A 69662-nucleotide genomic window follows, 5' to 3' on the forward strand; every position below is an offset into this window, starting at 1 on the left:
GGGCTTGAGGTGCAAGCGTGGCGAGGCAGGGAGGCCACTGTGGAAGCGAGTGCCGCCTTCTGGATGTGGGGCGACTGGGACGGAGGCGGGAGAAACGGAGCGGAGAGGAAGACTTGCGGAGAATCTTCCTTCAGGCCATTAGCGTGGGATGGAGCAGGTTCACATGGCAGGGGACAGAGCGGCACCGACACAACAGTCCCCTTGGGAGGGGCTGGCAGGGAGAGTCACTGCACGGTTGGTTTTCTTGCCCTGGTGGTGGGGGCGTCAGAGGCACGTTGGTGGCCCTGGGAGGAGTGAGTCCCGGAATGCTTGTGGGAGCTGGAAATTCTGGGGGTCCCTGGAGAAGTTCGGGCGCTACCCCGACTGATGAAGTTTTGGAGCCGTGGTGGGGGTCTGGAGCTGATGGCCAAGAAAGAATTCTTGAGATGTCTTTGGTGCCAGAGGGTGGTTTTATTGGAGCGCAGGGACAGGACCGCTGGGCAGAAAGAGCTGCCCTGGGTTGTCAGGAGTGATGGTTTTATACTCTGGAGTTGGTGGGAGGGGGCGGAAGGAAAGAGAGAGGTTTCCCAAAGGACTTTCATATGCTAAAGAGGACTCCTAAGGTACTGGGGGCCTTGCCGTTGGGGAGCTAAAGTTATTTTTCCCTCTGGCAAAACATTAACATTAGGTGGGGGTTTCCTGGAGGAACGTTCTAAAGTGTCTGTGCCTCAAGTATTTGTCAATGGGCTGCAGGTTATAAAGAGATTGAATTTTGTCTGTACTCTCTTCTTGCCTTTGTTTCCCCACATCCCAGTGGAGGGGAGGATGAGGTTAGGGCTCCAGGAAAGGGAGTCCATAGGTTTCTGGAGAGTGCCCTTTTTCTTGTAAATCATTCAGACAGTTGCAAACCGATGGAGACTCCGGTCCTGCAGGACTGTGATCTTTATCAGTTCACCATTTGTTTTCTTTCCTTTCCTTGGTCCTTGGGCAGCCAGAAGGGCCTGAGGAATATCACACAGACCCCACCTGGGTGGGGGGGGGGGGGTCGCTTGTGCAGCTTGCCTTGGCTCCCATGTCACTACTGTCCGGGGTGGAGAATAATCAGCCTTTTGTGTTAAGTGTTAAAAGAAGCTTCCTGGCCCTGCTGGGGCTACAGAGCCTTGGGCATCCAGCTGGGACTGGCCACAAACGCAGGGGGTGCAGGGAGCGGGTGAGTGCGAGCCTTGAGCCTCGAAGGTGGCTCTGAGGAGGGCTCGGGGTGGGCAGGAGACATTGGTGCTCTGGATCCTTCCAATGGCAATGCGATGGTGGGTGATGAGGGAGCATGGAGTGGGCTGGGGACAGAGTGCAAGCTAGCGCCCACCCCCCCCCCCCGCCCTCCCCAGGTGGGAGGTGTGTGACATTCCTCAGGCACTCCTGGCTGCCCAAAGGACCAAGGAATGGAAAGAAAACAGATGGTTAATGGATAGAGATCATAGTCATCCCCAGGACGTGGGTCTCCATCAGTTTACAAATATCTTAGTAAATGACAAGAAAAGGGCAATCTTATCAAAAGCCTCATCTCCAGAAACCTTGCAGACTCAGTTTCCAGGAGCCCCAACATCACACCTCCATAGCGATGTGGGGAACAAAGGCAAGAAGGAAATGGCAGCTAAAATTAAACTTCCTTATAACCTGCAGCTCGTTGACAAGTACTTGAGGCACAGACAGAGTAGAACATTCCTCCAGGAGCCCCCTACCGTCTAATGCTTTGCTAGAGGGAAAAACAACCTTAGCTTGGCAATCGAGGAGCCCCAAGGTGAAGGATGGGCGCTGGACACCAGGGGAGCGCCCAGGACGGAAGGCGGTAGGCACCCATCAACTCTGGTGTCCTTCCCAATGCCTGGTCTTCTCCCTCCGACTTCCTGATCACTGGATCACTGTGACAACTGTCTCCTCCCCCAATTCCTGACTTAGCACAGGCCTCTGCATACAAAGCTGTTGGCTCAAAACCTTCCAGGTCAGCTGCCGTTCTGTTTTGCTGTTCTGTTCTACATTCTCCCTTCCCTTCCCTCCCCTTCCTTCCTCCCTTCCCTGTCTCCCCCTCACCCCCCACCCCCCCCCCGCTTTTCCTTTTCCTCTCCCTCTTTGTCTTTCAAAAAATAATTCATTGAGTGAAATTTTCATAAAATACAATGAACCATTTCAAAGCGAACAATTCAGTTGCATTTAGTACAGTCACAATATCGTGCCGCCACATCCCTATCTTGTTCCCAAATGTTTTCATCTCCTTAACCAGTTTCTCCCCAGTAACCCCTCCCCCAGCCCCTAGCAACCACCACTCTGCTTTTGGTTTCCATAGATTTATCTGTTCTAGGTATTTCATATAAATGGGATCATAGAGTATGTAACCTTTTTGTGTCTCTATTTATTTTGAATAGCAGATACATTGGCAAGGTTCATAACTGAAAAGTCAGTAGATACACAGGGAAAAGTTCTCTGCCCCACGGTCACCTGGTTTCCCTCCCGGGAGGTAAAGAGTAACATCAGTATTTTTGTTTGTTTATTCTTGGTTTTGTTTTTCTATCCCTCCAGATGTATTTTACGTATATGTAAGTAAATACAGATATGTCTACACACATATCCTATCCGTCATGCATCTACCTATCTACCTTTTACCTATTTGTTTGGATCTGATTTTTTTCTCCTAACAACATATCTCAGAGATAGTTTCATATCAATATATAAAAAGCTTCCTCATTCTTCTCTTTCTTAAAAATTTTTGTTTATGTTTATTTACTTTTGAGAGAGAGATAGAGCATGAGCAGGGGAGGGGTAGAGAGAGAGGGAGACGGAATCTGAAGCAGGCTCCAGGCTCGGAGCTGTCAGCGTAGAGCTCGATGCGGGGCTTGAACTCACGAACCGCAAGATCATGACCTGAGCCGAAGTCGGACGCTTAACAGAGCCACCCAGGTGCCCCTCATTCTTTTCTTTCTCACGACTGCCTTGTATTCTTGCGAATGGATGTATCATAATTTACGTAACCACTCCTCCCACTGATGGACTTCTGGCTTGTTTCCAATCTTTAGGTATTATAAGCAATGTCACGATGAGTCACCTTGTACATGGGTCCCTGCTCTGTAGATAAATTAGGAGTCCAATATTTTGGGTTCAAACTCGGATACATTTAGGGCAAGAGAAGAGTGAACATCTGTTACATTTTCTAATAAATAACATTCATGGATTGGGAAACACCCATTAGGCACTGTGCTAAGCATGTTTTCAGCAGCTTTATTGCCATGAAATGTATATACCATAAAATTCACTCCAAGTGTACAATTCAATGTTTTGTTTTGTTTTGGTGTTTTCACAGAGTTGTGCAACCATCACCACGATTGATTTTAGAACATTTCATCACCCCCAGAGGAACCCTCTATCCATTAGCTATTACTTCCCGTGACCCTCTGTCCCCAGACTGTGGAAACCACTCATCTGCTTTTTGTCTTTGGATTTGCCCATTATGGAACTCTCACATATATGAAATCTGAACAGGTGGCCTTTAATGTGTGCCTTCCTTCACTTAGCAACATGCTTCCAAGGTTTATCCATGTTGAAGCATGTGTACATTACGTCACTCCTTTTCGTTGCAGAATAATATTCCATTGTATAGAGTTACCACACTTCATTCATCCATTCACCAGCTGATGTCCATTTGCTTATGGTGAGAGAAGGAGGTCCAACGTCATCCTGTTGTATGCGGACATTCACCGTCCTGGCAGCATTTGTCGAAAAAAAAATATGCTAAGCATTTTCTACTCATTAGCTCATCTACTCCCCCCTAAAACTCTAGGAGTAGGTATGACTATTACTCTCCTTTTACAAATGAGAAAAACCAAGTCTTGGAAAGGTTAAATAAATGTCCCACGGTCCCAAAACTAATAAAGGGAGGAGTCTAGACTCAAACCTATATCCTCTGACGCCAGTGAAAGGACTTTGCAAGCTGTAAAGGATTGGAGAAAAGTGTTGTAAACCCTGAAAGGAATCAGCTTTCCGGAGGTGAGTGTGGAAAGGGAGAGAAGAGAGGGCAGATAACCCAGCCTTGAGAAACTCCCACTTTGGGAAAAGGAAACAAAGCTCAAGAAGAGCTGGTTGTTGAGAGGGGTCCATGGGACCAGTGGTTCTCAGACGTATGGATGTCACAGACATGGTTTTCACAGTGTGACCCCTGGTACTTTGACCACATCACCAGATCATGTATGCAGCTCATAGAAGGGTCAGGTCAGGGCGTCATGAACAGAGTTGAGGAAGACCAAGATATTTAACATTGATAAGAATATTTAAAAAAAATCCTACTCTTTTCATTTCAGAAAACCATCAGTAATTACAGAAAAAAGAACAATTCTCCCCGTGTGTATATCAACACACATGCATTACACCTTGTCATATATTGCATATTAAATATTTTTTTAATGTCTATTCATTTTTTTCAGAGAGAAAGAGAGAGACAGAGAGAGAGAGCAGGTGAGGGGCAGAGAGAGAGGGAGACACAGAATCGGAAGCAGACGCCAGGCTCTGACCTGTCAGCACAGAGCCCAACGCGGGGCTTGAACCCACAAACCATGAGATCATGACCTGAGCCGATGTCGGTTGCTTAACCATCTGAGCCACCCAGACACCCCCCAATTGCCCTCCTTAATGCCCATCACCCAGTTAGGCCATCACCCCACCCAGCAACACCCCACCGGCAATCCTCAGTTTGTTCTCTGCATTTAAGAGTCTCTTCTGGTTTGTCTCCCTCTCCGTTTTTATCTTACGTTTGCTTCCCTTCCCCTATGTTCACCTGTTTTGTTTCTTAAATTCCACATGAGTGAAATCATATGACATTTGTCTTTCTCTGACTGACTTATTTCACTTAGCATAATACCCTCTAGTTCCTTCCACGTCGCAAATTGTAAGATTTCATTCTTTCTGATCACCGAGTAATATTCCATTCTATACAGACATGCCACATCGTCTTTATCCATTCATCCAGACTGGCATCTGGAACTTTACCCACTTGGAGAGCAGAACTGCGTATTTCTTCATTGGCATAGAAATTCAATAAATGTTTTTTGGAGTGAATGACCGACCAACTAAAAGAATGAATCAGCAGCCCCGGGAAGAAAGGGGAGCGAAAGGTACGTTTAAGACGCTCGTGGAGAATGTTCCTCGGACATTACCAAACTACCCGCCTAATTGCAGAACTAGTAAAATTGGCTCCGTTGCAAAGTCCAACATTCGGCTTTCCTCCCCCTTCCCGTCACACAGCCAACTCCAAGTGCTTCCTTCCCTCCTCTTCCCGGCAGGAGAGGAGGGGGGTCTCTAAAGGTCCTTGAAGGCAGGGATGGTGTCGGTCCAGTTCTGCATCTGTGTGTCAAACATCTGGCATTGTGCACCGTATGCTGTAGGTGCTCAATCAACGCGGAAGGAACGAGGGCCGCGAGGGCGGCGGGTTGGGAGTCGGCTGGCTTCGCGGGGCGACGCCCGGTCGCAGAGCCAGGCTGGGCGGCCCTTAACCCCCGAGCGGCCCGCCCCCTACCCCCGGCCGCAGCCCCCGCCCCAAAAGCCGCGGGGCGCCTGCGCGGGCGGCCGCCAGGTGGGCAGGTACCTGGGCGGGGCGCGCCGTGGTTGGCGGGCGGCGGCGGCGGGCCCGGCACCCGGAAGAGCCGCCGACTCGAGCGCAACAGGCGGCCGAGCGGGGCTGCGCGGCGCCGACCGGGCCCGGGATGGACAAGCTGAAGAAGGTGCTCAGCGGCCAGGACACCGAGGACCGGGGCGGCCTGGCCGAGGTGAGCGCGCCCGCTGCGGGCCAGCGGGAACCTTTCCAGGCTTTCCTGGAAAGCAGCGCCGCCCGAGTGCGTCCTGCCCCCGGTCGGCCGGGCGCGGGTCCAGCGCCCCCGCCCTGCGCCGCCACAGGTGCCGGGCGCTCTGCTCCGGGCGGTCGGCCTGTGCGGTGCGCTGGGGCCCGGCGCCCCCTGAGCGTTCCCCGCCCCGCAGGCCCGCTCGGGAGGGCGGCGCCGGAGCAGAACCGCGGGAACGCCCGCGGGGGCAGGCGCCGTCTCGGGGTTCCCCACCCGCTCGTCCCCCAGCCCCGCCGGCCTCCCCGGGCTCCGGGGCCGGGCCAGGCGGGAGGGCGTGCGGGCCCCCGAGAGCCAGGCGGAGGGAGCCGGCGTCGGGGAGGGCGCCTGGGCCCGGCGACGGTCCCGCAGCCTCCCCTGCCCGCCGCCCCCGCGCGGCGGCCCTTAGTTGTGCGCCTGACCCTCCTCCCCCTCCCCCCCCCTCCCCCGCCCTTGGTCACCTCTGGTTGTTGTGGCCCGTCTCCACCGCCGAACCGAACCGTGTTGTGTCTCTGGGCCCCCAGTCTGCATACAGACGCTGCAGGCGCCCGGGACCTCGTGAGGCTGCCTGCGTGTTCGCGGGACCGTTCCCGTGGGATGGTCCCGTCCAGCTGCGGTCTGCGCAGCCGCACAGAATGTTCGTTTCCTATTTCGAGAGCTTTTTCGCTCTTGTTTTCCTTTGTGGAAGGCCAAGTAACATTTTACGTTTTTGGTGTGTGTTCCGCGGGCCTCGGTTTCCCCAGCCGGAAAGTTCTAGTTCTGTACATGTGAAACTAGGTGATTAATAAAAACTCCTCCGCAGTGCCTAATCACGAAAAGCTACCCGACGAGTTTTTTAATTGATGTCTCACCTTCATAAATACACCTTCAACCTTTAGTTTCAGAGGGCTTCTTTCTAAAAGTATAGGTCTTAGGTTTTCCATCAAGGATTCCAGGGAGGAGGAAGGAAGGAGTGGTACCTTTGAAAGCACAGGAATGATCAGTATTCCTTTCTCACCTTCTGGTTACCAGCCGGGTTTCCTCCAACAATTGTTAGCTTTTCTTTCTTTTGGCAAGAGCCTTTCTTTTCCCAATCCCAGAGTCAAAGAGACCTTTGTTCTAACTGCCAGACAGCTTGTGAGCAGATTGCCTGCAAATTCTATCCAGGTGCCTTTTTGTTAAAATGTTTTTCTTCCCTTATTTTGAGAGAGGGAGAGAAAGCCCTGGCATGCAGGCTCGCAAGCAGGGGAGGGGCAGAGAGAGAGAGGGAGAGAGAGAATCCCAAGCAGGCTCCACGCTGCCAGCACGGAGCCCGACGCGGGGCTCGAACTCACAAATGGTGAGGTCATGCCATGAGCCGAGGTCAAGTGTCAGATGCTTAACTGAGCCACCCAGGCTCCCCAGTAGGGTGACATTTGGATGGAAATTCAGCTTGAGAATGGAACCAACATGTCCCTTTCCTTTCTGAAGGAAGAAACCAGAACTGCTTGGAATGCTCCCCTTCTCCCAAATGGAAGTTAGGCCATTCTGTAGCGATGCCGGCCACACCTGGAAGAGCATCTGGTCCTTCTCTTCAAGCTTCTGGTTTGACAGGAAGTTGGGAGAGCAGGTTGAAAACAGGTTCCTGAGTTGGGAGCAGTCACGGTTGAAGGAGTTGCCAATCTAGTGGCCCTTGCAGCTTCCGCCACCCGCTCCTTCCTCCATCAGCGGGTGGAAATGCTGCTGGCCGCTTTCCCCCCCCCCCCACCCCGTTGCTGGATGGAGACTCTGATGGCCACGCGAGGTGAACCTTGTGTGAATACGCTGGGGTGGTTGGGCAGGAGGCAGGACCTTTGGTCTGAGTGGCAGCTGCCTGTCCCCAGCTTGGAGCATCGGCGGCCACTTTCATGGGGGGGACAGACTCAGAAGGCCTCTGGCGTGACTGCTTGGCTGTCCCCTTTGACATGGGGCGGGGGGCGATCCCTGGGGAGCCACCTGCAGGCTCCCCTGTTTTAGCAGAGTTGTTTTTGGCATCCTTTGAGCCTGATCATGGTAGCAGAGAGTCAGAAGAGTAGGGCAGTCGTGAATTAACTGGGATTTGTCTCACCCTTGGGTGACTTGGCCGATGCCAGCACCCTGCGGCACACACCTGTGTGTGCCAGGAGTGAATACATTCAGCCGGGAGCCCGACACGGACGAGAGCCTCAGTCCTTCGAGGTCTCAGGTGCCGCTGGGAGCAGCTCCTGCCGAAGCTTGGCTGGTTGATGCAGGAGACGATGCCCAGCGGACCCAACTGCCTGAGCGCCTGTCCCTGTCTTGTCCCCGTTTCCTGGGCCCCTGCCTGGTGGAGTCCATGCCTTTCCAGTTGACCTCGTCCTGCCTGGGCGGCTCTAGGGTCTGCCGCCTTGCATCACTGGGCGGGAAATGGTTTGTGCCGCAGGCGGAGAGTTCCCACCTCTGCAGATGTTCATCCGGAGGGAGGCTCGGTGACTTCTCATGTGCTGCTGGAGAGGAGATTCATGGATGGATAACGAGCTGGAGTCCATGACTCCTGAGGGCTCTTGGAGCTCTGAGTGAGTCGGATTCTTTGTTCCTGCCTTCCGCAGTACAGACTCACGCACTACCTCTAATTATGTGCTTCCTGGACGCCTGGGGGGGCTCAGCTGGTTAAGCATCTGACTCTTGTTTTCTGCTCAGGTCATGATCTCGCAGTTTGTGGGTTCGAGCCCCACATCGGGCTCTGTGCCGGTAGAGCAGAGCCTTCTTGGGATGCTCTCTGTATCCCTCCCCTGCACGCTCTCTCTCATCAAAAAAAATAATTACATGCACCTTGGTTTTGGTGCTATAATATGCATATATGTGTATGTAATCAGTTTTTTTGAAAATTTCAGGTCGTCGAGGCATCTTCGTTAAGCTGGGGCACCAGAATAAAAGGCTTCATTGCGTGTTTTGCTGCAGGAATTGTCTGCTCACTGCTGGTGAGATGTCCCTCTCCTCGCTTGGTTTTTCTCCACCCCGGCCCTCCTTCCCTCTGTCGTCTTCCCTTTCTGTGCCCTGCCTTTTCTCTCTGGCGCTTCATGAGATGCGTGGATAAGAGACAGAGGTTGGGAGGTGCTGAGGAAGGCGGGGAGGAGCACATGTTTCTCCGTGGGCTCTTGCTTGTGTGGCTGTGGCAGGAGGGGGTCCTTGTGTACAAACACCCTGTGCTTTATCTTCTAGGGAACTCTTCTGCTCTGGGTCCCCAGAAAGGGACTGTACCTCTTCGCGGTGTTTTACACCTTTGGTAACATCGCATCGATTGGAAGGTAACAGTTTTTTTGTTTCTTTTTCCTAATCTAAGCGTAGCCGGTCACGGGATGGGAAAATGGGTGTGGATTGTGCTCGAGGGAGGAGAAGGAGGATACTTTCGTAGTTCTAAGGATTTGGTGGGAAAAGAGGTCGTTAAAATACATCACGTCCAAAAAAAAAATATATACATCACGCCCATAGAATACTTTGGTATCTTAGTTTATTTTTGGTTTTTTTGTTGTGGTGGTTTTTGTATTTTAAATATAATTTATCGTCAAATTGGTTTCCGTACAGCACCCAGTGTGTTAGTTTATTTTTGAAGTCCCCTGGGATATAGTTACTGTTGTGATTTTGTGTCTGAGGGAACCGCGCACGGAGCCATTGAATGGTTTCTTCGGGGTTGACCACACAGCCCTCTCGGCACCCTGGCCTGCTGCGGCCAGAGACTTGAGTGGTGATTTTACAAGGGCCCAGCGGGCCCGAGGCTGCAGATGGGCTGTATTACTATTCTGCCCGCTGAACACCATCTCGCACCTGGCTCTTGGCGCCTGAGGTCAGGGCAGCCCATTCTGCACGCTGCAGGTGCCCAGATACCCCAGGTCAAGTGCAGTTCACGCTTCAGCCACACCTTCGGGCTGACAGCAACAGTCCTGCTCTGAGCTGGGAGTGCGGGCCTGACTATATGGTCCTCCTGGAGCCTGAACTCCGTGACCTTTCCTCTCCCTCCTCCTTCCCCTGCGTCTCAGTGAATGGTCTCAGAGTCCCAGGTGTCCAAGCCGCGGCGTCCGTTATTACTCACCATGGCTTGGTGCCGACCTCTTATTGGCTTCTTCTTGGTCACCGTGGCTATTGTCCCTGACTGATCGACTCACATGCTCAGTGAGTAAGCCCTGATCACACCCTGGGCTGGGCTCTGAGCTCTCAAAGACAAGTGTGGATTGGGTCCTCCTGCAGTGGAGCTCACTGGCCAGCCAGGCGGACATGAACTGGTAACATAATAGGGCATGGAGAAAGGGGCTGCTCAGGGAGGGGCAGGTGCCATCATCTGACCCAGGGAGCCAGGGAAGGCTTCTCGGATGTGGTGACCCCCGTGCTGCTCTTAGCTCTGGCCCGCATCACTTCCCGTCTGAACTCCTACAGGATTCCTCTGCTGGCTTCTCTGCCTCCTTTATTGTCCCTCCCCAGGCCATTTTCCACAGAGCTGTAGAGCCATTCAGTGATCTCCCTGCCTAACTGTCTGTAGTGGTGCCTCATTTCCGGCACAGGTGTGTGCATGCAGGAGGGGCCCTTCGAGGTGTGGCTTCACCCACTTCCACTCCCCAGCCAGGCTGACCTTCTTGCAATTTCCCCAAACTTCTTTGTGCCCATTCTGGGGCTAATTTCTCTGCCTGGAGTGCCGCGCCATCTGTCTCTCCCTCTCTGTGCCCCACCCCCATCCTTTTGCTCGCTTGTCAAGACTTTGCTCAAAAGTCTCCGCTCCTTCAAAACTTCTTTCTCCTTGTGACCTCTCCCCACCCCACCCGGAATCAATGACCTCTTCTTTCATATGGGGTTCAATCCGAACCTCTTATACATATGAGGTATATTGACACGACAGCACGGATAGCATTTTATTACACTGGCTTGTTAAAAGTCTCTAAGCCACTTGACAAGGGCTGCCTCTGTCTTAACTGTCCGTCCCTAATTGTTCCCAGACCTAGTTTTGCTTTTAGCCAGAAATGTTAACCAAATGAGTGAGTCTTTGACTCTGGTTACCTTCTAAGAGCTTACTTTATGAAGGCCTAAGAGAGTAAAACGCTGGCTCGCCGAGGTGTCTAATCTCGTCTCTAAAGCTCTCTCACATACTAACTTTTGGAGGGTTTTGCTCTGGGCAGACAGCGTCGGCTGTAATGTAGTCTACAGATTGACCATAAATACAGGAAGGAGTGTGTTGTTAGTCCAGAACTATTTAGCAAACCCTAATGGGGTCAGCTCTTCACTGCCTGCGGAAGTAGCAAAGGGAGCCGATGATTATTTCCGGGGTGTGGCTAGGAGTTTATGGCTTTGCCTATAATGTGTTATATTTTCGTAGGTATGCTGCACTTAATTTTGAATGCCAGCCTTGGCTCTCCTTGTTCAGTGTTGGCTAAAATACCTGACTTAAGAGTGAAACTATGTGGGGCGCCTGGGTGGCCCAGTCGGTTGAGCATCCGACTTTGGCTCAGGTCATGATCTCGCGGTTCGTGGGTTCGAGCCCCGCGTTGGGCTCTGTGCTGACAGCTAGCTCAGAGCCTGGAGCCTGTCTTCGGATTCTGTGTCTCCCTCTCCGTCCCTCCCTCTTTCTCTCTCTCTCAAAAATAAATAAAACATTGAAAAAAGAAAGAGCACAGCTATGAATTCAGGTTGAAAGTTACTGGCAGTTTACAGAGATATAGACCTGTGTTTTAAATTTGTTGTTTTACCATCACCCAGTAGCTAATGTTATCTGCCGGTTGGCTTGTTAAATACTGGTTAATACCAATCACTCCCCAGGGTGACGCCACATGGGGCATTTCTGCCAGGAACCCAGACACATGACAGATATGACCCTCAGGGGTTAGGCATGAGGGTCTGCGTGTGGTTCCTCTCACAGGCCATCTCTCAAGTTCCACTCCTCCTGAAAGCACACTAGGGATTTCTTTTGGAGCTTTGGATCCAATAGATGGGGGTTTGAATGCCAGCTCTTGAAGTTCCTAACTGTGAGATTGTGGATAAGTAAGTTAGCCTTTCTAAGCTTCGTTTTCTCATCTCTGAAAATAAGTGTTATAACACCTAATTCACATAGTTGCTGAGGGATGGAATGAGGTCGGGGATGTCCTATCTGGCATCTAGCAAACATTGAACAAATTATAGATGATACCACCTGTAGAATTATTCTCTGCAGATTATGAAAGAAAATGAAAGGTGCTACTTTTTAACCTAAACAACCTCCACCTGTCAGATGTGGCTTTCGTTTTGTTTTTTTTTTTTTCTTTTTTCTTTTAGAGAGAGCAAGCAGGGGAGAGGGGCAGAGGGAGAGAGAAATAATATCTGAAGCAGGCTCCATGTTCAGTGCAGAGCCCGACCCAGGGCTCGATCTCCCAACCCTGAGATCATGACCTGAGCCCATAGTAAGAGTCGGCCGCTCAACGGACTGAGCCACCGAGGCGTCCCTGTGGTTTTTCTTTTTAAAAGTACCCGAGTGTTTGGTTTGTTCATTTGTTTCCATGGGTAGGACGGTAAGGAGGCAAGGCAGCACCCCTTAGAGGGGTCCTCTGACCTGGTGGCTGCGACAGACCTCCATGCACTTACTGCCTGATGCGCTGGGGTTGGGGTGGGGGGGAGCCTGGATAGGTAACAGATCCTTCCGCCGTTCAGTTTTGTCATCTGCCAAGTAAGTACGACGTTTTCCTGTCGTCAGCCCCACAGTTGGTGAAGGATTCCGTGACAGTGATGCACCTGAGGCCCTTAAGCACAGCACTTGGCATGTAGTGAGAACATTTCACATGATGGCATGTGAGAGACAGAGACAGAGTGCAAGTGAGGGAGGGGCGGAGAGAGGTGTCAGCACAGAGCCCGACCCGGGGTTCGAACTCACGGACCGCGAGATCATGACCCGAGCTGAAGTCGGACGCTTAGCCGACCGAGCCCCCCAGGTGCCCCCACACGTCGGCTGCTCTGACTGCTGTGATTACCGCCAGTCACCTTGGGGGAGGGGATGGGGGGCAGCTTGGGGTTCCGTTCTGGGCTGAAGGCGTGTGTACGTTTCCCTCTTAGCACCGTCTTCCTCATGGGGCCCATGAAACAGCTGAAGCGAATGTTCGAGCCGACGCGCCTGATTGCGACTGTCATGGTGCTGGTAAGGTCTGCCTTTTAGCTGCGCTTGTCAAATGGCCGTTTTTATTTCCGCCGTATGGGATTTTTCTTGTCTTAAACCTAAAGACCGCTTTTCGTTTTCCTTTCGTCTTGACTTACTGCCTGATGCTGGTAGCCACCGTCACACAGGGAGAATTCGGTGTCTGATAATTACCCCCTTGCTGTTGCAGTTGGTGTTAGGGTCCTGCCGGCTCTGCACCCCAGAGGGATTGTGAAATTGGCCAGACTGATGTGGTAGTAAGAGAGCTGGGACACTCTCCTGGGGACGGGGGAAGCCACGCACAGGCAGAGCTTAGCGGGAAGAACCCGGAAAGAGAGAGTGTGGGGGCGGGGGCAAGGGCAGAGAGAGAATCCCAAGCAGGCCCTGGGTTGTCAGCACAGAGCCCCATGTGGGTTTCCATCTCGCGAATGATGAGATTGTGACCTGAGCGGTAATTAGGAAATCAAGAGTCAGACGCTTAACTGCCTGAGCTGCTCAGTGGCCCCATTCATCCGTTTTTCTGACACGGGTCTGCTTGTTGCTTGGTTTCTTTCTTTTTAAAAAAAAAAAAAAAAAAAAAAAAAAAAAATTTTTAATGTTTATTTTTGAGACAGAGCATGAACGGGGGAGGGTCAGAGAGAGGGAGACACAGAACCCGAAACAGGCTCCAGGCTCTGAGCTCGAACTCACGGACCACGAGATCACAACCTGAGCCGAAGTCGGACGCTTAACCGACTGAGCCACCCAGACTCCCCTTAAATTTTTTTTTAATGTTTATTTATGTTTGAGAGAGAGAGCGACAGCACAGCAGGGCAGGGGCAGAGAGAGAGGGAGACCCAGAATCCGAACCAGTCTCCAGGCTCTGAGCTGTCAGCACAGAGCCTGACAAGGGGCCTGAACTCACAGACCGCGAGATCACGACCTGAGCCGAAGTCGGACGCTCAACCGACTGAGCCACCCAGGTGCCCCAATTCAGTTCTTTTTAATCCACATCAGTTCTTACTGGCCGGTTTCATTTCCTGGGGATTTTAACTCTTCTGCCAAATGTGGGTAACTCGCAAGCCTCCACGTGGGTCCAGTGCTTTGCAATGAAGGGTGCCTTCGGTTGCCATGATCATCACGGAATCGGGTCACTGCAGCGGGAGAAGCATCGTTAACATTTGCCAACGGTGAAGTCTTAACAGTATTTTTCTCCGTGTTGTTGCTGTATTAATTCGTGTTTTCCCTCTCTCTCTAGCTGTGTTTTACACTCACCCTGTGTTCTGCCTTCTGGGTGAGTGTGCATTTTAATTTCCCTGGCCCTTTCTGGTTTATGCCCCTCGTCACGCACTGTGCGGTAACCGTTGTTTTCTTTCAGTGGCATAACAAGGGGCTCGCTCTCATCTTCTGCATTTTGCAGTCCTTGGCCCTGACGTGGTAAGTGCTGTTTTACGTAGCCCCCTCCCACCTCCATCTCTGACTAGTGCAGCTGAAGGAGATTAAGCTCCACGTGGTGTGGGTAGGAGAAGAGAAAGACACAGACACTTTTCAACTTAAGGATTCTCCGTGGTGCGAGTGAAGTCAGGCCCCGGAGCCAACAGGTGGCATTAGTGGTCTTGGGTGGCCAGGGGAGGCCGATCGTTTGCCCGGTGCGGCATTTTTGTGCGGGGCTCACGGTTGATTTTGAGATGTGATAAATGTGACTCAGTCACTTATGTCCGGTCAGAGCAAGGACGATGAAGCGTTACAGGGGCTGGTAGGAGGAGGCTTGTGAGTCAGGGAGACATCGAAGGAAAGGAGAGCAGTACCGAAGTTGTGATGTTACGTTTGTGATGGAATGAATCATTCAGCGGAAGCACAAAGAGGGAATTGTCAGCAAGAGGTGAATGGTGAAATGGAAAGCCACGCGGCCGTGGGCGGTGGGACCAGCATGTGCACTGGAGGCCGGTTGGCAAGGCCGGGGTGCTGTCGCTCAAGAGCCACGCACGGTGATCGGGCGCTGGAGACCCCGTTATTGGGGGCCGGTGGTGGGGCTGCAGGTTCGGGCCCTTTCAGACGGGCCCAACATCGGAGGGAGAGGGTGGTGGAATCGATGGCTTCTGAGACGTTTCTGTAGTACTCCCGGAGTTTGTCAGGGGATGATTCACGCCTGCCTCAGCAGTTTCTATGGTGTGCTGATCCACTTGGGAAAGTAAGAGGGTTTGCTCTAGGGCAAAGGGGCCAGGGCCGCGGAATGGCTGTGCCCCTGCTTGCCAGACCACAAGCTGAGCACCCGTCCCTCCCTTTCTTGATTTTGGACTTCTGAATAAATAGACTTCCCAAATGCTTTTTGGGATTTGCTGTGTCCACAAGTGAACGAGCTTCCGTGTACGGGGAGTATGAGAAGAACGATGGCCTGATTTTTAATGACACGTTCTGGGAGTAGGTGCCGAAAGGGTCAGGTTTCATGACTTATGTTTTATTGTGGTTTCTTCTGAGGGCCGAAACTGGTACCCACACGCACATGCCTTTCTGATAGACTGAATTCGAATCCAGTTTTCAGAGGCTCAGCATTCATATGGGCTCAGGCAGATGGCCATATCCCTGCCAGGACCGACGGTGTTGTGCTCTTTGCGGGCCGACCAACTCACTCCCTGCCTGACACACGGGCCTGGTCCGTTAGGGTTGTTGCCTCCTCCCTGCAGGGTCCTCCTCTCAGAAGGGGCTGAGCCAACTGGGCTCTCGAAGAATCATAGCATAGCTTGCTTATGTTTTTATCCGTTGAGCAGTTGGTCGTGGGTTTTTTTCTTTCTGTTCTCTTTTCTTTCAAGCTTAATAGCAACAGAGCAGAAAATTATCCCTGTCAGTTACACTCTGTCGAGGATTTGTAAATATTAGAGGACAAGTGATCAGGGTTTTATTTGGTACTGTTTCAGAATAGGGCTCTATACCACCTGGATATGTGGGATCTGCTGGCTCGTTTGGTTACAGCAGTGACCTTGTGAGGCTGAGGGGACAGGGTTGCTTCCACGTGGGTCTTCTGCCCTTCTTCTCTGGCCACAGACGACCCTACCTCCCTCCCCACCTGAACGTGTGGCACAGCTCGCGTTCACGTGTGGGTGTGAGCATGCGTGTGCGTGTGTGCGGCCTGCACGCTGGGGAGGGAGAGGGTCACAGCTCAGGGCCCGTTCCTCCCAGTGTGCGATCTTCCACTCCCTCCGTCTAATTTCCACTTGTGTTTGTTTTCGTTGCAGGTATAGCCTTTCCTTCATTCCATATGCAAGGTAAGACGGACTGTATTTCGGACCGTAACTTCCGTCCCTTGGGGCTGATGGTATGTTCGCGAAGGGCGTTTAGTTCAGAGCGCTTTCAGAGAGCACATATCACCTTCATTGAAATTCTTTGAGACAAACAGGTAAATGTCATATACCTGTTTTGTAGATTAGGAAGCCGAGGGTCCTCTCCACCCCGCTCCCCCATGTCTCAGGGACAACAGGCGCTGACCCAGGACCACCAGTTCCGGTGGCGTGAACATTCTCCTGTGACACAGAGTGTGTTGGTGCACACGATCACTCTTTGTAACTTGCAGCTTTGCGGAGATTTGCAAGGGGAATGTCACTTTAATATCACCGAGGAAGAGGGGGAGGCGTCTAAACTCATGCCCGTTTTCTCGCGGTGTCATTGAGAGTGTCTGAGAAGAGTTTACAGACTGAAAATAAGCAGGGCCAGTTCTCGGAGGACCAGGGTTTCCTAAGTAGCAGTGTGACCTCGGGCAACTTGCTGGACCCCTCTGGCCTTAGTGGACTCAGTGGATAAGCAGAGCGTCGGACCAGATCACCACCCCCCCCTTCCAGCTTCCACACCGCCTTCAATTGGCCCTTCAGCCATGGGCCTCTCAAAACTGTGATCTTTGCCTGACTCTGTTCTCCTGCAACCATTCGATCTCCACTCATCTCTGTCACCACCTGTCAACTAAAAAAAGAAGGTTTTTCCTTAACCGTGGAGAAGAAAAATCGCATGGGAGCGGGGAAGGAGGGAGAGCAGCCCTGCGTCTTCACGCATTCTGAGTGTGCTGTCGACAGGGATTTGAAGACGCCGGGGGTGGGTGTCCAACGAGAGGTTCACAAGTCCATCAACGCAAGGGCAGCCGTGTGGCTCGGGAGCGGGTTCTAGGGGAATAACAGGAAGATTCAGCCTGCTGACCCAGCCGGTTCGGGGAGATGGGGGGCTGTCTTGGGAAACTAGGTTTTTGCATGAAATAAGCCTGAGCCTCCAGTGAGGTATTTATCAGCTTGCCAACAGGGTGAATGTGTCATCGTGCCCGGACCAGTAGCCTAGTTTGCAGGGCCCGGTGCGAAATATAAATGTGGGCTCCTTGTTAAAAAAATGACGGAGGACTTCACGATGGCAACCACAGGGCGTTAACCTAGGCGTGGAACCTTTGAAGTAGGCGGCCCGGTGCAACTCTACACGTCTCTTACCCACGAAGCTGGGCCTGCGTGGTGCCGTTCTTCAAGGGTTGCAGACTTGACCTGGATCGGCGTTTCTGGAGCTTAGGCACAAGTGATGGACCGAATGATAGAAAGCTACTTGTAGCAGTGAATTTCGTGTGCTGACTAGTAGGGCAGGAATCACAGAGAGAGGCCCTGCGCTCCCACAGTGTTCCACAGAAATAGTGGTTATGTGGTGGAAAAGGCTTCTGTGGTCAGATACGTTTGGGTAGAGGTTAAGCAAAATTAGGTGGGCGTTCCGGGTCCTTGAATATGTTGTGTGTGTTGTCAGCTGCCATGAGGGATCTTACTTGGTCGTAAAACCCTTTCTTGTGCAGAGCATCTCCCAGGACTACAGGACAGAACATATCTTAAGAAGTGCAGCTCTAGAAATTATCTTTGTATTAAGACACAGCGCCCGCTCATGCAAATGCATGCACTTACCCCTGCCTGCCTCCGTGACTCCCAGTATCCTTGGTGTAGGGGCAGTGGAGAGCAGAGGGACTGCAGGGTGGGAGCCCTGGCACACAGCCGGGTTTGGTGGGGCTGGGACAGTAATTGGGTACCCACTCTTTCCTTCCACGCTGGACACTGAGTTCTGAGGAGTAAGTGCCTGGTGCAGGCCTAATACAGCAGGTTAATACACCGTCAGTCACTCCAGAGAGCCCCCTATGCTAGGGAGCTCCTGACAGCTGTCCCTTAGCAGGTTTCTGCTGCTTGCTTAGCACGAAGAAAGGCCCTGGTGACTATTTGATCTAATGTTTTCAGCGCGTAGAGTGATTCTGGTTGCTATAAAACGCACAGTCCTAAACTCTTGGTTTCTGATAATCTCTACTTTTTCCCCTGTCTTCTCCTTTGGTTATCATGAATGGCTATCAGTTATTAAATACCTACTCCGTTCGGTGTATTCGTTCCTGCGGCTGGTCTTTAGGGTGAGAGGGACACCCCCTGTTACAGATGAGGAATCTGAAACTCAGCAAGACAAATAACTTGCCCACAGTAACACTAATTTGGAGGTGAGGTTTGGTGCCAGGTAGATTGACCCCGTAGTGCAGGTGCTTTCTGCTCCGCAGGGTGCTACTCTGGGTACCCTGGAAATCTAAAGGAGGGGCTTTACCACTTACGGGGCCTTTGGGGTGATGACCTCTCATTTATCTCTGTGCTTTTCCTCCTAGGGATGCCGTGAAGAAGTGTTTTGCTGTGTGTCTTGCATAACCCACGGTCCGTTTTTGCAAAGCTTTGGAAGAAGGCACCATGCCCGGAAGCTGGTGGACGGTTTTGTAAATACCTTCTAAACCTCTTGCAGACACGTGCCTTTTCTCTCGCAGCCGCGTGTTGCTTGTGAGCCGAACATTGGAGGGCTGCTTTTGGAGGCAGTGTTGGTTTCGCAGACCCAAACGTCTATAGCACGGTGTGAGAGATGGGTTCTGGATCTTAGGGAGTAGAATATTCCTCATGCACCTGTTTCCTCTTTGGACGGTGTTCCCCTGGAGTCTCGTAAATAAAAACCTCGTTAAGCAGCAGCAGATAAGCCTTGGGGAGCCAGTGATCCCCAGGGGACGACAGGCAGCGCCATCAGAGAAGGCAGGGGTGCGACAATAAGGGACAGAGTTTGGGGGTCAACGGGGACTTGGTAGACTTGCCCTCAGCGTGGAGACCATCCTCCCCGACCGCCGCCGCCTCACACAGTGTGGACGTGCTTCTGGTCTGGGGTCTGGGAACCAGTGGTTCTCTGCGGTGACCTCTGTATACAAACCCGTGGAAGGCCTGGCCATGGAGTGACCTGGAAAAGGAGCACTTTTTGGTGACACGTGTTGTTTTCAAATCTGAATGTGAGCCTTCTTGGTCTTCTGATTCCACACCTGACGATGATATTTCAGTGCACACTCTTTTTCTCTTGAGGTTTCCTTTCCTTTCTCCCCCTTACCCCACCCCCCCAATCTTTCCTCATGACCTCTTAGAACTAGACTGGGGACAGAGCTGCGACAGAACACACACGGTTTGCTTTTGCACGAGAGCTGACAGGAGGTGAAAACTCTCGCTGCTCCCTACTGTATTTTTTGTTTTTTTTTTCCATTATTTATAAATGTCGCTTTTAAACTGATCCCATTTTCCATTCTGCCCTGGAATGGGGCCAGGGGTGAGTGGGTGGGAAGACAGAGCCCCACTGTGGGGCCCGCAGGAAGGAGGCACGCCTGCCCAGTGACCTTTAAACAAGTGCCAGTGTTTGCACTCGAGCCCCAGCCGCAGACACCGGGGCGGGACGCCGTGGACCGTCGGGTGGTTCCGTTGCTGGCCCCGTCTACACACAGGGTGCATTGTCCCCTGGGCTTCGTCTGGTCCTCACGAGAGCCCGGTGACAAGGAGGTGATGGTTCTGTCACTGGGCAGTCCAGGAAAGCAGGCTCAGAGAGGTTAGCAGATTTCCCTAAAGCCACAGCCGGTGGCAGAACTGGGCCCGGAGCCTGGGTGCCCCAGCTCCAGTCTCCTCCACGACCCCGCGTTTCCCAGTGTGGCTCTGGAGGTGCCTCCTCTAACTGTTTTGCCTGTTCTGTTTTCACCAGCCAAGCCCGTGCCATTTCCGGTCCCGTTCTCTTTACGTCACTGCACTGCCTCCTGCCCAGCCTCCCTTTGGGGAAGCTTCCTTCTGGATCCGTAGGATCTCCGTTGTTCCTTTGTGTGCCCTTTCAGCTCCTCCTTGCTGCCTGACCATCATAAATACCCTGCCTTGATGGCCAGAGTTCTTGGCATTGCAGGGCCTCTAAAGCAAGCCCACAAGTGAAGTGTCTTTGGGGTCGCCTTTCTGTTCTCTACCCAGGTCTGGCTAGTCCACTCGGGTTCTGGCTCCGGGACCTCCAAACCAGAGGCTGTGATGTCCACTCGTGGCCTCCTTGCTTGTGGCCAATTGCTAAATTCTTTCTCCTGTTGCAGCTGAGAAGCTGAGACCTCAGAGCTGCTAGCGTTTTCCTCCGAGCTGGGAGGTATGAGCTGGCCCGATAGGGCCAGAGTGAGGGAGCCGGTCTTACCCAGTCCTCTCTAGGCTGTGGAGGGCACCCTGTTTTATCCCGAGGTCCCTAACCTGCCTTCAGCCAGAAAGGGAAGTTATGTGCTACCTTCTGGCTTTTGTGGAGCTCTTGCACGTCTGAGGCGGCTCCAGGAGGTCGCTCAGATCTCAGAAGTGCTCCAGGAAGGGGCCCAGAAGAGGTCAGGAGTGTCCATTGTTCCCTCTCTTCGGAGCTGATGTGAGGCTAGCCTGTCTCTACGGGCTCCAACCAGCCTGGAGTAACTAAAAGGCTGATCCCTGTGACCCTTTTCAGTGTCTGGACTGGACTTTGTGGGACACGAGGTCGAGACACCCTTTGAGATGTCACCAGGGCTGTGTAGCTTGGTGGTGACGGATGTGGGCTTTAACGGCCAACGGGTCTGTGTGTGTTGTGACTCAGTCACATGCAGGTGTCAGGTTGAACAAGTTACTTGAGCTCCGTTCCTCACTTTGCTTATCTGTTTAGAAACAAAGGAGATAACAGTTCCCGCTGGATCATCGTAGTACATCAGTGAGCTGTGTATCAGGTGCTTAGCCCGGGGCCCAGGATAGGTACAGGGTATCTCTGTGAAAGGAAGGTATTATTACTTAGTCCCAGAGATAACAGGTGACCTTTGAAGGGGACGGGATGAATGTCCCTGACGGCTAACTTATCTAAGAAAATATTTATCTAGCATTATGTCTAGCACAGTAGACGTGGCCATGCATTGTCTCCTGTAATATTCGCAGTGACTTTGCAGGTTCGTGGCCCTGTTTCCGGCACCGAAGAGAGGGAATAGCCTCAGGGCAGTGGTCCCTCCAGGTCTCACCAGTAGAGGGCGCGGGTTCTTTCATTAAAGCACCTGCTTTGCCCTAACGTGTGGCCTGCGATCGGTTGGCGCGCACACAGCTCCGTCTGGACAGTGTCGGCAGCTTTTGGATGATCCCGTCTTTCAGAATCTTCCAGACTCCTGCATTTCCCTTCTGCCACCTCCCCCTTTGGTTTTCCCTACTTGTTTCTGCCCACTGCACTGTGGGAGGAAGAAATCCATGTCAGATCCGCTGAAATCTGTAACCAGGCAACAGTTCTGGTTGTAAGCACCCTCGTTGGGGGGGGGGTGAGTGGGGAATTAGAGTTCGGACCCCGTGGCCGGCAGGCTGGCGGCCGTCTTGGCTTCCCTGCCCGCTGTCCTGCCTGTTCACCGCTGGGGGAAGCAGAGGTCGTTGCATTTTTGGAACGAAGGGAACCATTGAGGTGACTTTTTTTTGCGCCTGGGAAGTATGCTCCCCAAGGGGGTGCCTCCAGCTGCATGGGAGCAGTGCCCCCAGTGCTCTTCCCTCTGCTCCCCAAGGCTGGACAGCCGTCCCCCCACCCTCGGAGCCTGCCGTTGGACCCCCTGCCACCCGTCTCACCACCTAGGAGGTTTCCCTTCTGCCCACCGACAGTGCTCACAGGCAGCTCTGGCTGCCAGATCGTGTGTGTGGCCGTGTCCCTCCCTGGCCACTGCTGCCTGGGCCCGGCTGGCTGTTCCCTGGGAAAGTGGGACACCGTCCCCACTTGTGCATTTCCACTGGGCTGCTGATCTCGGTGCTCAGAGCCTCTCTCCCTCGTTGTATGGGGACTTCGTGGGGTATCCTTCTGAGGGCCCCCTCCCTCCCACCCCAATCAGGGTGCGCTCAGGGAGCAGGAAATCAAACCATGAGATGCATCTAAATCAATTACTTTGGATACTTCCATTAGAAAACGTGATGAAGAAGTAAGGCACACCCTGGGAACAGGGTATGGGAGATAACTGGTTTGGCTGCTTCTGCTTTTGAGAGCTCCAGGAGCGTGACAGGTGTGGCCGTGTGTCCCTTGGGGGACTGAGTTAGGAAACTGAACTCAGCCCTCGGGTTCCCGTGGCGGTGGGTTCCCTTTTCCGTGGGGCAGCCCACACCGGGGCTGGCTGCCTCACCTCTTCCCTCCGACAACACCCAACCAGAGTCAGCTGCAAATTGTTACAAGTTACAAACTAATTACAAATTAGTTACAAGTTTACAACCCGTCCTGGACCTCCTTTTCAGCAAATGAAATGCTCATTTTCATTTTCAGCCAATGAAGAAAACCCATGTTTGTAGATTTTTGGCATAGTTTTCTTGATTTTTAAAACCTAAAAAATGTTTTGGGTGTTTTAAGATGTCCTGTAGTTTTTCTCAGATAACAGTTTATAAAAAGCTAACAGACCTACATCTGAAGTTAAATACAGATTTATATCTGAAACTCTTGATAGGATATTAACAAAAGAATGTAGGATGTTTGACTTTTTGGAAATTCTTATTGAAAAACTTGGGCGATTAAATCGCGTGCCTTTAAATCACGTACCTTCTAAGTCACAGTTCATGAATTTTAGGAAATTCTGAGATCTGGAGCATTTTTAGTCGAGTAAAAAGTGTTTTGCGGTTTATTTGAGCCCGGTTCCTTCAGGATAGGCTGTGTAGTCCCGTCTGGGCTGTTTCCAGTTCTATCACAGGCCACACTTCGAGTCTCTGCTACACCAGGCTTTGTTCTTGGTTGCTCAGGGATTCGTTGTGCAGAAAGGCCTCACGAAGCTCGAAAACTCAGGCAGGCTGGCAGGGATCTGACCCTAAAGCTTGTGGGCAGAGCCCGGTGAGGCAGACGGGAGCCGCGGGGCCCTTGTTTAATGCACACCGACCAAATACAATTCCATTCTTCCTAGCAGGAGCTGATAGGCTGATGATGGGCTGAGAAGTGCACAAAACATTTTCTGTGGATGGGATGAGCTGAAAGCAGGCAAGAGCGAGTTCACTAGACAGGTGATAGGTAGTCCTCTAGGACCAGATGGGGCTATTTGAAATGAAAAGTCAGTCCACAGCGTTGTCGTAAACAGCTGATGCTGATGTGTGTATTTACCACAAGGTAACCAAAAAACCTTCGCGGACAAACATTCCCCGACTGAGGGGGCTGCCTGGCCTCAACATCCTTGTGAGGTATCCTTGAGACCAAATAAAGACGTATCTGGGCAGAGTGTTGTCCTCTGTCTGTTGAACTTCCGTGCTGCAGCTAGTGAGCCTTTACTTGTAAGCACAAGTGAATCTTGGCATTTGTTGGACACCCTAAAGGAGAAGTCTAGTTGACTTCCAGTTTCGTGGTCCTTCTGCTGTGAAGAGTGTTTGTTTTGCCTTTTTCAATGTTTGCTTGACTTTGCCACTTTGAACAACGAAAGGAAAAATGTTAAATCCTCCCAGCTCTGATCTTTTGTGGCTTTTGTAAATTCTGATTGTGAAGTTGGGGATAAAGATGTTCAAAGCCCGTGGATAATTTACATGCCTTCAGAACATTGTGCCTGTTGTAATACCTTGAGCTTTTAAAACACTTTGTTAAAACATGAATCGATTTTTGCAATTGTATAGAGATACTCAACTAATTTTGAATGCTGCTGATTGCATAACTGAGTTTTTTAAATCCAAAAATATATTCTTGTCTGCTACTTTTCCTACCTTGAGATTCTGTTTCATACAAGTGTTTCTTTTTTTTGCTAATGCATCTCAAAGGGAAAGAATTTTGCGGATGATGAAGCTGTTTTTTCCCCCAAAACATTATAAAACTGTTCTTAATTTTTCTTCTCTTGCTTTTTGTTTCCTTCTCCAATAAATGATTGCATTATGGTCTTTAATAAATCTAATACTGTCTCGTATTCATGTTTGTTTTCCCGGGAGTCACTAAGCCAAATGAAGGTTGTATGACTGCAAGATAAGACCCTGCCCTTATTTTGCGTTCGTAGTACGCAGCATGCATTGTTAAGCACTTAAAGTTGTTTTTGAGCTAACTTGGTATGTAGTCGTCTTTCTCCAGTGACTTGGGGATAACATGGCTCTAAGTTTTGAAGAGTTTTGAAGGTAAGAAATGTCAAACGTTTTTGTTTTGTTGGAGTATTCCTACACACCTAGCTGGTTTAGTCACTGCCTAAACTAGTTTGTATCAAGTTGTTCATAATATTTCGCTCTTCTTTTAGTGTTCTAGGATTTGTAGCTATGGTTGTTCTCTCTTTGCCGATGGTACTGGTAATTTGTGTCTCCTTGCTTTATCTTGGTCAGTCGGGCTGAACATTTATGATTTTATTGATCATTTCAAAGACAAACTAGTTAAAAAGTTTTGAGCAGATATTTAAAAAAACCTTTTTTTTAATGTTTATTTTTTTGAGACAGAGCGTGGGGGGGGGGGGGTGGGGGGCGGGCAGAGAGAGAGAGAGGGAGACACAGAATCCGAAGCAGGCTCCAGGCTTTGAGGTGTCAGCACAGAGCCCGACACGGGCCTCGAGCTCATGGGCCGTGAGATCATGACCTGAGCTGAAATCGATACTTAACTGACTGAGCCACCCAGGTGCCCCACAAGTTTTGAGCAGACATTTGACAAAAGTATATGAATGGCCAGCCAACACCTCTTATACTGTGTTAACGTTATATAAGTTAAAGCAGGTAAAACCCAAACGTAGGCTAAAAATACATCCTTCGGTGGTAAGATTATAATGAAGAGTAGGACTTTACACTTCATTTGCATGGAGTTAGGATAGTGATGACCTGAAGTATGAAGAGGTTGGTGATTGGGGAAGGGACACTGGAGGAGGGCTCTGGGCCCTGGTTGTCCTATTTCTTGATCAAGTGGTAACTTACAAGGTGTTCACTCCGATAAATCATTACACTTGTGTTTTTTGTGTACGTGCACTTTTATGATGTGTTTGGTTTCATTGATTTTCACTGTTGTCTATTTTTTATTTAATTGGTTTCTTTTCTTTGTTTCTTTCCTTATACTTTGGGTTTAACTTTTCTAGCTTTTTAAGGTGGGAGCTTAAATAATTGCTTTTAGATCTTCCTTCTTTTCTAATATAACTGAATACCATAAATTTCCTTGGAAGCACAACCTTGGTTGCATCTCACAAATTTTGGTATGTTGTGTTTTTCAGTTTAATAAAGTTCAAAATATTTTCTTTTTTGCCTTTTTATTATTACTACCATCCATCTCTGGACTGCCTCCACAATCCCAGCTCACCACCCCGCCTTTTCTCCCCTTCTCCCTCCCCCTGCTTCTGGCTTCACCACCTCCTCCCCTCCCTGTCTTTCCCTACCCCAACCTCACACCATATCTCCACTCCCTGCCCCTCCCAAACATGGCCTCGCCCAGTTTAAGATATTCTGCTTCCCTATAATTTCTTCTTTTACACAATGATTGCTTAAAATCTTTTTTTTTTTTTTTTTTTAAGTTTACTTATTTTGAGAGAGAGAGAGGAGGAGCAGGGGAAGGGGGGGGGGGATGGGATGGGGAGAGAATCCCAAATAGACTCTGTGCTGTTAGTGCAGAGCCCCACGTGGGGCTCAAACTGAACGAACTGTGAGATCGTTGCCTGAGCTGAAAGTAAGAGTCAGATGCTTAACCGACTGAGCCACCCAGGTGCCCCTTGACCCATCGGTTACTTAGATGTGTGTTTAATTTTCCGATGTTTGGAGATTTTCCAGATATCTATTACTGGTTTGTAATTCTGTTGTAGTCAGCAAACATATTCTAAATGATTTTCACCCTTTAACGCGTACTGGGACTTGTTTTAGGTCCTGCATATAGTCTATCTTGGTGGATGCCCCATGTGTATTTGAAAAGAATTCGTATTCAGCAGTTGGGTGGAGTGTTCTATAAATATCAATTAGGCCAATTGGTTGGCAGTGTTGTTCAAGTTCTTTAAAAAATATATTTTTTTAATGTTTATTTTTGAGAGAGACAGAGACAGAGCATGAGAGGGGGAGGGGCAGAGAGTGAGGGAGACACAGAATCCAAAGCAGGCTCCAGGTTCTGAGTCATCATCACGGAGCCTGATGTGGGGCTCGAACCCACGAGCTGTGAGATCATGACCTGAGCCGAAGTCGGATGCTTAACTGACTGAGCCTCCCAGGTGCTCCAGTGTTGTTCAAGTTCTAACCATACTGATTTTGTCTATTTCTATCAATTGTTGAGAGAGACATGTGAATTATAATGTGGATTTAACTATTCTTTCCATTCAATTAGTTTTAAAATACTTGTTTATTTTAACAAAAAAATAAAACACAGAAACAAAATACAAAACACAATAAGGTATGGCTCGAGTTATTTCAAAGTGATGGTATAACCACCACCCAGGTCAAGAAATAGGATATTGTAGGGGCGCCTGGGTGGCTTAGTTGGTTAAGGGTCCGACTTTGGCTCAGGTCACGATCTCATGGTTTGTGGGTTCAAGCCCCATGTTGGGCCCTGTGCTAACAGCTCACAGCTTCCTTCAGATTCTCTCTCTCTCTCTCTCTCTCTCTCTCTCTCTCTGCCTCTCTGCCTCTCTGCCTCTCTGCCTTTCCCCTGCTTGCACTCTTCCCTCTCCCTCTCTCAGAAATAACATTAAAAAAAAAATAGGACATTGCCAGCATCTCAACATTCCCTTATGCTCCTGGCCAGTTACTACTTCCTTTACCCCACCTTCAAAGATGACTATCCTGGCATTATAGTGTCACTTCCTTGGTTTTCTTCAGAGTTGTTTTTTCCTTTTACCTTTTTTAAAGTTTATTTTGAGAGAGAGAGAGAGAGACAGGGGGAGCGCATGAACGGGGAGGGTCAGAGAGGAACAGAGAGAATCCCAACAGCCTACACTGTCTTTTCTCTCCCTGATAATGGCCGGCGGCGTGTGTCTGTCAAATCCATCATCTGAAGCCTTTGCAGTTCTGTTTCTAGTGTCCTTTGCTTTTTCTGGTTTTCCTTTTGTTGTCTTTTCCCCCTGTCTGCCTGTTTTTATCATGTGCTAAGTGCTGCATTTGCAGAGAGCTTAGTTGAAATAATTTGCAGCCCGGGACCTTCCAGAGACAATTTACATGTGTTCTGGCAACTGGTTGGGGGGTACCAGCAACTCAGGGTAAATTCAAGGTGACTACCAGCCAAGGTTACTCCTGGCTCACTCTCCTGGGGCACAGCTCTTCAAGGCCAAATGCAAAGATGAAGGAGCTGTATCAGCTGTTCGACCTCTTTGCACCCTAGTCTCCCCGCCCCTCGAGACTCAGGAGGCCTTCAAAGTGCTTCGGATCGTTAGCCTCCTCTTTTGCCATCGGCAAAACCTTCCCGGGAGAAGCACTGCAAATACCCGAATCGCTTCCCTAACCTCTGTCTTCCTGCCTGTCCTGACCTTGCAGTTCTTTGGTGTCTTGTTGGCTCTCTGATGACTTCAAGTAGATGATTATGTTTTGTTCAGATTATCTGTTTGTCCTCAGCATACGGACTCGTTCCAGATTATTTGATTTGCCATTAATGGAAACAAAAATGCCCTCCTATCACCTTTTGAGGTTCTGTCATAGCCACAAATGACCTTTCTATGTTTTTTTTATAATTTTTTAAGTTTTTATTTATTTATTTTGAGTGAGACAGAACAAGCATGAGCTGGGGGAGGGGCAGAACGAGGGAAAGAGAGAATCCCAAGCAGGTTCTGAGATGTCAGCACAGAGCCAGATGGTGGGGCTCAAACCCATGAACCGTGAGATCGTGACCTGAACTGAAATCAGAGTCTGATGCTTAACTGACCGAGCCGCCCAGGTGCCCCTAAAATTCTTAAGCTTTTACTAATAAAGGCAATGACCATTTTAGTTCCCTTCTCAGCCTTTTTGGTTTTGACATTTTTCACTCATCTCTCACATATTCTCCTTTTTAAAAAAAATTTTTTTAAATGTTTATTTAGTTTTGAGAGAGTGTGAGCGGGAGAGGGGCAGAGAGAGAGAGAGAGAGAGAGAGAGACAGAATCCGAAGAGGCTCCAGGCTCTGAGCTGTCAGCACGGAGCCTGACACGGGGCTCGAACTCACGGACTGTGAGATCATGACCTGAGCCGGACTCAGATGCCCAACTGACTGAGCCACCCAGGAGCCCCTCACATTTATTTGCCATCTTCTTTCAAGTTGTATCAAATCAAATGAAATTTGATTTCATTCTTCTTACCTTCCTCATAGCCAGAGTAGTTTGCTGGGCGCCTTCAAATTTTTCTGCTTCAGAATTTAGTATTAGAAGATAACGTTACATGTAGCTTAGGTAAAATACTTCAGTTGTACGTTAAAAAAACCTTTTAGTTATTCATATATACACATATGTTTTTTATTATAAAAGACTGTTCTCATTAGACTTACACATATACATAGTGAATAATTGAAAGTCTTTCTTTTTTTCTGCACTCCATTTTCATTTATTTAAAAAAACGTTTTTCATGTTTGTTTATTTTTGAGAGACAGTGCAAGCGGGAGAGGGGCAGAGAGAGAGAGGGAGACACAGAATCTGAAGCAGGCTCCAGGCTCCGAGCTGTCAGCACAGAGCCTGATCCGGGGTTCAAGCTCAAGTACTGTGAGATCATGACCTCAGCCAAAATCGGACGCTTACCAGACTGAGCCACCAGACGCCCCTCATTCATTGATTTAAATTGAAGTATAGTTGACAGATATCATATTTGTTTCATGTATGCAACAGGATGATTTGACAATTGTATGCATTAGGAAATGCTCACGTGGTAAGTCCAGTTACCATCTGTCACCGTACAAAGTTAATACGATATTATTGACTACATTCTGTATGTTGTACTCTTTATCTCTGTGACTCACTTGTTTTATAACTAGAAGTTTGTACCTCTTAATCTCCTTCACTTATTTCGCCCATCCCTCCGCTCCCAAAAATCTACTTTCAACTTTACTTTACTTCTGAACTGTTGTGTAGAACTCATGCTTCTGTTTTCTGGAGTCATGTTTATCCGTAAGCTAACTCATGAAGAAGGAGGAAATGTTAGCTTCTAGTTAGAATATCATAGAGCTTGATTCAAGGGAGATAAAACAATCAATCAATGGAAAATAGCTTTAAAAAAATCACTAACAAGTTTCTAGAGAGAAACGTTTCATTTTCTAAACAAGTGAAACTTGAATTCTCATGGGATTCAGGGGATTAAACTAAGAAAGAAGGGAATATGTCAAATAGTGAAGTCCACTGGGGATCAAAATTGAAATTGCTTCTATTTTTTTTTTTTTGAAATTGCTTCTATTTTAACATTTTCATAAACATTCTTCAAGAGGAAGTACAAGGTGAAATTGAGAAATTTATAGAAAGTGCAGAGTTCACCTGAAAATAAAAATTCGGCAGCTGATCTAAAAGTGCAGGAAAATCCAAGCGATTCTTATGAATGGGCAGAAAAACGGAGATTGACTAAGCACACAGGGAAAAGCCACCCAAATTGTGTGTCGGCCTGGGCTCCAACTTGCTGTGAACGTCTTTGGAGGTCCTTGTGGCTATTGGTGGGAAGGTGGGTATTGTAAACAGAGCAGAGGTAATGCGTCCAACTTACCACCGTCACTGTTGGAGGTAAGGAAACGCTCCTAATTTGTCCACCCCTCTTCAATGTAACCAGAGTGGTTACTTTTAGGAGGAGGCAGTGTTGCGTACTTTGACCCACAAGACCGCGGGGTCTTGCATGGTCTAGCCTCTGCCTCCCTTTCCGCCTGCCTGTGGCCTTCATGAGCCTCTTTCCGTCACGCCATGCGGGCCTTGCAAATGTGGTTCCATCTGCCCGGATTTCTCCTCTTCGCCCATCTTGCTTGCCCACCAGATTGCAAAGTGAGCCTCGTATCCTCTGGGAGGCCTTCCCTCACCTCCCTGACGCGTGCCATTGTCCTTTGCAGACTCAGTTCCGCGAAGGCACAGGCTGTGTCTCTTTTTGCCTACTTTTGCCTTGTATCCCCAGCCCTCGGCAAACCGCCTGAAGGACCATAGACACTCGAGCGTTTGCTGATTGAATAAAAGTCCGTGTCACCGTGTGTGTGTCCCTGATTTCGCTGCGGAAGGGGTGTGGTCGGTAGACGTACGGTGGGTAGCTATACAGGGATGTCACAGATCTTTCAACTTTGTCAACACCGAAGGACAGCCCTATTCCTATCTCACTGCTGTTCCTTCTTATCGTTGTTGGAGGCTGAACGGGGGACTTAGAATGCCATTCTCACCCAGAAACTCAGAGCAGAATGTCTGCAGAACGTGGGCAGAATTCATCTTGGGGTGGTATTTCTGGTGAAAAATCACAGGCATGTGGGGGGCCTGATAAGTAGGTTGCCCGTGGCTTTGTAAAATCTAACCTTTCAGACATGGAAAGGGATGGGCCGCTGGCCCAGGAGGGTCTCTGAAAAGGCTCTAATGACATTGTATTGGAACTGACCCCAGACACTAATGAAAGAGTAATCCTCCCTAAATCGCCCCAAAGCCAGTAATCCCTAGGGCTGCATGTTGGTGATTAAAAAAGAAAGGTAGGAGCAGCTGTCTTTTTGTTCAGTTTAATTATGACCAATACCTGGGTGAGTGTTAATTTCCCGGTGCCGCTGGAGGTGGGCGGAGAAAGGTGTTCGGTTTCCGCAGGCTGCAGGGACTGAATGTGCAGACATGACTTCTGCGGGTGTGCTCAGGGATCCGGGCACGGATGTTCAGGGCAGCGCGAGCTCATGAGCTCAGGTTGCGTGGCTTTCAATTTTTGCCCTTTAAGTCCGAGACATGGGCCGCTCTGTGCCCGAGGACACAGCAGTGCTATCGGGTGTCACCTAGACCGCACATCTTAATTAATAACCGCCCCCCCCCCCCCAACCTCCTCGCCTGGCAGTGGGACAGCAGGGCAGCTGCTGGGCCTGTGAGATCGAACTTACTGAGTTGTCAGGCCGAAGGGGAACGTGTCGCCCTCTTGATCCCTTCAGCAGCGTGCGAGGCCAGAGGTCACCGAACCGGGCATCTACCCGGCCCGGCTGCCAGCTCCCGATGTTCGGGTGGTGTCCCAGGGTGTGCTCACAGCTGGCTTGTGCACTGCTGACTCTTCTTGGGCCTTAATGCCCCTGCCCGTGGGGAACATGGAGCCAGCTCCTCCCGGTTCTTCTCTGTTCCGTCCTGGAGAGCAGTCCAGCCACTTGCCGGGCCGTCCTGCCAGATGCTTGACCATCACCGCATGTGCCTTCTCCCTTGACAGCCACGCCAGGGACTGCCACTTCCGTGGACCCTGCCCTCTAAATACCTCTCACCCCTGCCGTGTCCTCCTTCCCCGATGCCCCTCGTGGCTCTCCCTCACCCCTCGCGAGCTGCAGCTGTTCCCTGCCTGTCTGCCTCCCGTTGCTTTCCCTCCCAGCTTCCACGCCTACTAAATAGCACTCTCCCGAAAATGGTGCTCCCATCGGCTTGTCCGCTTGTTCGCCCCAGGACTCATCACGCATGGCAACTTTGCTAAATGAGGTTCAAGGTCTACCTTCGCCATTGCCTTATTAACATTTTAATGTAAGCGACATCTCTTTTCTAGTTTTACTTAAAAAAAGTATTCTTGAGAGAGAGAGAGAGAAAGGAAGGGAGGGAGAGGCAGAGAGAGAAGGTTATAGAAGATCTGAAGTGGGCTCCGGGCCGACAGCAGAGGCCCTGATGCAGGGCTCGAACTCACGAACCGTGAGATCATGCCCTGAGCTGAAGTTGGATGCCACCCAGGTGCCCCTAGTTTTACTTTTTTTGGTCCCAAGAAATCGTGTCCTTAAAGGCATGGGTTTCACATGCTGGTTACACTTCTCTGTTACGATAACCAGCGTTAGCCCTCGTGCCACCTAAAATTGTTGACTCGTGGGAAGCACTGAACATCCAAAGCCCGGCTGCCCTGTCCTGTCTAGTCTAACGTTCCACAGGCTCAACTCCTTGATGTTATTTACATGCTCGGTGTTTTGCTTCCTCTGGCCTTTTTAGTGGACTATTCATTCTCTCTTCCTGGAACGCAGCTCCTCCCGAGCCCAAGGCAAGACTTCCAAGACTCAGCTTAGGTGTCCCCTGCTCTGTGCAGGTGTCCCTGGCTCCCCCTTTCCTGGGCCTCCTCCAGTGACCTTCCTGCCGAACTTCCACGGCAGGTAACTTGTCGGTCTCCTCGCACCCTGAGCTCCCTGAGGTCGGACGTGGTGCCTGCCGAGCACACACTGAGCACCCAGCCCTCTTTGAAGCAGGCCCGTAAGTGAACGTCCACATCTACACAAGATTCTTACGGGCTGGGGATTTCTACAGCGCAAGGTCTTTGCTTTGTTCTAGAATTCTCGATGGGTTTGCTTACATAGCGGATTTCCTCGTTACACGTCAAATGCGAGGTGAAGAGGAGTTGGGCTCATCGGTGGGGTAGTTACGTAGTGCTCCCTCACGAGGGGCGTGGGCAGCACCTGTATCCCACTCCTGCCCGTGGGGAAGCTTTGGTGAAAAGGCGGAGCCTCAGTTGATCTAGTGGATTTGCGGACGCGACCCGATGTGTGGCTGAGCTGACCGCCGTGGTTCTGGTCTCCGCGGGGGGAGCAAGCGGCCAGGATGTTCGGTGCTTGGGGTTTGCGTGACATCTCAGTTCCTTCTCTCCCTTGTAATTTTCAGTCACCGGGCAGAGCTTCTTCATAGATCGGAATGGTATATATATTTTTAATTGTGTTGACTTTTTTTTGGTTGTGTAGCGTGTCTTTGTGGTGTATGGGGGGAAGGGCGGGGGGGGGTTTGCCACTTTGTGGAAAGTGCAGCATTCCCCACATCTAGGAAGAACCACGTAACATTTGACTTCAAACCCTCAAAACGCATGAGCCGTGAGGTCGTGACCTGAGCCGGAGTCAGAAGTTCACGGACTGAGCCGAAGGAACAGAATTCTGACGACGACCTGAATGACGTTGGAAAAAGACTCCCCAAGTCTTCGATGAGATTGCAAAATTGTCTCTGTGTCTTCAGAATTCCTTTTTTAATTCCTTTTTTCCCCCTTTGGTCTGACTTCTGTGCCTGAAACCCGACGATCTGTGTGGTTGTATTTAAGGGCGAGGCACATCAATCCCTATGGAATGCCAGCGCGCATGGGCAGGGCTTTACAAATGTTGGCTTCCCCTATTTGATTACGGTCAGTGGTGATTGGGGATGTGTTGTCTCACTGAGGACTCATCAAATCTATTATGCAAGGAGCGTGTCTTAATCCTCTGTTTTCAGTATGGTCCTCACCCCTGCCCCCATCAGTGACTGCTGTCTCTGAGTACAAATCGTCTCAAAACCCTCTCTCTCCTGAAAGTCAAGTCTCTTGTTTTCTGTTGCAATAGGGGAAGGAGAATTGCCTGGCTGGAGGAGGGGGGGGTATCTAAAGGTTAACTTGTTGGGGCGCCTGGGTGGCGCAGTCGGTTAAGCGTCCGACTTCGGCCAGGTCACGATCTCGCGGTCCGTGAGTTCGAGCCCCGCGTCAGGCTCTGGGCTGATGGCTCAGAGCCTGGAGCCTGATTCCGATTCTGTGTCTCCCTCTCTCTCTGCCCCTCCCCCGTTCATGCTCTGTCTCTCTCTGTCCCAAAAATAAATAAAAACCGTTGGAAAAAAAAAAAAAAAATAAAGGTTAACTTGTTTCTTATACAAAGTTTCTTTTTTTTCTTTTAAATGTTTATTTATTTTTGAGAGAGAGAGAGAGAGAGAGAGAGAGAGGCAGAGTGCGAGCAGGGGGAGGGGCAGAGAGAGGAACACACAGAATCCGAAGCAAGCTCCGGGCTCCGAGCTGATGGCACAGAGCCCAGAGCAGGGCTTGAACTCACAAACCACGAGATGACGACCGGAGCCAAAGTCAGACGCTTAACCGACTCAGCCACCTAGGCGCTGCTGAGCCTCCTATTTTCAATTCCCTCCAACATTTCCAGTGGGTTGTCCAAGAGTCAACTCAAACATTTCCCAACATTGTCTTTTCAACCCCGATTCTCCTGTGTTCCTTATGGCCGCTCATGGTATTGGCGTCGACCGGTCACTCAAGACTCAAAGTTGTTGAGGCTTCCTAACTCCTTCCTCTCTCTTAATCCCCACATCTAATTGATGCCAGAGTTATGTGGACTTTATCTGCTAATGAGCCAGTGTCCCCGCTTTCCTCACATGACTTACTGCCATTGACTGGCTCATGACCTTGCCATCCCTCCCCTGAACTCCTGTAACGGGCTCCTGGCTAGCCTCCCTGTCTCTGTCCATTTGTCACCCTGCCATTAATCAGTATTTCAAAAACAGACCTCAGTATAGCACTATTCATTTATTTACTTATTTATTATTTTTCTTTTCTTTCTTTTTTTTTAATATGAAATTTATTGTCAAATCGGTTTCCATACAACACCCGGTGCTCTTATATAAAGTTTCAAGACCTCCTCCTGTTTGGTCCTAGCCAGAAGCACCCACCCCCCTGGGTGTCACAGGTATGCCATGCATCCCATCCCTGAGGTATTTTGGAGTTGTCGGGCACACGCTGGCTTGCTTCTTACTGGCTTCTGCCTGGAAAGCCTGGATCTCCACTTTTCTCTGATCTGCTACATCAGCCGGGGGGCATCCATTTGTTTCGTCAGTTTCCAGCATCCATTTGTTTCGTCAGTTTCCAGCATTTGTTGCCCGCTCTTATCTGTCCCCATTTCCTCTTCTGTACTTTTCAACCGTGTGGGTTTACACTGTGTATTTCCTTAGTGCCATTTTAGAGGGGCTTGGTGGGGAGCAGATATGAAGGAATGCATGTGTTCAATCTGCCACGAGGTTTTCAAATCCCATTTTTTAAAGGAGAAAGCGTGCATATATTTGTAAGTAAAAAGTATCTACGGCAGACTTGTTAACAGGCGTCTCTGGGTGTTGAGATGATGGAAAGTTTTTATTTTCTCCCTTATACTTCTCAAAGTCATCTTTGATAAGATACTTAGTAACTAGAAAACAATTATCCAAGTAAAATGGTATTATTATATAGATGGTATTAGTATATAGTCAAGGCATTTTATATTAGCTTAAATCCAAGAATTAGATTGAGCCATATGAAATTGCCGTTGTTTCCAGGTAAAACATGTTGAGTATCAGCCGTTTCATGTGGTTCCGTGTGGTTCCATCTAAAATGTCTAATATATCGGGGCACCTGGGTGGCTCAGTTGGTTAAGCGTCCGACTTCAGCTCAGGTCATGATCTCACAGTCTGTGAGTTCGAGCCCTGCGTTGGGCCCTGTGCTGATGGCTCAGAGCCTGGAGGCTGCTTCGGATTCTGTGTCTCCCTCTCTCTCTGCCCCTCCCCCATGTGTGCTCTCACTCTCTTTCCTTCTCTCTCACAAATAAATAAACATTAAAAAAATTAAAAAAAAAACTAAAAAAAAAAAAAATTAAAAAATTGGGGTGCCTGGGTGGCTCAGTCCATTAAGCGTCTGACTTCAGCTCAGGTCATGATCTCATGGCTCATGAGTTCGAGCCCCACACCAGGCTCTGTGATGACAGCTCAGAGCCTGGAGCCTGCTTCGGATTCTGTGTCTCCCTCTCTCTCTGCCCCTCCCCTGCTCATGCTCTCTCTCTGTCTCAAAAATAAATAAAAACATTAAAAAAAATGCCTAATATAATACAGATTTCAGAGGTGGCATAGGCTGGAAAGAGGCCAGACATAAAGCCAAGAGAGCGTAAACCATTTTTTATTGCTTGGGGACCCTGTCTTGGGGCTGCCCCATGGCCACTGCGTGTGCTGTTCCCTAAGGGCCATCCTCTCAGGGGCCTGCTGGTTGAAGAAACTCATGAGCTAACCTAGTTTTCAGGAGCACATGGTTTGGGATATAACTGACAAGAAAAGAACACTATTATTATTTCCTACTTTTCTCCCTTTTTTGGTACTTCCAAAACACCTTGCACACTCTGTATTAGAGTTCCCAGAGCATATGTCTCTTTCTCCCTCGTAGCTTGTTAAATTCCTTGAAAACAAGAGTCCTCTTCTCACTGGTGTTATGGACTCTTTGGGGGAAACATCGTTGACTGTATTGCCCTCTGTTTTCCTTAGGATTCTTTAGATTCGTGGGAACATTTTCTCATGGGCAAATGGGTCGTTTTTATTTTAGGAACACGGTGTAATGTATGCCAGATTGCATCCCCCCCCCCCTTTTTTTGCATTGGCTGCTAGGAAGCTCAGAGCCACACTTGTGCCACGATTCTAAGCAGTGCCTTTTGGAAATCTCTACTTGGAGGCGTGTCTTAAGGTCTTCGTGTTAGTCTCTTATTGTTGCTGTAACACAATGCCACAAACTCAGTTTCTTTAAAATAGCACAAATTTATCTTCTAGTTCTGGAGATCCAAAGTCCAATCAGTTTCACTGGGCTAAAATCCGGATGATGGCAGATGCTCCTTCTGGAAGCTCTAGGGGCGGAATCCATTTCCTTGCCTTTGTATCCCCTGGAGGCTGCTTAGATTCCTTGGCTTGGGACTCCCTCCTCCATTTTCAAAGCCAGCGGAATATAGCATCTTTTCTCCTCTCTGACCTCTGCTTCCGTCCATTTTACCTTCTCTGTTGGCTTCCGGATCCGTTTGCTCCTTCCTATAAAGACCTTTGCGATTACACTGAGCTCCCTCCGTAATTCTGGATATTCTCCCCATCTCCGGATCTTTAATTTAGTCACATCTAGAGGGCTCCCACCCCCTTCCCTAAATAGGTTTTAGTTTTTAGAGCAGTTTTAAGTTTACAGTAATATTGAGCTGAAAGTATACAGATTTCCCATACGCCCTCTGCCCCTCCGTCTCCCCCCTGCAGCCTCCCCTGCCTTCAACATCCAGCACCAGAATGCTAAATTGGTTACAGTCGATGGACTGCATCGATACACCAGCATTACCCCAATTCCATACTTTTCTTTTTTTTTTTTTTAATTTTTTTTTTTTTTGAACGTTTATTTATCTTTGAGACGGAGAGAGACAGAGCATGAACAGGGGAGGAGCAGAGAGAGAGGGAGACACAGAATCGGAAGCAGGCTCCAGGCTCTGAGCCGTCAGCCCAGAGCCCGACGCGGGGCTCGAACCCACGGGCCGTGAGATCATGACCTGAGCCGAAGTCGGACGCCCAACCGACCGAGCCACCCAGGCGCCCCAATTCCATACTTTTCATGAGGACTCCTTCTTACTGTTGTACATTCTGTGGGTTTGGACAAATGTGTAATGACAGGTATCTGTGATTACGGTAATTTACAGAGTGTTTTTACTGCCCTAAAAGTCCTGTTCACCCCTCTTCCTCTTTCTCCCCAACCCCTGGCAACCATCGACCTTTTCGCTTTTGCATAGTTTTGCCATTTCTAAAACGTCCTATGGTTGGAATCGTACAGTAGGTAGCCTTTTCAAATAGGCATCTTTCACTGTGCAAAATGCACTTCGGTTCATTCTCCCGTGTCTTTTCATCGTTGACAGGCCATCTCTTTTTGGTGGTGAGTAGGATCCCACGGTCTGGATGGACCACGGTCTATGTATCCATTCACCCGCTAAAGGACATCTGGGTTGCTTCCAACTTTGGGCCATTATGAATAAAGCTGCTAAAAATCTGTGTGCATGTTTTTTGTGTGGACATAAATTTTCAACAACTTTGGGTAAATACCAAGGAAAGAGATTGCCAGACCCTACGGTGTTTAGTTTTGTGAGAAACCACTGGACTGTCTTCCCAAGTGGCCGTGCCATTTTGGATTCCCGCCGGCAACGAATGAGAGCTCCTGTCATTTCACGTCCTTGGCGGCATTTGGTGCCGTTAGTGTTTGGGATTTGGGCCATTCTAACAGGTGTCGAGTGGTATCTCATTGTTGGTTTCATCTGCCGTTCCCTGATGTCATATGACGTCGAGCATCAGAATCCCTTTTTACCCCGTGAGATCATACTCACAGGTGCCAGGGTGTAGGGCATGGACATCTTTGGGAGGGCCATTAATGCGTCTATCAGTCATCTCAGTGTTGCGCAGAAAAACGACATTTTGATTCCACTATCCAAAGCTGTACCTCTGCCCCCAGCCTTCCCCATCTCAGCACACGGCCGTGCCGTCTACTAATTATTCATCACGTACATAGTTCCTCACTCCCCCTCTGCCCCTCACGGAGTCCCTAGAGTTCTGTCATATCTGCTCCTTTTTTTTTTTAATCTTTATTTATTTTTGAGAGAGAGAGAGAGAGAGCGAGCAGGGGAGGAACAGAGAGAGAGGGAGACACAGAATCTGAAGCAGGCTCCGGGCTCCGAGCCATCAGCACAGAGCCCAACGCGGGGCTCAAACCCACGGACCGCAAGATCGTGACCTGAGCCGAAGTCGGACGCTTAACTGACTGAGCCACCCAGGCGCCCCTGTCATATTTGCTTCTAAGATGTATCTGGAGTCCGTTCACATCTTTGCGGCCACTGCCGCCACTCAGGCTGACCCACCACCGCCTCTTGCCTGAACCACCGTAACAGCTTCCTAATCTCTTTACTTCAACCCTTGCCTTTGACTAGTCTGTTCGGTACAAATCAGACTTTGAAAAGTACAAAGCAAATCATGCTGCCTTCCTGTTTCATTCTGTCCGCGGGTTTCCTGTCTCACGTTGGATACCATCCGGTTCCTTGCATAGTTTACGAGGCCCCCCTCGGAGCAAATCTTACTCTACTCTCTCTGCAGCCCCCTTCCGGCCCTGCCTCCCACAGTTCTTCGACTGGCCCACCCATGCCAGGAACCGCTTGGGGTTCCTCTGCCCGGAACTCTTCCCCGACTCTTCCCCGACTGTGTCCTTGGCATCTCGTCGGTTTCGGCAAGACTGTCTGCTCCTCCGGGGTTTTCCACACAACCCTCTCTAGTTAGGATCTTCCCCACCTTGCTGGGTGCCACTACCCCACCCGTTACGCAGTCTGCATAGACTCGTCACCGCTGAGCATTTTTCATTTTCCGCATCAGGTTGTTAATTCCACGAAGGCGCAGGCTACTCGGCCTCATTTGTCGCTGGATGTGACGTGTCACCAGTATTTGGCACTTGCTAGGCACTGAGTGCGTTTTGAGTATCATCCTTACCCTGACTTTCTCTTCTCTTTTTTTGCTTGTATTTTCCCTTTAATCCTCTTTGGGTTCTAATGAGAGAGAAACTCCTAACCCCCCGGGGATCTACCGCTGGCCAGCTCTGTCCTTGCCCCCGCCTCCCCAGCTTGTACTGTTTGTCATGGGTAAATGAAGCATCTACGGCAGTATCTTCCCAGGGAAAATGGGGCTTCACCCCAGAATGCCAGATAGGTCACGGGCCGTCTAAGAGGAAAGCCCGAGAGCCCTTGTGGAGCCCTTCTGGATCCTTCTGGATCCTTCTGGGTCCAAGTTGCTCTGCCTAGTAATGTCAACAGCTTATTTTCACTCACTGAGGGCGGTGCTTCCTTGGAGAGGGTAATACGATGCTGAGTGAGTTTTTTTTTTCCTCCCTCTGGCGGGGGCTGGACTCAACAAAACTGGGGCTTTGACTTCTAGGGAGGAAGGACGAGGTTTGGAGATCTGATTGCGGGAGGTGCTGGGGTCCTGTGTGTGCACAGGGGTCCCGGAGGAGGGAGAGGAGCAGTAGGGGGTGTGCCGGGAGGAAGGGGGCCCTGGCTCTTTCCCCTTTCTCTGGATCTCTGACCGTTGAGTGGGTGGCACACAGAACATCTTCACTCACTCTTGGGTACGGCTGCCATATTCCCTGGCGTGGTGCCTTTGGCCTTTCGTGTTTGCCCTTCCATCCGGGGCTGGTAGATATCGGAGGGATTTGGGTTCCTGACTGTGGCAGGACAGCCTGCTTTGGCCTCAAGTTTGGCGATTCTCCCCAGGAGCTCTTTTCCTATAGGTACCACATGCCACGATTTATACACAAACATGATTTGCCTGATTGTCGCAGTCTGGGCCTGGAACAGTTTTAATTAATGGGAAAATGGTCCTCAAAACAGTGATTAGACCTCTTCAGGTACAACAAGATAAAAGCCTGATAATTTGGATGGAGTACTCTTCTTAAATGTCTATTCTATGCACAGCAGCCAATGGGAAAGCCAGGCTCTCTCCCACCTGATCCAATGAGTAATTAAGAGAGGGCTTTTTCTTCCTACCTCTCCCCGCCCTCCCCCTCCCCCTCCCCACTGAAGCTTAACAGGTTGGTGGTATAATTTGGAGACTTTAAGGGGTGTCATGCTAGGAGCTTAGGCGAGAGCCAAAGCATCTTCTCCCCAGCTCCCCAGGCATTGCCAGGCTGGGTTGGAAAAGCAGGCAGGTGAGAGGAGGAAGGAGCTGGAAGCAGGCTCGAGGTAGGTCACGACGCTCCGCGGCCAAGTTTGAGAGGGGCCTATGGCCATGAGCAAGCTGGGCGCCCAGAAGACCAGTGATGGCACTGTTTCTCGGCTGCTCAACGTGGTAGAAAGTGAGCTTCAGGCAGGGAGGGAAAAAGGTGACCCTACGGAGAAGCAGCTTCAGATCATCCTGGAGGACGCGCCTCTCTGGCAGAGATTCAAGGAAGTCACTAACGAAATGATCGTGACCAAGAATGGCAGGTGAGTGGATCTGCGGCCCGGCCTGGGCTGCGGGGGGGGGGGGCTTGGCGAGGGAGGTGAGACCCCCCGAAAATGGAAGAGGCTGCTGCTCTTCACTCAGAGGCAGCCGAGTCGGATTAAAATGCTCACGAGAAGAACAATCTCAGACGGCTTTCCCCCAGCCAGCTTGATTAATTTCCCGAGGTCAGAGAAGCAGAGAATGAAGTCACCTTGCATGCATTCTCCATGGAGAAATCCTGGGAAATTACCATAAGTGGGGGCCTTAGGCAAGTCAGTCAGGAGGTGATATTATGTTTTGACTGACTGCGTATCTTGGAGCCGACCTGAGCTCCACCGCCATTCGGATAAGGTGAAAGTCAACTTTATTTGGAAGCCGGATGCTTCCTCTTAAGGGTAGCAAACTTGCCAGGGAATTGTGGACTTAGCTGAAGATCGGGAGCCAAAGGGCAAATTTCATCTCACTGCCTGTCTGCTTCCTCGTGTGTGTTTGTGGTGAGGGTTCCTTTGAGATTGTGTATGTTTGTGGTGACAGGAGAACCATCGCAGGAATAGTTGCTGAAGCCATAACATACTGTCTGAGAAAAGAGAAGAGACCCGCTTTTTTCCCATCGCCACAAATGAGAGATTAACAGAAACCGATCTCCGGTGGCATTTCTTGGATTCTATTAAATCCAGCCCTGCTAAGTGGCTGTCAGGGTAATAGTGGGAGGTTTTGCTTAAGCAGAGGAGATGCAAATATTTTGAAAGAAAATCTCTCTGCTCCCAGCTTGGCCAGACTGGCTCCCGAGAGTCAGACGATGCTCACAGAACCCTTGGTTCACAAGGTCAACAAGTACAAAAGTCAGAAAGCATTTTCGGTATGCTCAGTTTCAGCAGAGCTCCAATTGTGGCCCTTCGGAGAAATGCTGGTAAGAGAGAAGAGTTGGGGCCAGCAGGACCTCTGGCAGGCTTCTGCCCTCGTGCAAAATGCCTCCGTCCCCGATGTCTTGCTTTCCTATGTTTGAATGAAATGCACAGTACTGACATTGAACCATTCCTTGTCTAGCTGGGAGAATTATGACACTGCCACGCGGGTGCCCCGTAATTTTACAATTTGGGAATGGCTTCCACGTGCCTCCGTTCACCTAAATACTTTTTCTGCATATGTAAAATTGGAAAATCTTCCCAAGTTTAAAGTCCTTTAATGTTAGATATGTGAAAAAATAGCCTTTGTAGAAAAGTCTCATGTCAGCCAACTCGGTTAGTCTTATCTGTGGAGGTCCTGCTGTCATTTCCCTTCCTCCAGTGAACTGAGTCATTTCTCAGGTTCTCTTAAAGGTCTCTGAACCCCTTAGGATCGAGATTCTTCCAGGAGGAGACCGTTCCCCTTATACTTCAGATAAAGAAGGGAAGACACATGTCTAAGAAATTGACGCGGTGGATCGTGAGTGAGCGTGGCCTGGAATTACTCCCTATCTCGTATTTTCACAGGTTAGATTGTTAGCCACATCTTAACGTTCTCGATACCAAAAGATCGTTCTTGTTCCTGTCCCCTTGTCTTCCCTTAACCGTCTGTCCCTGCGTATCTCCTCTGTACCCCCGGCCTCTGCCTGCAGACCCGCTATCTCCAGATGCTTCATCCCTGCTTCCAGACCAACTCCTGAGCCCGGGGCGCATGCCCCCGTGGCCCTTCTCTGTGCGGAAGACTGTTTCTGGTATTTAACACCCAGCTGTAGCCCTTTCCATTCACATAACCCGCCTGCCCCTGTGGGCAGACTTTTGGGGGTCTAGAAGCTTCAATGAGGGTAATCAGATAGCTCCTGTCCACTTGATGTCTCCTTGTTCTGTGTTAATAGCAAGTTTTGAAATAACATAGGGTGGGCTGATGAAAGAATTCAGTATATGTGTGTGTGTGTGTGTGTGTGTACACACACACACACACACACACACACACACCACACACACACACACACACACACACACACACACACACACACACACACACACAGGAGGCTTCTCTCTGACATTGATCAGAGGTAGTAAAGAAAGGACTTCCCCCTGGATTATCCCCAGAAACCGGGACCCTGATGGGTTTCATTCCTCCCTCCGTCTCTCCTGCCTCACTCCCTGTCCTTCCTTTTCTTCCCCTTCTCCCTTTCCCCCTTCCCCCTTTCTAAATACAACTTTTAGTTTTCCCTCTTCAGTCGTCTTTCAGCTACAACAGCAACAATTATAACATCCCCCTAGAGCTCATTTGAATCATCTGTAGGGTGTGTAGCTTGACGAGTATTCTCTTTCATCTCAATCCTTGGAGCCAGGAACTTCAATTTTAGGTCGGAGAAAACAACAACAACAACAACAACAACAACAACAACACCCTTATTCCAGGCTTCCGAGGCAAATATATGAAATCGCCTGTGCCTCTTGTTGTCTTTACTATACTGTCTTCACCTGAGTGGAAAAGGCCGTATTTCCCATGTATTTCCACGCAGTTAAATAATTTCGACTCAGTTCTGATTCGATTTGCCTTGCACACGTTTTCAGAAATTGGAAGCATTTCAGATGTAATTGGTGTGCCCATGTGTTATAAACAAACAAACAAGCGTGGGGAATCATTAAGTTGAATTTGCCAGTGATTAAGGGCAGCAAGCTGACCGTGCGAGAGGGGGGGAAACAGAGGCTGTGCATCAGGCAAATGCTTTTCCCTGCCCCGTAGCTCACACACCGTTTCCCCCCAGAGTTCACAGTTAGGATTCATGGGGATCGTGGGTATTGCTGCCAGCTGCCTTCTGCTAACCGGGTTCCTTCTGCTACTCTTAACGCTGCTTACCGTCGCACAAGCCTCGACACACGCGTGCACACGCGCGTGCACACACACACACACATCCTGACGGGTAGTTGACGAATATTATAGTTCTGCGGTGAGAACGGAAGGTGAATATTACCTTTAACCATCTCTGCTGTTCCCCACCTCCAACAGCTGCCCCCTGTCTTCCTGCCAACGTCACTCCTCGTAGCCTCCTTCGCAGCGCTGGCTCTCAAGATCCGTTAGGAGAAGACAGAGGGAGGAACCGACCTCCTAGCAAAGCAGAGTTCACGGGCAAGGCCCAACCACCTGTGGTCCCTCAAGCATGGTTCTGGGGAATGCTTTTTTCACCCTGCTGCATTTGCTTCTCTATTCCTCTCTCTCTGTCTCTCTCTCCCTCCCTCCCTCTCTCCCTCTCCCTCCTTCCCTCTGTCTTTCTCCCTGTCTTCCCCCTTCTTTCTGTCTCTCTCCTTCCCCCCCCCAACTCCCGAATTAGGGACCGACTTACATATTTCTCAGCTCCTCACCAACTCTGGGGCTCCTCTGTGGTGAGCCATACCTTGGAAACAGAAGGAGGAAAATCAACCAGATTAGAAGTGCAGTTCATCCTGGGCTCCTGGGTGGCTCAGTCAGTTAAGCGTCCAACTTCAGCTCAGGTCATGATCTCGCGGTGCGTGGGTTCGAGCCCCGCGTCGGGCTCTGTGCTGACAGCTGGGAGCCTGGAGCCTGCTTCGGATTCTGTGTCTCCCTCTCTCTCTCTGCCCCTCCCCTGCTCACCCTCTGTCTGTCTCTCTCTCAAAAACTAAAGAACATTAAAAAAATATTAAAGGAACGACACTATGTTGTGCACCTGAAACTGGTGTTATGGGCATAAACTATACTTCAATTTAAGAAAAGAAAAGGAGAGAGAAAAGGTGTGGTGAACGTACCAGAGGAGGAGGCAGTGGGGCAGAGTCAGAGGAGCACGGACATGTACCTCCTGAACCCCAAGTGCACAATCTGTGAAATGGGCATGGCAACATTTACTTCCGTGGGGCAAAATGAGACGTGAGTGAGACGCACATACGTTAAGTCCCGAGTGCCGTAAAATTCCGTGTTTAGCTGCTGTCGCTGGCAAAACTGTCTTACGTTAAGTCATCTCGTAAATCTTAAGGCAGAGTTATACGATCACACCATGGAGAGAACAGCCCGGCCACGTGCTGGAGCAGCCGTGTCCTTCCTCGCACTTTAGTGTGAGAAGATGTGTTACGTGAGCTTTCTTTTCTTTTTATTGCTTTCACACGTACCGCGTATCCTTACTGAGAAAACTTCCGGTGCTTTCTAACTTTGTGTGTGAAACGACAGTGATCCACACTTAATTCCTGAGTTTTCTTGAAAAACCCAAACCCAAACTTCAGCATTTCAGAGAAAACAAAGGACCAGGAACCAGACCATCTCTTCTCTGTGTACGTCGTGGAAACAAGCCAGGCTCCTGGCTGTCAAAGTGACCCAATCTGACCCCTACAATCATTTCTGATGCCCGCTTTTGTGATTCTTTGCAAATGACATTTGTGTTTTCAGGAGGTTTCTGCTTTTTCTTTCTTTCTTTCTTTCTTTCTTTCTTTCTTTCTTTCTTTCTTCCTTCTTTCTTTCTTTCTTTCTTTCTTTCTTCTTCTTTCTTTCTCTTTCTTTCTTTCTTTCTTTCTTTCTTTCTTTCTTTCTTTCTTAGTTCATTTATTTTGAGAGAGAGAGAAACCGTGAGCACAGGAGGGGCAGAGAGAGAGGGAGACAGACAGAATCCCAAGCAGGCTCTGTACCAGCAGCACAGAGCCTGACACGGGGCTCAAACTCACAAACCACGAGATCGTGGCCTGAGTTGAAACCAAGAGTTAGACGCTTAACCAACTGAGCCACCCAGGTGCCCCGGGGCTTCATTTTCTATACGTGGCCAGGATTATTAAAATAACGGAAAACATTAAAATATATTGCAAAAGGGAATAGTTCAGTCTGATATGAGAGAAGAGAATAGATGAAATCCTTCTGTCGGAGAAAAAGCAAAAGAGGGGGCGCCCGGGTGGCTCAGTCGGTGAAGCAGCCCACTTCGGCTCAGGTCATGATATCACAGTTCGTCGGTTCGTGCCCCGTGTTGGGCTCTGTGCTGACAGCTCAGAACCTGGAGCCTGCTTCGGATTCTGTCTCCCCCTCTCTCTGCCCCTCCTCCCCTCATGCTCTGTCTCTCTCTCAAAAATATAAATAAAACATTAAAAAAAAAAAAGAAAAAGAATGCACAAATGGAAGAATTTAGATGACACAGGGAGCCTCCCGCGGGGAGAATCCTCATTTTCCTTATCATGAAAGTCTCATCATTAACGGAGAGGAGAAGACAGGTGAGTAATGCCGTGTTCAGGCAGGATCTGGATTCGAGGTGCATCATCTGATGCATTTTTTCCTAGAAACTTCTTTTAACTCACATACTTGTCATAACCTCCTATTTAGATTTTGTCTCCTTGTGCCCACCAAGACAGAGGGAAGGGAGAGACAGTTCTGCTGGGAGCCGGGGGAAGGAGGAAACCTTTAGCATTTCCCACTCGTGATGCCAAGGCCAGGGTCTCTGGGCAAATAACTGTGATCCTGCTGGAGAATAAAAACTGTGATGGTGTAAGTTATTAGTTTGCTCTTTTTTTTTTGTTTTGTTTTGGAGAAAGAATTCCTATGCTATCGAATTCATCCTTTGTAGAGTATACAATTCAATAGTTTTTAAAATAGTCAGCCATCACCGCTATCTAATTCCAGAACATTCCGTAAAAGGGAACCCAAAGCCGTCAGCAGTCACTCCTCTGTTCTGCCCAGACTTCTTCTCTCCAGAGAGAAAGGCGGAGGGAACTGGCACCTGTCAGCCAGGCAGAAGGGAGGTGGAGCTGGTGTCCCGCGTTTCCAACTTCCAAAGTTACTGCCCCGGGGCAGGATTCTGGAACAGAAGCAGAGCTGGGCCAGCTGAAGGGCTTGGACGTAATGACAGAACATCCGACGCTTGCAAAGCACTCACTGGGCGCCAGGCCTTAGAATGAGCACTTTGGTGAATTAGCTCGTGGAGTTCTTGCCCCCCGTGGACAAGGCTGGGGTGAGTGTGCTTGGAGAACAACTTCAGGAAGGGCGGGGGACGGAACCAAGATCGCTCTTCCGTCCGGCCTCTCGGAGGGACTGCCGAATCCTTACCGAGTCCCGGGCCAGAGACACGAACCAGGCTCTGTGTTCCGCCGCGAGGAGACGGGAACTGGTCTCTGAGGCAGGGGTCTGAAAGCACACCCCACCACCGCCAGCTGGAAGACCAAGTTGAAAGAGGAGCCAGGAAAGGAAATGCCGAGGGAAGATAATTCTGATCTATGTCCAGATTGCTCAGGAAGCCCTCGTAATTTCAGCTCAGGAGAGATAGGGAGCCTGCACGGCTTGGGTCCGTCCCTTGTCATCTGCCTGTCAGGTCCCTTTGCTTTTCTTTTCTTTTCAAGTTTATTTATTTCGAGAGAGAGAGAGTGAGAGTGGGGGAGGGGCAAAGAGAGAGGGAGAGAGAATCCCAAGCAGGGCCCGGCGCGGGGCTCAAACTCACAAACCGTGAGTTCATGACCTGGGCCGAAATTAAGAGTCAGACGCTTAACTGACTGGGCCAGCCAGGCGCCCCTCCTTCCTTGTTGTCTTCAAAGCCAAAGATGCTTTGAAGCTCAGTACCGCTTCAGCTTTAACGTTCCTGTGACGCACTCGGGGCTTTGGGAAAAGTGGGTCTGGAGTGAGGTCGGAGGTTCCGCGTTTCTGATGAGTTTCCAGGTGATCCTGGTGCTGCTGGGTCGGGGGACCGCCTTGGGTAGCAAGTGTCCAGACTCTCGGTTATTAGCTTCTCAATGTGGAGATTCGGATTTCAAAAGACGTGTTCACAATACGATGACGTCCGGGGCCATCAGGTGGTGGAGGGGGCATGTCCGGAAACCAGGTCTTTTGAGGATAGATTAGAGCGACTTAGGACATTCGGTGAAGGGAAAACAAACCAGAGAGAGGGAGCAGCCAAGCGAGGTAGCCTCTCCACGCATGTGAGAGCACATTTGCTGGCACCGTTCTAGAAGGTGGAAGAAGGCCCGAGGACTCCAGATCGGTGCGTCTCCGAGTACATCCCTTGAACACAAATTCGCACAAAATGCTCAGTGAAAGGATGGTTCCACTGTCCTATAAGTTCCGTGTGTGCACAGTCCTCATCTGCTCGGAGGTTTATCGTGCACATTCGTAGATTAAAGGCTCTGAGAAGTCACGCAGGGAAGGAACTGGTCTAGCTCTGTAGAGCCAAGCGTTCCCTCACTTATTTTTACCATGAAACCACGTTTTTGCCGTTCAACGCTATTGCTGTCATTCAGAGCTAGTGTTCTCTGTGACAGGGGAAGGACTGGTTTGTGGCCTTAATGGAAGAACTGATGTGTGCCCGGAGGAAGTCTTTGAAGAAAGGACTCCGTGAGAACGTGGCATGTGACGATATGCTTTGGGCTTCGGGGTCCTCTGTCAAATGACTAGATTAATGGTTTTCAGACTTTAAAATGGAGCACAGTGGTTTTCAGTAAAACCCATATATCTCTATAGATATAGACATATTTAACTCTATTTATTTTGAGAGCGAGAATGCACGGGGGGAGGGGCAGAGAGAGAGGGAGAGAGGGAATCCCAAGTAGGCTCCCCGTTGTTAGCATAGAGCCCAGCACGGGGTTCGATATCACGTAACCTGAGCTAAAATCGAGAGTCCGACACTTAACTGACTGAGCTCCCCAGGCGCGCCCCTAAAACCCCAGTCTAAAATGCATTTGTAAAAAAAGAGGCTCAGGAATGGGGGGGGCTGCTGTCCTGGGGCACTCTCTGTACACCGAGGCTCTCCACGGAAGGTCTCCGCGCAGTGGAGAGACGGCCGGACCAGGCGAAGGGTGGCCCGAACCCGCCACCATCCCCCCTGTGACTCAGTTTCTGCCTCTTCTTTTAGACGGATGTTCCCCGTCCTAAAGATCAGTGTCACGGGCCTGGACCCCAATGCCATGTACTCCCTCCTGCTGGACTTCGTCCCAACGGACAGTCACCGCTGGAAGTATGTCAACGGGGAATGGGTGCCCGCGGGCAAGCCAGAGGTCTCCAGCCACAGCTGCGTCTACATCCACCCGGACTCCCCCAACTTTGGGGCCCACTGGATGAAAGCTCCCATCTCCTTCAGCAAAGTGAAACTGACAAACAAGCTCAATGGAGGAGGGCAGGTAAGATCGGGTCGCCTGATCGCCTGGCCCCCCGACCGCCCCACACCACCAATCAAGAAATATCAAGGGTGCATTTAGGCAATTAGAGGGGTCCTCACCGGCCTCTTCTCCCATGGAAGCCAATTATTCCCCGGAGTCCAAATGTGAACAGGAATAAACAGCTCTTAATTGGTGCTTTCAGTTTTTAATGGACTTCCTGATGTTAAGAGAGAGGGAGAGAGCGCGGTAGTTTACTTAATCATCGAGGGTCCTTTCAGAGTTTTGTCTTGTGTGGGGCTTTTTACCCAGCCCCCCGGAGAAGGAGATGGCTGTGGGTACCGGGGTTTTGTTGTTCTCTCTCCTCTGTTTTGGTATAAGTGGCATGTTGGCAATAGACAAATGCCTTAATAAAAAGCGGCTCCCAAATGAAATAATTGCTACCTCGGCTCGGGCATGATGATAATTGTCAATAGAATATTGAATCCGCTTTGGGTTTTCAGAACAACAAACACACCTTAAAGAAGGAAGGTTTTATTTAAGGTCTCCAATCAGAGTAAACACGAATTTGGGGCTTTTTCCTCCTTTGTTTAGCGGATACTAGCGTAATGTGTAAGGTTGTGATTTATGTTATAAAATGTAGACCGTTTGGGGGGGCAGCGTGGGGGAACTCTGTAGGCTGTTCAGAGCCGGAGCTGGGAGGCGAGGCCCTCGCCCCTATTTCCTGTTGTCGGCCTCTCAGCCCTCCATCTCTGTGGCCTCCTCTGATCCCCATGTTTAACCAGCCGGGACCCGGGAGTTGACGGTTTAGGAGGAGGAGGTGACCCACCCAAGCCTGGGCAATAGTCAGAAGGTTTCAGTTCTTTATTAAAACAGGAAACTGAAAAGCGACCTGTTCTTGCCTCCCACATGTCACAACCGAAGACGTTTTCTTTCTTTTTCTTTTATCTTTGTTTATTTTGAGAGAGAGGCAGAGAGAGAGAGAGAAAGGAAGAAAGAATCTCACACAGGCTCTGCACTGTCAGCGCAGTGGGGCTCGAACTCACGAACCCTGAGATCATGACCCGAGCCCAAAAAACGTGAGTCAGAAGGTTAACCGACTGAGCCGCCCAGGCGCCCCCACGACTTAAGACTTTTAAGAAGGCTTCTGTGTGAATCGCAGAGTGGGTGCTAGGTAACCGTCAGACGTCAGACATCCTTACTCTTTAGCTAGTCGCTCGCAACAGGCAGCCACGTCAGCATTTTGAGATGTCAGGATTCCTCATGTGGAGAAAAACAGTATGTTTTAATGGATCGAAATCCACACTGTTGTTCTGAAAATAGGGAGAGAGCCAGAGAGAGCGAGAGAGAGAGAAAAGGAAGGCATGATGTTGGCAGAGAACCGAACGCTTTAGAACTTTCTGGCAATCCTAGCATAAGCTCTCATTTCATGCTCCCTGGGAGCTTCTGAATAACTACCCCCCCCCCCCCCCCCACCCGCCATTCAGTTCTCAGACAAGGGAATCGTGTGGTGGCAGCTCCGGTGACCCGGATTCGAAACGTGTGGCCCTGACTGGGCTTGGGTGCCCAGCCTGGGACCAACCAAAGGGGTCACTATTGCCTGTGCTACACCAGGCTCTGCATGGCTTCTCCTTCTCTTCCTCTCCCACCTCAACAGATAATGTTGAATTCTCTGCATAAATACGAACCTCAGGTTCACATAGTGCGCGTCGGAGGTGCCCATCGAATGGTGATGAACTGCTCCTTCCCAGAAACCCAGTTCATAGCCGTGACCGCCTATCAGAACGAGGAGGTGAGTGTGCACAGGCGCGTGCCTGGGCGGCTGTCCCCTGGAAGAGGGTGGGGGATGGGGACCAAGCGTGGGTGAGAGGTGGGTTTCTGGGATTCACCGGTGAATCTAGCAGAGCTAGAGTCCAGAACACCCCAGCGGAGATGAAGTTAAGCAGGAGGAAGCCACTCTCCACTCCCTCTTGCCTGTTGGCCAAAGGCCTGCCACCCTTGCTCTCCTGGTGCACGGTTGTGCACTGCGTTAAAACCAACAGACCCAGGAGTCTTTGTGTTCCAGGCCCGGCGTGCGCTCGGCCCAGAGCTGGTGCTCAGAGCCGGGTGGTCTCCTGCTCCAGGAGCGGGTCTGTGAGAGCCGATCCCTGCACGCCCGCCTCCGGCTTGGGTTAGGCTCACTGTCCTGTTGGCTCGTGCTGAGCACACTGAGGTCTTTCCTGCCCCACGGGAGCCACTGGCGCTTTGAGCTGAGGAGGCAGAACCTGGCCTCTGTGGATTAGTTTGGGCACAGGACATTTGGGTCCGTGTGCACCTTCTAGGGCTTTCCAGGTCTGTGTGTCATCGGAGGCGCTGGGGGCGGGTTAGATCCTTTCTGACTAAACTTAAAAAAAACGAACACTTTTTTTAAGTAATACAGGTTCATTACAGAAACTTCCCACAATAAATACATAGTGCAGAACTCCGTTCAGTGAAAATTACAAACAAAAGGTAAAAATGTATTCTTTCCCTCCTGCCTTTTGAATCCAACTCCCCAAGGCCGCCACAAATAACAGCTTAAAGTGTGTGTCTTCCCCCAACACGTATTCTCTGTATATGTAAATATATATGAGAATATAGACTTACATAAGTTGGCTAATGAAGTACAATATTGGTCTGAAAATTTCTTTTTATTTCCCATTTAGCCGCATATTATGGATATCTTTCTATGTGATTAAGTTCAGGCATATCTCTTTTTCTGAAGTGCCTGCGGGGGATATACGGTCTTTCGGGCAATCAGCTCCCCAGGGTGGCTATTAGGTTGTTTACAGGTGTTTTATTTGCTCTGACCCGTGATGCTGCAAAGAATATCCCAGTACCTCCGCCCCCGCTGTTTGCTTGCATGGATGAACATCTAGAAATGGAATTCTCTGTCAAGGAGGGGGTGGGTTGAGAATCGTGGGACATCACCAAGTTACCTCCCCCAGAGAGCCCACGCCTCTGCAACCCTCCCACGGTTCCCGACACGGGTGACGATCAGCCCTTTTCAGTTTTGATAATCTGCTAGGTGAAACAAAACAAAACAGAACAGCCCCAAAGTATCTTATTGCTGCTTTAAGCTGTAGATCTTTATTTGGAAGCTTTAAAAGATTTGGAGCTCCCCCCTCCCCGACCCCCGCCCAGCCAATGGAGTCAGAATCTCCAGGGATGGTGCCCCGAATCTGTAGTTTTTAAAGTCTCCCTAAAGGATTCTGATGATGAGCGTTCGGATTTGGAAACGGCTGCCTTAGTGCCTCGAGGTGAAATTGAATTGTAGGTCTAACTCCCATCACAGACGTGCAGAGAAAACGTAATTTCGTTTCTGTAAGTCGTCTGGCCTCTTGGCCGAGTGCCTCCAAGCAGTTACAGATTAGATCAGTTAAATATTAGATCATTTAAACAGGCCCTCAGGTGGTGCTGACCGTAGGCTAAAACAGGCTTGTGTTCTAGACGGCCTTCCCTGCCCTGCTTCTTTCCCTATCGTGGAGTCTGGGTCTTTGAGGGGAGGGTGTGGCTTTTGCGACTCTAGAGAGTGGGGAGCGGGTGTTGGGGACTAAGCCCTAGCCGCTTCCGTCTCCACGGCGATGCCCCTGCCCACTTACTCCCACCTGCTCCCTTAGTCAGGCTGCCTGCTGGGTGGGTGCTAGAGAGTCCCCTCCGGACCACCAGCCTGGCTAAGGCCACCCGTCCGGCAAGCTCCCCAGCCTCATGCTGTGTTTCCACCTTGATTTCCCCCCCTGGGAATCAAGCCCAGGAAACCCCACCTTAGAGCCTCCCTCTACTTCCAACACTTTCCAGCCAAATGGGTGTAGATGCACCCTGAGAGGGTGCATTGCACCTGGGGCTGCATGCTAGGTCTCCCAATGCACCCGAACACCCCCCCTTCTCTCCCCACTCCCCCCTCCCCCCGGGTTTAGGCCAGGAGAAAGACCAGGTCACTCGCATCAGGCTCTGTGGCTTTCCTCCCTCTTCTGATTTCTTCTGCATTCCCGGGGCCAGAAAGAGGCGTGCTTTTATTTCACTTTTCTTCCTTCCCCCAGGCCCTTGCTGCAGCGAACATTCTTTCCAACGCTTATTCATTCAGCAAAATATTTGTTGAGTCTTAGTACCTGCTGGGACTACTGTGATGGGCATCACAGATGTGTGCACTGCCCTCAAATCACTTACACTGAGGTCACGAGAGCACACACGCGTCATATACACGTATATGTACGTCTGGGGGCGCTGAAGAAAAAGGACGCCCGCGAAGGCCAGCGGGTTGGTGCGAAGGCGGGTGGGAGTGAGAATCTGTGGTTGTGTGAACATGAACGTGGCCCAAGGAGTAAGTGATCCCCGAAGACTTATGGAGTGACATTGGGCCGTACTCTCTGGGTGAGGGGGAATCACTCCGACTGTGTTCCCAGGGACTAGAAAACTGACATGGGGATGTTTTGGGGGGGGGGTGTTCAATAAAAAAAAAAGGACGAATAAATAAAAGAAGACATGGCAGGCTTAGCACATCAGGCTTTGCTCCTTTCTAATTTTGTCCTTCCCTTGCTCGCTTTTGCTGCGTTTGCCTTTTTCGCTGCAGCCACAATATAGCATCCTTTGTCAGGAACGGTGTACTAGTAATTTCGTGCAGAAGGAAGCAAAGATACGCGGACAGGGAGAAAAGGGAAGAGAGGGGGAATCCTTCCGATTGGACAGAAATTCACAGGTGGAGATACAGGGTTCTGCCTGCTCGTAACGTGTTCCGCTTTCACTAACGCTTCTTGTCTTTGTAAACGCAAGATAACAGCTCTCAAAATCAAGTACAACCCTTTTGCCAAAGCCTTCTTGGATGCCAAGGAGAGGTGAGTAGAGAAATTGCAGCGAAATCTTGCGGGTTGGCTTCTGCAAATGTGAGATTGATGACAGGATGATCTTGAAAGGACACACACTCCCTCTGATAGAAAGAGGTTTGCAACATTCAATTCGATCTTCAACAAAATCATCGCAATTCAACAAAGTTCCTAATTATCTGTCCCTTAAGCAGGGCTCCAGGGGAACCTCATAACTGGCAATGTTTTGTCAGCTCTGTTTTACTACCAGCTCTCGAAAGTAGCACAGGCACGTTTAAGAAAACATAATTACGTGATTCAGATTTTTAATAATTCACTCCTCCCCTCCTCCGATTATCTCTGAGTAGTATGGTTTCAATTTTTTTTTTTTTTTAAACTGCATGGAGCCTAGGAGAGGTGAGTGATTCATACAGGTAGCTCATAAAGGAGAGAGCTTTTGAGAGAAGAACGTTCAGAGACTTCTGGGATCATGAATGGTCACTTTAGGCCAGTGGCTGTACATCTTTGCGTTTTTCCTTTCCATTCTAGGGAAAAAAAGAAAAAAAAATAGTGCTTATCATTGACTTCTATCAAAGGGCTTTGTCCGTCCTGTCAATATTGGATTTAATGTAATTTCAGATAACCAAAGGCCTAAAAAAATAAAAAAAAATCTGATGTGTGAGATAACAGAACTTTGAATATGCGGTCCTGACTTGGAGTCCTAGCTTTGCCGTTTCCTGGCTGTGTGACCTTACTTAAGTCACTTAACCTCGCTGATGTCCACTTTAAAAAAAATTTTTTTTTTTTTAACGTTTATTTATTTTTGAGACAGAGAGAGACAGAGCATGAACGGGGGAGGGGCAGAGAGAGAGGGAGACACAGAATCGGAAGCAGGCTCCAGGCTCCGAGCCATCAGCCCAGAGCCCGACGCGGGGCTCGAACTCACGGACCGCGAGATCGTGACCTGAGCCGAAGTCGGACGCTTAACTGACTGAGCCACCCAAGCGCCCCTGACGTCCACTTTTAAAATCTGTAGAATTGACATAGGAATATTTCCCCCCCGGGATTATCGGTGGTTCTAGCATATCACAGATGTGTTTGTGCCCCGAAGTCCTACGCAAATCCTAGCTGTTGCTATTGCTTGAATTTCGCCAGGCGGGAGCAGTGACCCCAAATCAGTGAGATCAGACTAAACAGGGATAGCTATAAATATGGCAAGCTGGAGTCACATGAACTTGAAATTCAAAGAGGAATTGCACATTAGATAAAGTATCCTGGAGGAAGAAGGGGAGGGAGAGATTCGAGATAAAAGATATAGAGTGCTTTGCAGAGAGAATATGGGGTAGACTTTCCGCAGGACTTGTAGAATACGCTGGATGGCCATGGTGTACTTTCCTCTCTTTCAGGAATCACCTAAAAGACATTCCGGAAGCTGTCTCTGAGAGCCAGCACGTGGCCTATTCTCACTGTGAGTTGGGTGGACAGTGGGTGGGACATGCCTGGGGTCGGGGGGGGGGGGGGGAACACTGGAGCCACCCCACCCAGACTGCACTCGGACCCTACCTGTTGTGTTCCAAAGCTTCTTTCAAGACTCCACAGGTTGTTTCTTCCACTCAAGACATGTGTATGCCCTTTCCAGAATTCCCAGAGAGAACTGGTGTTCCTGGGGGACTGGACTGAAACTCAGGCAGGAGATAGGCAGGGGGTGATGGATTTCTCAGACTCAAGTTTTCACCTCCCAGAGGCTCAGGACTGTCTCCTCCGTCTCCACTCTGCACCCCACACCCTTGTCAGTCTGGCCTGAATTGCCCCTGTTCTTAGTGTTTGCCCATTTTTGTGTTGGTCACCACTGCAGCGTTTCCCTTGCATACGTGGGGGAGACTGGGGAGGCTGACAGGAAAGCCATAGGGCGAGGTGAGTGATATGCCACTGGGGGCTGGGCGTCCCTAACAGGGCACTGGCCTCCCCATGTCTGGATGGCATGGGAGGAGGGGAGGAAGCCCCCTAAAGCTGCAGCAGAATCCCAGGTGAGTGATGTCAGAGCAGAAAGTTAACCCTGGTGTCGGAGACGCTCTAATGTGAATTGTGGGGGTTTGCTCGGGTCCAGCTGGGGGTGGGGGGCCCTCTACTCGCTCGGTCCCCTGCGCATCTGCACATGCTCACTGTGGAGCAGCAATATCGTGCATCGAAGGGAGGAGCTCTCAGAAAAACACTTTTTAAAGGGAGCTGGAATACCAGGCCTTGTGTATAGTACCCGCTTGTGAACCGCATCTTTTCCAAGCTCACACGTTACGGTCTTCTCAGTGAGCTTCTTCAGGTGTGTCCCTTAATGTGGCAAACCAAGGGGGCAGGAGTCCAGTTCAGGGTGACCACATGCCTGGTTTTGCCCACTGGACACCTGCATCAGACAAACTTTTCTTTTTTCTTTTCTTTCTTTCTCTCTTTCTTTCTCTTTCTTTCTTTCTTCTTCCTTCCTTCTTTCTTTCTTTTCTTTCTTTCTTTCTTTCTTTCTTTCTTTCTTTCTTTCTTCTTCCTTCCTTCTTTCTTTCTTTTCTTTCTTTCTTTCTTTCTTTCTTTCTTTCTTTCTTTCTTTCTTTTCTCTTCCTTCCTTCCTTCCTTTCTTTCTCCCTTCTTTCTTTTCTTTCTTTCTTTCTTTCTTTCTCTCTTTTTTCTTCCTTCCTTCTTTCCTTCCCTCCTTCCTTCCCTCCTTCCTTCCTTTCTTCCGTCCCTCCTTCCTTCCTTCCTCCCTCCCTCCCTTTCTTTCTTTTCTTTCTCTCTTTCTTTCTTTCTTTCTTTCTTTCCCTTCCTTCCTTCCTTCCTCTTTCTTTCTTTCTCCCTTCTTTCTTTTCTTTCTTTCTTTCTTTCTTTCTCTTTTTCCTTCCTTCCTTCCTTGCTTCCTTGCTTCCTTCCTTCCTTTCTCCCTCCTTTCTTTCTTTCTTTCTTTCTTTCTTTCTTTCTTTCCCTTCCTTCCTTCCTTCTTTCTTTTTTCTTTCTTTCTTTCTTTCTTTCTTTCTTTCTTTCTTTCTTTCTCCCTTCTTTCTTTTCTTTCTCTTTCTTTCTTTCTTTCTCTTTTTTCTTCCTTCCTTCCTTCCTTCCTTCCTCACTCCTTCCTTTCTTTCTTTCTCTCTTTTTTCTTTCTTTCTTTCTTTCTTTCTTTCTTTCTTTCTTTCTTTCTTTTTCTTTCTTTCTCCTTCCTTCCTTCCTTCCTTCCTTCCTTCCTCTCTCTTTCTTTCTTTCTTTCTTTCTCTCTTTCTTTCTTTCTTCCAATGCCTTTTCTTTCTTTCATGTTTTTTGTTTTCCATTCAAAACCAAGTTTCTGTGAGCCATCCTGGCTCGTCTTGCTTGGAATGAGAACCACCGACACCTTTCCCGCTGGGCAGAAAGAGGCCTTCACGCCTGTGTAACCACATGAAACATTCCCCCCCCAGCTGGACATTACATATGCATGTAACATCAACAGGTTATTGCTTCTCAGACTGACTTTTAATTTAATTCAGTGAAGTCAGAAGCAACTTCACTTTTGCATTTCTGTAACTTTTCATTCAAACGGTCTTTTATGTCGTTCGGGCCCAGCGTTCCTCCAGAGGCTTTCCCAACTTTGATAGGAACTGTCATCCTTCTCCAAAGAAGCCAGCTTCGGTGCTGCTGTGGAAGGGGGGTGGCGGCGGCCGCGGTCCCCGTCGCTACCCCGGGCGGATGTTCAGCGTTGTTCACACAGAGACGCAGTATGTGCATTGGCTGGTCAGCTGCCTTTTGGTGTGGGAGTTCAGAGTCGGTCTCTGTGTCTTCCTCTTGTCTATTCTAGTGGGAGGCTGGATCTTTTCCAATCCTGACGGAGCGTGTGCAGCAGGAAACGCCAGTTACCAGTATGCGACACCCTTGCCTCTGTCCGCAACCCACACCCACCATGGCTACGAGCACTATCCTGGCCTCCGCGGTCACCGGCAGGCTCCCTATCCTTCTGCCTACATGCATAGAAACCATTCTCCCTCAGGTGTGTGATTTTGCGAATTAGGCCCTTGGGGGTGTGGGTAAGGGGGGCGGTGGTGCCGAGAAATGGGTACACAGCGGGTAGTAAAAAGAAGCATCCGAATATAGGTAATAGTATTGGGTAATATCATTGTGATGGCTTTTTAAAAAACTTTTCATGTTTCTTTATTTTTGAGAGAGAGAGAGAGAGAGAGAGAGCGTGAGCAGGGGAGGGGAAGGGAGGGAGCGGGACACAGAGTCTGAAGCAGGCTCCAGGCTCCGAGCTGGCAGCCCAGAGCCCGACGCGGGGCTCGAACCCGTGACCCGTGAGATCGTGACCCGAGCCGGAGTCGGACGCTTAACCGACTGGGCCACCCGGGCGCCCTGTCATTTTAATGTTTTATTTTGTATACTAATAGTTGGTTATGTAGTTATAACATTATTCGTGTTTTATAATTGTTTCGTAAGATGCTCGGTCTCCTGGTTTCTCATGGGGGTGAAGGGCCTCCGCTCACCGCCTCCGCGGGGCTCTTTTCTTCACTTGTATTACGTCCGGGGGACGCGGGGCCCAGAACTGGGGAGCTTTTAGGAAGACCTCTGGGTCTTCCTAAAGACCCAGACTCTGGGTTGTTCCTGATGTTGGCTCAGGTCCTGATCTCACGATTCATGAGCTCGAGGTCTGCGGTGATGGTGCAGAGGCTGCTGGGGATTCTCTCTCTCTCTCTCTCTCTGTCTGTCTCTCTGATTCAAAATAAAGATGAGGAAACATTAAACATTTTTTTTTGTTGTTGTCTAAAGAAATAAGTGAGATTCATGGCATGGGAGTTGGAGGAGAGGGTTAAGATCCCACCCCGAGCTCTGTCTGCAGTGGGCTTTCTGGGTCACCGGCTGCCTGTCTCTGTGTCCCTTCGTGTGCCACTCCCAGCAGCCTTGAGAGCTGCTTCCGGGAAGGAATAGAATGTAGCTTAATGACACGAGAAAGTGGGCAGCGTTCTCGCTCTGCTTCCCGGTCCTTTCCCACGGTCAGCACGTAAAACACAGCTTCTGAGCCCCTGCTACACGCCAGGCCCTCGTCCAGACAGTGGATGGGAAGGTGATGAAGGGATAGTTTCTTCCCTGAGGAAACTCGGGCCCATGCGGATACATGAATACCGAATCGTAACACCAGGCAGTGAGAGCTCTCGTGTGGCCCTCGGACCTACAGCATCACCTGGGAACTCGTTAGAAAGGTAGACTCTCGGGCTCTCCTTCTGGATGAGTCTACATTTTAATGAGATCCCTAGGTGATTCTCCTGCACGTTACAGTCTGAGAGACATTCTAGAACACACCTAAGCCCAGGTGCTGTGGGAACGGAGGGAAACGAGCAGCCGTAACTGCCCCGGAGGGGTTAACCCTTAAGTTGAGATTCGCAGGGTGAATAGAAGCGGACAGAGGTGGGGGTGAGCAGAGGCGGAAGGCGGAAGGCAGGGGGCCCAGGAGAGGCGAAGGGCCCTGAGGTAGGAGTGGGGTGAGCAAAGGCCCGGGGTGGGGGGAGGGGACCCAGGGTGTCCGGGGAACGGATTTGGAACAGAGCGTGGAGGGAAAGGTGGAGGAAACAGAGCTGGGGCTGAAGAAGTTGCAGGTGCCCCATCCTGACGAGGAGCGACTGGGTCAGCCAGGTGTGCGCACCGGAATGTTCTTCCTCGCTCTCCTCGGCCTGCCTCCCTCCTCTCTCTTATTTATGCACACCATTTGTGCCCATGGAGAGCCAAAGACGTAGAAGACACTGTTCTTGAGGTGTTTAAATGTACTTGGGGTTGCTGAGAAGAATAAGGTGTGGGTCCTTAGAAATCTCGTCTGGGGCACTGGCGGGCCCTTCGGCCTGTGTTGAGGGGATGCTGACACGATCCGTTCTTCAGGGGGCGTGAGGGTGGTGATGAGTCAGACGGGTCTGTGTCACGAAGCGCGGATCACCTCTCCTCTCTGAGCCATGGGCAAAGGGGAGAGGACAGGTCGCTGTTGTGCAGAGTAAGATAGGACCGGAACATGCCATGTGGTTGACGTTCCGTATTCCTGAGGGCTTCCTTCTTTGCCGTTTCCCTCGGAAAGCACTAACAAACTACTGGCCCCTGTGGCACGAGCCACGGTCACGTTTCGCCCTCGAATAATATCACTGGCCGCCATCGTTGCGTGTTGTACACACCCCATCAACTGAACTGTTGTTATTTCCCCAAAGTGAATTTGATAGAAAGCTCCAGCAATAACCTGCAAGTCTTCTCCGGAGCCGACAGCTGGACTTCCTTATCTTCCACACCCCACACCAGCATCCTGTCTGTACCCCACACCAGCGGGCCGATCAATCCAGGGCCTAGGTAAGACCAACGCCAGCAACGTGCTCATTGGTGGTCTCGAGGTCTTGACATTAGCACTGGAGACTCAAGGTCATTCTTCTTCCTCGGGTGCCTTGGCCTAAGCCATTGTCCTGACTCCTAAGCCACTAGGAAGGGAACATGAAAACAGGATAGGCTTTTCACTTTCAGAGAGAAGGGAGTGGGAGAGCACCTGCTCAACTGTATGCCGAGACCCTGAGTTGTCGGTGCTCTCCTAAGCCACCCATCCGAACAGGGGAACGGACGGTGGGTGCCTGGCCCGCAACCCAGGTAACAGGGCAGAATGTAGCATGCCGGACCCGAGGCGGAACTCACGCACCGGAGACCTGCATGTCGTTCGAACTTCTGGAGATCGGTGTGGGGAAAGGGACAGGGAGGGACCTTGGAGTTTGACGGACACTGGCTTCAGTCCTGGTTCTACCTGGTATGGGCTTTGTGGCTCCAGGAGGTTTCCTGAGCCTCACCGAGCGTCCGCTTTCTTATCGCTAAGACGGAAATGATATGAGCGGCTCGGTAGGTTACGGTGAGCTCACAAGGAGAACACGCATTAAGATGCGTTGTAAGCGGGAGCGTTCCACGTAAATGTCCGCTGCTGCGTTCAGTTCCGTGTACAGAGTTTTGAGAAGGTCCTAGAAGGGACCCAAAATGAAAAGGTGGGTCTTGGGAGATGTCTGGTAACTTGTGATTTGCTGGTCTAGAAAATGTTAGGGGGACGTAGTGCTTTGGTCTACAGCAGGGCTGCTCACACTTAGATGGGTGTTAGTATCACCTGGGAGGCGGGGGCTCGGTCGGTTAAGTGTCTGACTTCTGCTCGGGTCGTGGTCTCCTGGTTTGTGGGTTCGAGCCCCACGTCGGGCTCTGTGCTGACAGTTCAGAGCCTGGAGCCTGCTTTGGATTCTGTGTCTCCCTCTCTCTCTGACCCTTTCCCGCTTGCACTCTGTCTCTCTCTCTCTCTCTCTCTCTCAAAAATAAGTAAACATTAAAAAAAAAATCACCTGGGATGCTGTTAAAATGCACAATCTGGGTACCTGGGCGGCTCAGTTGGTTAAGCGTCTGACTCTTGATTTCGGCTCAGGTCATGATCTCACGGTGCGTGAGACTGAGCCCCACATCGGGCTCTGTGTCGACAGCGCGGAGCCGGCTTGGGATGCTCTCTATCTCCCCCTCTCTCTGCCCCTCCCCTGCTCACCGAGTCTCTCTCTCAACATAAGTAAGAACTCTAAAAAAATGCACAGTCTGATGAACAGGTCTGGGTTGGAGCCCGAGATTCTGCATTTAACAAGCTTGCGTGGGTGTTGCCGGGGTTGCTAGGATCTTGATGGTTTTGATACTGATGTGGCCATGTTGATCAGGGTCTGGCGCTGGGCTACCCCATGCAGCAGCCAGCGGTCGCCTGCGGAGACTGAACCCTTGAAATGCAGCAGGTCCCCATGGACGTGTACTGTGAGTACACAGAAGTCTGAAGACTGGGCAGGAAACAAAGAATTAAACATCTCAACTCTTCTTTTTTTTTTTTTTTTTTTTTTTTTTTTTACCTTGAATGCATGTTGAAATAATTTTTTGCACGTTTTTGGTTCCATAAGATATCATTACCAATAAGTGCATTTTTTCCTTCTTTTGTCTTTTTTAAAACGTGTGGCTGCTAGCAAACGAAGCCTGGCGGTTATGGCTCGCGTTTTGTTCCTATCGGTCGGTACGCGGCTGGATTACCTAAAGGAAAAGCACGGGTTCGGGTTGTGGTGGCACGAAGTGAGCAAGCGAGTCCTTGAAGATGGTAAACGATCACGTGGCAGGTTCTGTCCTAGATATTTTGTTAGTTCTTTACGGTATTCAGCGACATCCACGAGGCTGCCGTTAAAGTCCCTGTCTTACTGTTGGAGAAACCGTAGCTCAGACACGTTAAAGACGTCCTGAAGGTCATCCAGTAGGTGGTGTCACCAAGTGCTTGGTTCTCCCACTGGCCCACGGGGCATCAGGCAGGGGCCCTGCCGCGGGCGATGCCGTAGAAGAGACCTCATCTTTTTAAAAAAAAAAAATTTTTTTTTAACGTTTATTTATTTTTGGGACAGAGAGAGACAGAGCACAAATGGGGGAGGGGCAGAGAGAGAGGGAGACACAGAATCGGAAGCAGGCTCCAGGCTCTGAGCCATCAGCCCAGAGCCCGACGCGGGGCTCGAACTCACGGACCGCGAGATCGTGACCTGAGCTGAAGTCGGACGCTTAACCGACGGAGCCACCCAGGCGCCCCCCCCCGCCCCCACCCCCCGCAGCAGCATCTTTAACCCGTTACCGACTCCCGTCGCGATTTTGCTGGAGAACAGCAAACGCGTCCAGTGCCGTCACTGCGCGACGAGCCCGTTCTCCCGTAGCTCAGTATCAGGCGATAACAGAGACTCTAAAATGTCAGGACATCGCGATGGCTGAAGGCTTAGAGCGCTGGCATTTACCCGGCCTGTCCCGACCGCGGTCGTTTCATCTACGTTCGGGCGCAAAATTTGCTGCGCGTTACTGTCGACCGGAAAGCTTTAAAAAGTCCTGATCCCCAAGTGGCACGCCAGACTGGTAAAAACCCGAGGCTCTCTGGCGGCGGGACCCAGGCGTCAGAACTTGCTAAGTGGTTCCAGCAAGCAGTTGGGTTTGGGAGCCAGCAATGGAGGAGTTCATTATAACGCCCACCGTTGGGTGAGCACCCCGTGCGAGGCCTCGTATCCTCGTTGTTGTCTAATCCTTGTGATAGCGTCTGTAACGTGCACATCATCATCACTCCAGATCTTGAAGGTGAGGAAGCCGAGGCTCAGAGGTATTGCCTGGACCAGGGTCTCGGGGGCAGTAAGCGGGAGACCGGGACGCGAACCCGGGTTTTCCGACCCTGGGTGTCCCGATCGTTGTGTCTGTCACGTCCCCTCTCTTCCAGGGAGGGGTCTCACTCACAGGTTGGGCCCTCTGGGTCAGAGCTGGAAGGAAAGCCGTGGCCGGGTGCTCTGTCCCGAGGCCGGGGCCCTCAGCAAGCGTCTGTGTCTCTGTCTCTGCAGCCCCTACCCGTGCCTGTGGACCATCAGTAACAGCGGCGGGGGCCCCGCCGGGCCGGGCCCAGACGTGCACGCCAGCTCCCCGGGGACGTTTCTCCTGGGGAGCCCGGCCGTGACTTCGCCCCTCTCTGCCCAGGCACCCGCTTCAGCCGGCGTGGAGGTTCTGGGGGAGCCTTCACTGACCAGCATCGCCGTGTCCACCTGGACGGCGGTGGCCTCGCATCCCTTCTCGGGCTGGGGTGGCCCGGGTGGGGGAGGGCGCCATTCTCCCTCTTCACTGGATGGTTAGGCAGGATCCTAGGGAGGGTGTCGGCGGAGAACCTTCTATGCGTAGAGCTTTTAGAAACCCCACCTGTGGATCCCAGGAAGTTAGACTGCGGGGTCACCTCGCCCAGTGAGCTGGGGGGGGGGGGTGGGTGGCTTACGGGAGATGATTTAGTCTGATGAGGCTCCCTGGTGTCTCTTTACGCTCCTGTTTTTCTCTGCAGCTCATCTGCGACCAACTTAGGTAACCAAAGCTCACTGAGCACCTCCCTCGGCCCTGCCCCTCACTTCCAAATGGTTCCAGAAGGCCCCATTTCCTGTTCTGTCTGAGCTCACCTGGCCTGAGGCTTTCCAGCCTCGTGCCGCCCTGCGAAGCATCTGTGGCCACCGGGCTTCTGCTCTGAGGCCAAGGGAGGGCGTAAGGCCACCGAGTGACGTGAACGCGCAGAGAGCTAGTCACGGTTTACTCACAGCTCCGTGCCTGGGATGGAGGAGATGAGACCGTGACCTTCCCTTGCTCAGAAACCGTCCATGGCTCCCCGTTGCCTACAGCACGAAGTCCTACCTCCTGGCCGGAAGGACACCGTCGACCGTCGAGCCTCCAGCTTCCCTGCGTGACCCCATTAGCGTCCTACGTTTCCGTCGAGGTCGACGTTCTGCCTGTTGTCTCAACGTTCCGTGGACTTTGCCACCTCTGTGCCTTCTCGGCGCCTCAGCTGTCCTTCTCGGTTCTGTCCCGCCTCTGGGACTCCCGCCCCTCCCCCCTGGGGGCCGGCTGAGGCGTCACTGCCCACATCATACCCCTGAGGTGCCTGGGCACGTGTGATCCTGCCCCGCCGGTTTTTGCCTCCGTTTTGTGGAGCTCGCCCCATCCTGCCTTGTGTTTTTGTCACCTGTGAATGTGTCTCTCTCCCCCTAGACTGTGAACCCCTTGAGGGTGAGGACTAGCCTTCTCGTCTTTGTACCCCACAGCACCCGGTGCCTTGCCTATAGTAGGTGCCCAATAAACACTGGCCGAATGCAACTTGGCGTGCAGTGCGTGTGTGCTAGGAGGACAGCCGTGCAGCTCGCGGGACGGCAGAGCTCGGAGACACGTGTCCGGGTCGGGGTAGCGTGTCAGCATGGGGAGCCCAGGAGCACGCTGTGTTACCCAGGGCTCCTCGTCTGAGGCAGAGCCCACAGGCAGTGACTGAGGAGCCGGAGAAGGTGTGGGCAGAGCCGTTGCTTCCAAATACGGGTCCTTGGAGCCCCCCGTGCCGGGATCACCAGGGGCACCTGTCAGAAACACGCATTCCAGGGGCGCCTGGGTCGTTCGGTCGGTTGAGCGTCCGGCTTCGGCTCGGGTCACGATCTCGCGGCCCGTGGGCTCGAGCCCCGCGTCAGGCTCTGGGCTGACGGCTCGAGCCTGGAGCCCGTTTTGGATTCTGTGTCTCCCTCTCTCTCTGCTCCTCCCCTGCTCGTGCTCTGTCTCTCGCTGTCTCAAAAATAAATAAATAAACATTAAAAAAAAAAAAAAAAAAAAAACCACACGTTCCTGGGCACATTCCGTACCAACCGGATCAGCATCGTTAGGGCTGGAGTCCAGGAATCTGCCTTTCAAAACAGATCCTACAGAGCCAAGTTTGGAACCTACTTGCCCAGACCAGAGAAATCGAGGGATAGGTACTACAGGAACCTGGCTTCAGATAAGAGTTTCTTTTTTTTCCTTTAAAAAATTTTTTTTTTTTTACATTGATTTATTTTTGAGAAACAGAGTGAGACAAAGCGTGAGCGGGGGAGGGGCAGAGAGAGAAGGAGACACAGATTCTGAAGCAGGCTCCGGGCTCTGAGCGGTCAGCGCAGAGCCCGACACGGGGCTCGAACTCACACAACCCTGAGAACGTGACCCGAGCTGAGGTCAGACAATTAGTCGATTGGTCCACCCAGGCGCTCCAAATCTGTGATGCTTTTTAAACACACGAAATGACAGCTGGTTCTGCATTGAGGGTCTCTATTTGCATGGTGTGGGCCATGCAGCCAGAGCAATATGCTTTCTGGTGTTTTCTCCAGATAGTTCGGGGCTAATTTCTGCCTGGGAGAACAGCCCTTGATTGCCTAAGTCATTTAATGACTGATGGAGTCTCTGACGTCCTAGACTAACTTTGGAGCTTTTTTGAAAAATAAATATTTTAAAATGTTTATTATTTTTGAGAGAAAGAGAGAGAGAGACAAAGAGAGAGAGTGAGAGCGGGGGTAAGGCAGAGAGAGAGGAACACACAGAATCCGAAGCAGGCTCCAGGCTCTGAGCTGTCAGCACAGAGCCCGACGCAGGGCTTGAACTCGTGAACCATGAGATATGACCTGAGCTGAAGTCGGACGCATAACCGACTGAGCCACCCAGGAGCTTTTACAGCACCTCCTTGCTCATGCAGCTTGTTATAAGACAACAGTGATGTCACTTCAGAGATTGAAGCCTGTCACACTGAGTTGAAGAGAAACGTAAATCGCACCGGAATGAAGAGTTAATACAATTCTTTTAGGCAGGCAGGCAGTAGAGATTTGTAACTCTCCCTAGAGCCTGCTCTGTCGAAGGGGTCTCCCCTCGTGGGGTCTTTATTTGGTCCGTGTGGCTTCCGCAGCCCTCCCCGCTCCCGGTGAGCCGGCCTCGCCACCAAAGGCCTCTGCCCGCCACACCATACCTATGCCAGGCCTTCCAGATGCTTCCGGGGGCTTCCTGTCGCTCCGGGGGCACCTCCTGGGACTGAGCGGAGGGGAGGGGAGGTGCTGATATGAGGAGAGTGTAAAAACTATGCCGTTAAAACAAATCTCGATAACAGATATTTGAGGCAGTGGGTGTTTGCCACTTTCCCCCAAGACTGGACTCGATTTGGGTGAGTATGAGCGGGTTGAAATAGGGCATTTGCGCAGGAGCCGGATTCTGGCTTAGGGACTGGGTGTCAAAGCTGGAGAATGGCACCTGGGGCATTGCTCTGGCATATGTCTCAGCGCCCTCCCTCTTATTCGCTTTACCCCCTTCCCACCTTCCTGAGCCCCTTGATGGTTCCTGGCCGGTTGGTGGGGTTGGTAGACTGAGCAAGCACGTGCTTCCTGGAGCAGAGGTCCGGGGGGGGGGGGGTAGGGGGGCGGATATGCGGTGCCAGAAAAGGTGCAGGGAAGAGCCTCTGTGGTCTGAGGGTATTAAATCTTTTCGAGCCTTGTTATAGAGACATGTTTGTCTGCCCGGCACCCCGGCCTTCTGGGACAAGAATTGCACCCCCCTCCCCACACTCTTGGGGGGACTGCCTCCCCTCCTCCCACTCGGCAGGCGTTCAGTGGGCGGGGGGGCAGGGGCCCACATTCCATTCCTGCTGAGTTGGTTGGTATGGGGGTTTCTGTCACTCACTGCGGGTGTCCCATTTACGCCGGCCCAACACGGTCACGCAGAGGCTCGTTAATTCCAAGTTTCACGGTGTTAGAGGCCACGTTAGGCCTGGGTGTTAGGCCTATACAAAGGCACCAAAAACGCCTTCAAGGTGGAGGAAATGGAGCTGAACCTTGACATTTATCGTGAACAAAATGGAATTGGAAACACCTCTTAAGGCCAATGGTTACAAACCGTGGCGAGTAGAAAGCTTTGTTAGCGCGCGCGGCTGGTCTAACCTAGTAAAGGGAGATCATCCCTTTAGGTAAAGGCTTTCCCACGGGAGGATCCAACATACGGTCTCTGCGGGTCTCTACTGGCAAGATTCTGTGCTAAGCGCAAGGCACGCTCCAGATGGACCAACCTCTCTCTCTGGTTGGCTCGTGGAGGCTGTCTCCATGCTGGGGCTGGCTCCTAGTTCGGGCACGGTCAAGGTTCCACGGCTCTCAGCTCGTCTCCCTGGTGATAGCATACACATCCTGGCTCTTGGGCTGCTGTTAGGATCTTGGATCACGAGCACCAAAGTACAGAAGGGACCGGGAAGGGAAACTGTTGTTCTCCCTAGCAGAATCGAACCCAGATCCCCTTGGGTTGGCAATGGAGAGAGAATGTTCCATGAGGAGGGGCAGTTCGAGTTTCCAGCTTCTAGATTTCTGACCAATCTTTCAAATCACCGCAGCCTCTACCGTGCTGGGCTCTATGGCTGGCTCAGGTGAGGACACATGACCATTCCACAATGACCCACAAAGCAGGCTGGAAGGTCTTTTTCTTTTTTCTAGAAGCTTCGTGCTTATAGGGGGAAACTAAACCTAACAGGTTACATACGTTTAGAAAACTACGAAGTTTTTCTTCTACCAAGAATTCAATAACCTTCATGTTTTTTGGACTCTATTTAAGATGTTTTAAAATTTGTATTGGGATGTAACATTCAGGAAGTAAATAAACCTTAAGCATATGGCTTGATGAATGCTTACAAATGTAACTACTTACAGAACTCTCGACAAGATCAAGGTATAGAATGTTTTCAGCAGCCCAGAAGGCTGCCCTTTTCCAAGGTGATACTCACCTCCAAGAGGAACACTCTTCTGACCATTAGTTTAACCTGTTCTTGACCTTCATATACATGGAATCCGATGGGAAGGACTGCTTTGCGTCTGAATTCTGTGTCTGTAGTTCCCTGTCGAGCTCCCACCCAGCCCTCCATTCTGGAAGATTATCTTTTCGCTCACTAGTCAAAATACTCTTAGCAGACAGTGAAATTCATTGATCTCCAAACCAAGACTGATGCCCAGAAGAACGCTGGCATGTTTTTTCTGTGGTTTCCCACCTTCTCTCTGGATCACTGGCAGGGAGAGTGTGTACCTTCTTTTCACAGATCCTTACTCTCTCCCTCTCCCCCAGTGACGACCACACCATGGCAAAGTAAATTTAGCCCCTGCACACTGCTGGTGGCCGAAGGGTGGTTTTGTCACAGGGGTTTTAGAATGCATCTCTTGTAGTCCATTCACTTTTCACATGAAAAAAACACTGGTTTAGCATCACCCATGAATGGAGTCGGTCATAACAAGTGAGAGGATTTGAAAGCCAATGAAAAAGAACCCCCTAAGAATGTATCTCCTGGAGCCTGACCTACTCTAGTCCTCCCCCCCGACCCTGCCCCAGTTTGTGATTCTTTTGGGTTGAGACCAAAAAAACCAAACAAACCCTCTTCTATTATGTCAAGATTATCTGTGGTGAATATCTAGTTAATTTTTTCTTGCTTACAATACTGCCGGCCGTACAAATTATCAGGTCACTTAGCTAGTAATTAAGCGAGTTCCAGAGAGGAGGACATCAGATCGAGGTGAAGTGACTATTGATGACTGCATCACACTTGGCTATGGGCGGCAGCCAAAGACAATAAGAAAGCACAGAATGAGGGGAGAATCAGCAGGTGTGGAGGGCGTGTAGCAATCATTTTTACCTGGGGCCACTGTGCCCCCTTCCTCTGCAGTTGGTGGTGACGACAGAGAGGACCAGGGACAGGGCGATAAATGAGCAAGTAACCCACTTCTAACTTGTAAATCACCGCGTGAGGACCCACCAAGCATCTGGAATTGGACTAGGGACAAGAGAATTGGCCATTTTTGTCGCCGAGGCTCAGCGGAGCTTGCCTGGACAGGCAAGTGTTTGCATCTGTGCAGAATATTTTTTAAAAAGATTTTATTTTTAAGTAATCGCTCCACCCAGGGTGGGGCTCGAACTCACCACCCCGAGATCACGAGTCACACTCTCTGCCGACCGGGTCCGCCAGGCACCCCGGAGAGTTTTAAGTTTAACGCTGTAAGGAGTAAAGATTCTCTGCAGCGAAGATCTCGAAGACCAATACAGTTTCGCCTCTGGGGAATGTTGGCGTAAACAGCACAGAGGAAAGAGCACTGAGAGCAATGGGCACAGAGAGAGGGACGTGAATTTCCATCCCGGCTCTGGCACCAGCACTGAGCAACTCACATCAGCGGACTTCAGTTTCCTCATCTGTATAAGACCAAGTCCTGTAGCAGCAGATTTGACAGAGTCAGATGGCCTCCGTACCAGTCGGCGTTCCACTGGAGAGGCAGAACCGGTAGATCACGTATGGATCACGTGTGTGTGTGTTAGTCTGTGTACAGATAAAAATCATACAGGTTTGGGGGTTCCTCAGCTATAATCAGAACCCTGGCCCCCACCTGGGCCACTTAGCATCACCCCCGCGGACCTTGGGAAGCAGGGGGAACCGATGCAAACGTGAAGTGCCCGCCGCCTGCTCTGCCTTGAGGGTTGAAGTCCTTTGTCTCTGACCCAGGAATCCCGTGTCTCTTTCCGGCATCCGTGACCCTGGCCCTGGCGGGCTACGTTGCTCGTTTGGAAGGAGGGCAAAATCCGAGATCCTTCACAGTTTTGGACAGTAGCCACAGTCTTGAAGTGGGTGTGTGGTTACCGTCTCCTCCCTAAGGAGAGAGAAATCAAAGGGAGAGAAAACTTCAAGGTAACCTGGCTATGCGCCTCCGTGACAACATCTCTCATGACCTCGTAAACCGAGGCTACTTAATCGGACCG

General features: G+C 50.4%; 2 protein-coding genes and 1 long non-coding RNA gene across 3 annotated transcripts; 2 read left to right on the forward strand and 1 right to left on the reverse strand.

The window, feature by feature from the left end:
* Positions 1-3202: 3202 nt before the first annotated feature.
* Positions 3203-6687, reverse strand: LOC144614893 (uncharacterized). Its single transcript, XR_013553179.2, has 2 exons — positions 6296-6687; positions 3203-3730 (listed from the first exon to the last, which is right to left on the reverse strand). It is a non-coding gene; the product is annotated as an uncharacterized LOC144614893 (long non-coding RNA).
* Positions 5602-18912, forward strand: SFT2D2 (SFT2 domain containing 2). The gene is made up of 8 exons (XM_078441036.2): positions 5602-5786; positions 8684-8770; positions 9012-9097; positions 12855-12936; positions 14171-14206; positions 14291-14349; positions 16146-16175; positions 18557-18912. Exons 1-8 carry the CDS (start codon positions 5724-5726, stop codon positions 18594-18596), a joined length of 483 nt encoding a protein of 160 aa, XP_078297162.1. The 5' UTR covers positions 5602-5723; the 3' UTR covers positions 18597-18912.
* A 19468-nt stretch (positions 18913-38380) lies between these two features.
* TBX19 (T-box transcription factor 19) lies at positions 38381-64200 on the forward strand. The gene is made up of 8 exons (XM_060643438.3): positions 38381-40725; positions 48498-48762; positions 50396-50530; positions 53527-53588; positions 54962-55023; positions 57361-57549; positions 59741-59876; positions 62927-64200. The coding sequence occupies exons 1-8, from the start codon at positions 40523-40525 to the stop codon at positions 63210-63212; spliced, it is 1338 nt and encodes a 445-aa protein (XP_060499421.1). The 5' UTR covers positions 38381-40522; the 3' UTR covers positions 63213-64200.
* The last annotated feature ends 5462 nt before the right edge of the window (positions 64201-69662 follow it).

This window comes from Panthera onca, chromosome F1 (genome assembly GCF_046562875.1).
Source record: "Panthera onca isolate mPanOnc1 chromosome F1, mPanOnc1 haplotype 2, whole genome shotgun sequence".
Lineage (NCBI taxonomy): Eukaryota > Metazoa > Chordata > Mammalia > Carnivora > Felidae > Panthera > Panthera onca.

Coding starts and splice junctions, on each gene's coding strand:
- SFT2D2 (XM_078441036.2), top strand. CDS start 5,724: ATGGACAAGCTGAAGAAGGTGCTCAGCGGCCAGGACACCGAGGACCGG. Junction 12,937..14,170: donor TTGCGACTGTCATGGTGCTG/GTAAGGTCTGCC, acceptor CTCTCTCTCTAG/CTGTGTTTTACACTCACCCT. Junction 14,207..14,290: donor CCCTGTGTTCTGCCTTCTGG/GTGAGTGTGCAT, acceptor GTTTTCTTTCAG/TGGCATAACAAGGGGCTCGC.
- TBX19 (XM_060643438.3), top strand. CDS start 40,523: ATGGCCATGAGCAAGCTGGGCGCCCAGAAGACCAGTGATGGCACTGTT. Junction 53,589..54,961: donor TTCTTGGATGCCAAGGAGAG/GTGAGTAGAGAA, acceptor CCTCTCTTTCAG/GAATCACCTAAAAGACATTC. Junction 59,877..62,926: donor CCGATCAATCCAGGGCCTAG/GTAAGACCAACG, acceptor CTGTCTCTGCAG/CCCCTACCCGTGCCTGTGGA.